The 72,089-nt window shown below is 46.4% G+C and overlaps 4 protein-coding genes across 4 annotated transcripts; all 4 read left to right on the forward strand.

Moving 5' to 3' along the window:
* The first annotated feature begins 26,489 nt into the window (after positions 1-26,489).
* LOC116968501 (histone H1-like) lies at positions 26,490-27,270 on the forward strand. Its single transcript, XM_033015269.1, has one exon. It carries the CDS (start codon positions 26,522-26,524, stop codon positions 27,170-27,172), a length of 651 nt encoding a protein of 216 aa, XP_032871160.1. The 5' UTR covers positions 26,490-26,521; the 3' UTR covers positions 27,173-27,270.
* Positions 27,271-31,057: 3,787 nt separating this feature from the next.
* On the forward strand, positions 31,058-31,715 carry LOC116968542 (histone H2A-like). Its single transcript, XM_033015310.1, has one exon. It carries the CDS (start codon positions 31,099-31,101, stop codon positions 31,489-31,491), a length of 393 nt encoding a protein of 130 aa, XP_032871201.1. The 5' UTR covers positions 31,058-31,098; the 3' UTR covers positions 31,492-31,715.
* An 18,186-nt stretch (positions 31,716-49,901) lies between these two features.
* LOC116968512 (histone H2B-like) lies at positions 49,902-50,472 on the forward strand. Its single transcript, XM_033015279.1, has one exon. The coding sequence runs from the start codon at positions 49,930-49,932 to the stop codon at positions 50,350-50,352; it is 423 nt and encodes a 140-aa protein (XP_032871170.1). The 5' UTR covers positions 49,902-49,929; the 3' UTR covers positions 50,353-50,472.
* A 925-nt stretch (positions 50,473-51,397) lies between these two features.
* LOC116968557 (histone H2AX-like) lies at positions 51,398-51,848 on the forward strand. The gene has a single exon (XM_033015327.1). It carries the CDS (start codon positions 51,425-51,427, stop codon positions 51,803-51,805), a length of 381 nt encoding a protein of 126 aa, XP_032871218.1. The 5' UTR covers positions 51,398-51,424; the 3' UTR covers positions 51,806-51,848.
* The last annotated feature ends 20,241 nt before the right edge of the window (positions 51,849-72,089 follow it).

Genomic DNA, 72,089 nt, shown 5'->3' on the forward strand with positions numbered 1-72,089 from the left:
CCCTCCAGGGACCGCGGGCTCCCGGTGCCGCCCGCCAAACCCGCAGTTGCAGCCACCGAATCTCCGGGGGTCGGGTCGCAGCAGCGTCCACCACAGCTCCACCCGCTCTGGACTCGGCCAGCTCCGCGACGGTGAGGTGAGTAGTCGGCACTAGAGCCCCCGGTCTTCCTGTTGGAGGCCGCTCCTCGTTGGAGCCCCAACGACAACGGAGACCCGACAAAGAAAAGGTCGGGTCTCCCGTGCAGGGAGAGATTTAAAAGTTACCCCCAACCCCCCCACACCACCCCAACCCCCCCACACACATACCCCAACAAAAAATAACAAAAACTACATAAAAACATAGACATAAAATAATAAAAACGCAGACGGACTGCAGAGGCCGCTGCAGACGAGAGTCGCGCCGCCTACCGGATGCGAGTGTGGCCCCTTGTTCTGGACTTCTCCAACAGCAGAGAAGCCTCGAGTCAAATTTAGCGTTGCTGTATGAATTGTTCTGTAGGTGAGAGGGAAACGGAGTTGGTTTCAAGGAGGATCTCTTACTGCAAGTCGTCGCCAATCTTTGTTTCGAGGAATATCTGCCTAAACTTACCCTTCCGCATCAGTCATCTGCTGTTTCATGTTTATATAACCATATAACGATTATAGCACGGACACAGGCCATCTCGGCCCTTCAAGTCCGTGCTGAACACTTATTCTCCCCTAGTCCCATCTACCTGCACTCAGACCATAACCCTCCATTCCTTTCCCGTCTATATACCTATCCAATTTATTTTTGAATGATAAAATCAAACCTGCCTCCACCACTTCCACTGGAAGCTCATTCCACACAGCTACCACTCTCTGAGTAAAGAAGTTCCCCCTCATGTCACCCCTAAACATCTGTCCCTTAATTCTCAAGTCATGTCCTCTTGTTTGAATCTTCCCTGCTCTCAATGGGAAAAGCTTATCCACGTCAACTCTGTCTATCCCTCTCATCATTTTAAAGACCTCTATCAAGTCCCCTCTTAACCTTCTGCGCTCCAAAGAATAAAGACCTTACTTGTTCAACCTTTCTCTGTAACTTAGTTGCTGAAACCCAGGCAACATTCTAGTAAATCTCCTCTGTACTCTCTCTATTTTGTTGACATCCTTCATATAATTAGGCGACCAAAATTGTACATCAAACTCCAGAATTGGCCTCACCAATGCCTTGTACAATTTTAACATTACATCCCAACTTCTATGCTCAATGCTCTGATTTATAAAAGCCAGCACACCAAAAGCTTTCTTTACCACCCTATCTACATGAGATTCCACCTTCAGGGAACTATGCACAGTTATTCATAGATCCCTCTGTTCAACTGCATTCCTCAATTCGCTACCATTTACCATGTACGTCCAATGTTGATTTGTCTGGCCAAGATGTAGCACCTCACACTTATCAGCATTAAACTCCATCTGCCATCTTTCAGCCCACTCTTCCAAATGGCCTAAATCTCTCTGTAGACTTTGAAAATCTACTTCATTAACCACAACACCACCTATCTTAGTATCATCTGCATACTTACTAATCCAATTTACCACACCATCATCCAGATCATTGATGGACATGACAAACATGTACATCAATTTAGTTTAGTTTAGAGGTACAGCGCGGAAACAGGCCCTTCGGGCCAGCGACTCCACACGGAACAGAGATCCCAACACATGAACACTATCCAACACACAAAGGATTTTTTTGTACCTTCTTATCAAACCAATTAACCTACAACGTTGGACATCTTTTGAGCGTGGGAGGAAATGGGGAGAATGAACAAACAGCGTACAGATAAATACACGTAGTTAGGATCGAACCCAGGTCTCTGGCGCTGTAAGGCAGTAGGTCTACCACTGCACCACTGTGTAGACAACCTGCACATCCCCAATCATTTCCACTCGTAATTTTAATTTCATGTTTCAAGTATTTTATAATTCAATGACTAGTGGCAGATCATTTTCCTTCCTGGGATGAATAAATTTATATCGTATCATTTTGTAAATGCATCTGAAATGTTGTTACAGTTCTGGCTCCGCCCTGGCAGCTCATTCCAGATGCCAATTAACCTTTATGTGAAAAATGTTTCATTTAATCCTCCTCTCTCTCACTTTAAACTGATGCACGTTTAGACCTACCATAGGAGGCAGATCCTGGCCATCTAGTTTGTTTATGCCTCATAATTTTACATGCTTCTATCATGTCATGTCAGCCTCCTTTACTCCAGAGGATATAGAATACAGCCTGTCCAATCTCTCCTGATAACTCAAACCATCCGATGCAGGCAACATCCCAGTGAATCTTTTCTTCACCCTCTCCAGTTTAATCACATGTTCTCTGTGGTGTGATGACCATCACTGCACACAATACTTCAAGTGCAGCCTAACGGACCATTAGTACAACTATAACATGGCGTCCCAATCCTTGTACAGTGCCTCGGCTGATGAAGGTGTTCCTGCCCACTCTTTCAGCGAATCCTCTTCAGATCCTTCTCACTTCTCACATCCAGCCTTGATTCCCTTCAACTATAAGAGATTTCGGTATTCTGACTGCACATGCCCAGGTCATAGGTCACAAGAGGAAAACATTCTCGGCATCCGCAGCCAGGATCGATCCCGGGCCTCCGGCGCCGCTATCTCTGCCGAACCTCCACTGGAACATCCCCGTCCCCTCCCGAGTGACCCCTCCCCCATCCAGGAGCGGCGCCCCCAGGCTCACAGCCAGCGCGGAGAAGCAGCGCTAAATCCAGCTCAACTCTGCCTGTCTCGCCGGGTTTACCTACCAGCCCTGCCTGGACTGACGGGGACGACGGCCCAGGCTTATAGCCAGCTCGTATAAGCAGCGCTAAATCCAGCTCAACTCTGCCTGTTAACCTAACAGTCCTTCCTGGATTTACGGGAATGACGGCCCAGGCTTACAGCCAGCGCGGAAAGGCAGGGCTAACTCCATGGCTCCGGGCTAATGTCCCATCAGTCCAGGCAGGGCTGTAGGTTAACCCGGTGAGACAGGCAGAGTTAAGCTAGATTTAGCATTGCTTCTCCACGCTGCCTATACGCCTGGGCCATCGTTGCCGCAAGTCCAGGCTGGGCTGGTAGGTTAACGCGCAGAATTGTGCTGGATTTAGCACAACTTCTCCGCGCTGGCTGTAAGCCTGGGGACGCAGCTCCTGTCTGACTTCCGACGTCTCTGGCCGCCCCCGGACGGAAGGACGGGGGAGGGAGGCAATCGGTAGTGGACAGGGATGGTCCATTGGCGGTTCGGCAGCGATTGCTTCGCTGGAGAACTGGGATCGATCCTGGCTGCGGATGAGGCACAGGTCTATGTCCATGCCGCAACACAGCTGCCGAGAGTTTTTATCGCTTGTGATCGTTGACAAATCCCATGATTCCTTGCGCTTTTCGGAATACCAAACTCACTTTTTGAGCTGGGTTCAAGGAAAGAGCGCTCGTGTCTCGGCCCTATTTCCACCAATCTTTCCACCACCACGTACAAGAAGCGACAAGATAGACACCATTGTCTGGAGTTGGCGAGACGGGTGTTCAGCTCTGGCCGAACAACTTCTAATCTTGTGTGTGGACTCGATAAGAAGAAGATCTATTGAGCTGGGCATCCAGTGACATCAGTGACAGAGGCTCCACACTCCCAAGGTGGACTGTTGTAAAGATTGAAAGAGTCAAAGAATCATAAAAGAAACAGGCCCTTCAGCACAATTATTAGGGATCCAGGGTCGGCAGTAGTTCACCATACCGAGCCACTGTAACATTTGCTTCGCCTCTTTTGGAATAGGAAATTCGCTAATTGGTTCCAGTTTGCTCTTTTCTAAACTTCTCTCCGTAGCCTAAATTATTACTCCGAGAAACGTTATTTATGTTGAGCCATCAATAGTTTGGACTGAGAGACCACATATCCTACATTTGCCAGATGATTCAATAATTGAGCAGTGTCCTCACGATACTCTGCTGATCTACATCAGCCACCAGCAAATCGTCCACATACTGTACTAAAGTGGGTTTCCTTTTAAAACTCAAAGTGCTTAACTGTTCTTGAAGACATCGAGAAAACAAGGTAGGCAAATTAATAAATCCCTGCGGTAGTCTTGTCCACATATATCATTGTCCCCTGTGAGTAAAGGCAAATAGATACTGGCTGTTCTTGTCCAGAGGTAATGAGAAGAAGGCATGTTGCAGGTCCACAATAGAAAAGATCTTAGCTTCCGCTGGAATCAAAGCTAGAATATGAGCCGGATTTGGCACCAAGGCATGGAGCAGCTCTATTTTGGTTCCGTCTTCACTAAGGAAGACATAAATAATCTGCCGGAAATAGCAGGGGACCGCGGGTCAAAGGAGATAGAGGAACTGAGTGAAATCCAGGTTAGTCGGGAAGTGGTGTTGGGTAAATTGAATGGATTAAAGGCCGATAAATCACCAGGGCCAGATAGGCTGCATCCCAGAGTACTTAAGGAAGTAGCTCCAGAAATAGTGGATGCATTAGTGATAATTTTTCAAAACTCTTTAGATTCTGGAGTAGTTCCTGAGGATTGGAGGGTAGCAAACGTAACCCCACTTTTTAAGAAGGGAGGGAGAGAGAAAACAAGGAATTACAGATCAGTTAGTCTAACATCGGTAGTGGGGAAACTGCTAGAGTCAATTATTAAAGATGGGATAGCAGCACATTTGGAAAGTGGTGAAATCATTGGACAAAGTCAGCATGGATTTACGAAAGGTAAATCATGTCTGACGAATCTTATAGAATTTTTCGAGGATGTAACTAGTAGAGTGGATAGGAGAGAACCAGTGGATGTGTTGTATCTGGACTTTCAGAAGGCTTTCGACAAGGTCCCACATAAGAGATTAGTATACAAACTTAAAGCACACGGTATTGGGGGTTCAGTATTGATGTGGATAGAGAACTGTCTGGCAAACAGGAAGCAAAGAGTAGGAGTAAACTGATCCTTTTCACAATGGCAGGCAGTGACTAGTGGGGTACCGCAAGGCTCAGTGCTGGGACCCCAGCTATTTACAATTTATATTAATGATCTGGATGAGGGAATTGAAGGCAACATCTCCATGTTTGCAGATGACACTAAGCTGGGGGGCAGTGTTAGCTGTGAGGAGGATGCTAGGAGACTGCAAGGTGACTTGGATAGGCTGGGTGAGTGGGCAAATGTTTGGCAGATGCAGTATAATGTGGATAAATGTGAGGTTATCCACTTTGGTGGCAAAAACAGGAAAGCAGACTATTATCTAAATGGTGGCTGATTAGGAAAAGGGGAGATGCAGCGAGACCTGGGTGTCATGGTACACCAGTCATTGAAAGTAGGCATGCAGGTGCAGCAGGCAGTGAAGAAAGCGAATGGTATGTTAGCTTTCATAGCAAAAGGATTTGAGTATAGGAGCAGGGAGGTTCTACTGCAGTTGTACAGGGTCTTGGTGAGACCACACCTGGAGTATTGCGTACAGTTTTGGTCTCCAAATCTGAGGAAGGACATTATAGCCATAGAGGGAGTGCAGAGAAGGTTCACCAGACTGATTCCTGGGATGTCAGGACTTTCATATGAAGAAAGACTGGATAGACTTGGCTTATACTCGCTAGAATTTAGGAGATTGAGAGGGGATCTTATAGAAACGTACAAAATTCTTATGGGGTTGGACAGGCTAGATGCAGGAAGATTGTTCCCGATGTTGGGGAAGTCCAGGACAAGGGGTCACAGCTTAAGGATAAGGGGAAATCCTTTAGGACCGAGATGAGAAGAAACTTTTTCACACAGATAGTGGTGAATCTCTGGAACTCTCTGCCACAGAGGGTAGTTGAGGCCAGTTCATTGGCTATATTTAAGAGGGAGTTAGATGTGGCCCTTGTGGCTAAAGGGATCAGGGGGTATGGACAGAAGGCAGGTACGGGATACTGAGTGAGATGATCAGCCATGATCATATTGAATGGCGGTGCAGGTTCGAAGGGCCGAATGGCCTACTCCTGCACCTATTTTCTATGTATCTATGTATCTATTACTGCATTTGGTCCATATCACTCTGAACTGTCCTAACCAATGTACCTGTCCAAGTGTATTTTTTAAAGTTGTTATTGTCCCTGACACTTCCTATGCAAGCCCTCACCAATCTCTGTGGGGTAAATCAGTGCACTCCTAGTGAGGAGATTTTGCACCAGTCAAAAATGCCTGCTCCTTACTCTGAACGTTGATTCCAGACATTTGACCTGGGGAAATGCTGGGTCTGCACCTATTTACAATATGCATCAATGATTTAGATGAAGGGATTCAAAGTAACATCAGCAAATTTGCAGATGACACAAAGCTGGGTGGCAGTGTGAACTGTGTGGAGGATGCTATGAGGATGCAGGGCGACTTGGACAGGTTGGGGGAGTGGGCGGATGCATGGCAGAAGCAGTTTAATGTGCATAAATGTGAGGTTATCCATTTTGATTGCAAAAACAGGAAGGGAGATTATTATCTGAATGGTGTCGTCGGGAAAAGGGGAAGTCCTTGTTCATCACTCACTGAAAGTAAGCATGCAGGTACAGCAGGCAATGAAGAAAGCTAATGGCATGTTATAGACAATAGACAATAGGTGCACGAGTAGCCCATTCAGCCCTTCGAGCCAGCACCGCCATTCAATCAGTACCCCATTCCTGCCTTCTCCCCATATCCCCTGACTCCGCTATTTTTAAGAGCCCTATCTAGCTCTCTTGAAAGCATCCAGAGAACCCGCCTCCACCGCCCTCTGAGGCAGAGAATTCCACAGACTCACCACTCTTTGTGAGAAAAAGTGTTTCCTCGTCTCGGTTCTAAATGGCCTACTCCTTATTCTAAAACTGTGGCCCCTGGTTCTGGACTCCACCAACATCGGGAACATGTTTCCTGCCTCTAGCGTGTCTAAACCCTTAACAATCTTATATGTTTCAATGAGATACCCTCTCATCCTTCTAAACTCCAGGGTGTACAAGCCCAGCTGCTCCATTCTCTCAGCATATGACAGTCCCGCGATCCCGGGAATTAACCTTGTAAACCTACGCTGCACTCCCTCAATAGCAAGAATGTCCTTCCTCAAATTAGGGGACCAAAACTGCACACAACACTCCAGGTGTGGTCTCACTAGGGCTCTGTACAACTGCAGAAGGACCTCTTTGCTCCTATATCCGATTCCTCTTGTTATAAAGGCCAAAATGCCATTCGCTTTCTTCACTGCCTGCTGCACCTGCATGCTTACTTTCATAGACTGATGTACAAGGACCCTGAGATCCTGTTGTACTTCCCCTTTTCCCAACTTGACGCAATTTAGATAGTAATCTGCCTTCCTGTTTTTGCTACCAAAGTGGATAGCCTCACATTTATCCGCATTAAACTTCATCTGCCATGTATCTGCCCACTCCCCAACCTGTCCAAGGCACCCTTAAGTCTCATAGCATCCTCCTCACAGTTCACACTGCCACCCAGCTTTGTGTCATCTGCAAATTTGCTAATGTTACCTTGAATCCCTTCATCCAAATCATTTATGTATATTGTAAATAGCTGAGGTCCCAGCACCGAGCCTTGCGGTACCCCACTAGTCACTGCCTTTCTGAAAGTGACCCGTTAATCACTACTCTGTATCCTGTCTTCCAACCACGGCTCTATCCATGTCAGCACTCTACCCCCAACCCCCTCTTGCCCTCTAATCTCCTATGTGGGACCTTATCAAATGCTCTCTGCAGGTCCACTGGCTCTCCCTTGTCCATTTTCCTAGTTGGCCTTCATAACAAGAGGAGTTGAGTATAGGATATAGTATAGTATAGAATGATCAACATACTGCAACTCCCTTTTACAATGGCATCAGCCAATCTTCCCTGTCCTGCCTGCAACTGGTCCAAAACGCCGCAGCGAGACTCCTGACGGGCATCCGAAAAAGGGACCATATCACCCCGATTCTGGCCTCTCTCCACTGGCTCCCGGTGCGTTTCCGAATAAATTTCAAGATCCTTCTTTATGTTTAGAAAGCCCTTAACGGGCTTGCCCCCACCTACATCAAAAGTCTGCTTACCCACCACACCACCTCCAGGTCCCTCAGATCGGCCGACTTGGGGTTACTGAACATCCCGCGGTCTAGGCATAAGCTCAGGGTGACCGCGCCTTTGCAGCTCCTAGACTGTGGAACAGCATCCCTCTTCCCATCAGAACTGCCCCCTCCATCGACTTTTTTAAGTCGAGACTTAAAACTCATCTTTACTCTCAAGCCTTTCTTAATGTCCTCTTAGGGAGGGCGTATTATGTATGTATTGATGTATGTACTTAATCTATGAACCAATGTTGTATAACGTTAGTAACCCCACCAATGTAAAGCACTTTTGTCAACGAGAGTTGTTTTTTAAATGTGCTATAGAAATAAAAGTGACTTGACTTGACTTGATCCAACTGGAAAACAGGCCCTTTGGCCCAACTCACCATGCTGATTAAGAATATCATCCAAGCAAATCCCATTTCCACTTATTTGACCGATATCCCTCTAAACCATTCCCATCCATGTACACATCCAAATACATATAGATACATAGACAATAGATGGAGGAGTAGGCCATTTGGCCCTTCGAGCCAACACTGCCATTCAATGTGATCATGGCTGATCATCCACAGTCAGTTCCTGCCTTCTCCCCATACCCCTTGATTCTTTCTGCTAGCCCTAAGAGCTCCATCTAACTCTCTTTTGAATGCATCCAGTGTATCGATCTCCACTGCCTTCCGAGGCACAACATTCCAGAAATTCACAACTATCTGTGTGAAAAGATTTTTCCTCATCTTAGTTCAAAATAGCCTACCCCTTATTCTTAAACTGTGCCCCTGGTTCTGGAATCCTCCAACATCGAGAATATGTTTCCTGCATCTAACTTGTCCAATCCCTTAATAATTTTATAACCTTCTATAACATCCCCTCTAATCCTTCTAAATTCCAGTGAATACAAGCCCTGTTGCTCAATTCTTTCATCAGATGACAGTCCCGCCATCCCGGGAATTAATCTTGTGAACCTACGTGGCACTCCCTCAATAGCAAGAATGTCCTTCCTCAAAATAGGAAATGTCCTAATGTCTTAAATCTCCTAAAATGTCTTTAAATATTGTGATCGTGCCTGCCTGAACTATTTCCTCAGTTAACTCGTTCCATATACCATCACCCTCCATGTGAAAACAATGGCCCTTGGGTGTCTATTAAATCTTTCCTGTCTCACCTCAAATCCATGCCCTCCAGTTCCTGATTCCCATACCCTGGCAAATGGACTATGTGGGATCACCCTCTCTATGTCCCTCAGAATTTTATAAACCTCGAAGACCAATTCTCAGATTTCCACGATCTAAGGAATAAAGTTCCTGTCCAATCTCACCCCATAACTTCAGGTTCAGACAACATCCATGTAAATCTCCTCTGCACTCTTTCCATTTTACTGGCATCTTTCATTCATCTTGGTGACTAAATCTGAACACAATACATATGCAGCACCATCAACATTGTGAACAACAGCAACATCAACATCAACGAGCAGAGATTTCAGGGGGTCACTAGAAATGGAGGAGGTTACAGGCAGAGTGAGGGGAGAGGGTGAAGGAGGGGTTGCTGCACAAGGATGAGAATGGTAAAAGTGAGGGAGGGAGGGAGGGAGGGAGCCGATAGAGTGAGGCACTAACACACACTCACTGTTCACTGCCCGGCAAGGAGGAAGAGAAGACCCCGATGGATGTCCACAGTGGAGGAGCAGTTAGGCCCACAAGACTCCACCAGTCAGGCCGCAGATCCACACGAGAATGGCAGAGACTCCACCAGCTCGTCTGATACAATCGCCGCCTTCTCTATCTCTGCAAACCACAAGAGCATCCGTGCGATCACCTCTCATTCGTCTAAACACCACAAGTACCGAGCGAGCGAGCGAGCGAGCGACCCCACTTCAGTTCCGTCCTTAACCTCAGGCTCCATCCCCGGGCCCAGGCCGCTCCCCCTCCGTGGGCCTCGTCGCCGACCCGCGCCCGGACCGGCCGGTTGCCGTGGCAACGACGTCAGTGACGGGACGCGGCCTCTGTGAGTGACGTCAACGCGCAAATTGCTTAGTGACTGTGGACACAAAAAGTTGTAGCAACTCAGCGGGACAGGCAGCAGCATCTCTGTAGAGAAGGGATGGGGGACGTTTCTGGTCCACACCCTTCTTCACACTGGTTGGGGATAAGGGAAACGTGAGATATAGTCGGTGATGTGGAGAGATAAAGAACAACGAATGAAAGATATGCAAAAAAGTAACGATGATAAAGGAAATAGGCCATTGTAAGCTGTTTGTAGGGTGAAAATGAGAAGCTAGTGTGGACTTGGGTGGTGGAGGAATAGAGAGGTTGCACGGCAGTCTGTTCACGACCCATGACCAGTATTGTTGCCACGGAACGCCAACTGGAGGACACGCGGAGAACTGCAGGTAAGCACTTGCCATGGATTGAAGGGTGTAGCGGGCACGTCTTCTGTCCCAGCATCCAGACTCCACGCTGACTGGTTCCACACTCGTGGATCCCGGGTCGTGTATCCCCGCGGCCGGGGGTGGGGAGGAGGTCGTGGGGGGAGGGGGGCGGGGGTGGGGGGTGCCGATACAGCTCGGTCAGCGACTCTGGGTGGCGGAGGGACCAGACTGTCCCCAACTCTGCTGCAGCTGACGGGGACGTTGCCAGGTGGCCGCGGGGGGGGGGGGGGGGGGGGGGGGTTGTTGGGGGGTGGGGGGTATGGTCTGGGGGAGGAAGGGGAGTGGTCGGGGGGGCGGCCAGCGTGACATTGCAGCGTGGGCTGGACTGGGTGGCGGAGGGTGGGTAGTTGGGGGGGGGTCAGTGACTCTGGGTGGGTAGAGAGACCAGGCTGTCCCCAACTCTGCTGCGGCTGACGGGGACGTTGCCAGGTTTTTGTCCCCGTGCGTCCACTGCCCGGAGCCGCGGCCCCACTCCACCCGGCGTGGGGGGAGGGTGGGTGGAAGGCGACAGTAGCCGGACAACGCTGACCCCGGGGGGAGAGTGGGGGCTGTCCCGAGGGATGCGCTCCTTCAGCCGCTTACACCTTGGTGCTCGGGTTTAGAGCAAAAATACTAGAGCATTTGGTTCAGAGCGCTCAGTCACCTTCCACAATTATTTTCAGCGGAAAATTGGCCATTTCGGCGGTTTTTAACAGGTAAGAAAGTAGGTTTCATGTGTAAACAGTGTATGCCGGAAGCTGCCATGTCCTCCAGATGGATTGAGCTGCTCCGTGCGTCACGCGCTTTGACCCGATGACCTTGCGTGCAACCCCCATATAGAGAGGGAATGTCGGGGCTTCCTGAAGTGAGATAAATCAATATTCATACCACTGGGCTGTAAGCTTCCTAAGAGGAATATGAGATGCTGCTCCTCCAATTTGCGTTTAGCCTCACTCTGACAATGGAGGAGACAGAGGACAGAAAGGTCTGTGTAGGAATGGGAAGGAGAATTAAAGTGTCCAGCAATCGGGAGATCAGGTTGGTTCATGTGAGCTGAGCGAAGGTGTTCTGCGAAACGATCGCCCAGTCTGTGTTTGGTCTCACCTGTAAGTCCACATCTTGAAATACGGGTACAGTAGATGAGGATGGAGTTGGTGCAAATGAACCTCTGCCTAACCTGAAAGGACTGTCAGGGTCCCTGGACAGGGTCGACAGAGGAGGTATAGCGACAGGTGTTGAATCTTTTTGCGGTTGCATGTGAAGGTACCTGGGGAGGGGGTGTTTTGGGTGAGAAGGGATGAGTTAACCAGGGAGTTGCAGAGGGAATGGTCTCTGCATGAGTCGGAAAGGGATGGAAATGGGAAAATGTGGCTAGTGCTAGGATCCCGTTGGAGGTGGCGGAAATTTCAGAGGATTATGCGACGGTTGATGGGGTGGAAGGTAAGGACTAGGGGTACTCTGTCTCGGTTGTGACTAGGGGAGGGGGAGGAAGGTCAGAGCAAGGGGTAGTGAGGAGACACGAGTGAGAACTTTGTTTATGATGGGAGAGGGGAACCCCCATTCCCTGAAGAATGAGGACATCTCGGATGTTCTAATATGGAACATCTCATCTTGGGCACAGATGCATGGACGGGCATAGACAGAGGAATTGGGAGTAAGAGATAGAGTCTTTGCAGGAAGCAGGGTGGGAAGAAGTGTAGTCGAAATGGTTGTGAGAGTCAGTGGGTTTGTAATCGATGTCAGTCAGTCTATTTCTTGTGATGGAGACTGTGAGATCAAGAAAGGGGAGGGAGGTGTCGGAGATGGTCCAAGTACATTTTAGTGCAGGATAAAAATTGGTGGTGAAGTTGGTCCATGAGTTCTGGATGAATACAGCAGGTAGCACCGATGCAGTCATCAATGTAACAGAGATAGAGTTCAGGGATAGGGCCAGTGTATGCCTTGAACAGGGATTGTTCAACGTACCCTACAAAGAGACAGGCATAGCTGGGGCCAATGCGGGTGCCCATAGCTACACCTTGGACTTGGATTCGTCAGTGAAGTTGTCTTGCATCACGTGACAGGGGCGGCCGCATCCCGGGGGGAGGGGCAGAGAGAACTGTCCATCAGAGACGCAGCCGCGGGCAGTCACTGCGCACAAGCAAATCACAGAGACGTTTCGCTATAAAATCTGCAACTGGAGAAATGAACTAGAAACTGTAACAGCGATAGAAAAGTGAACAAAATATAATATCGTTTCTGAAGCAGAAGCAATGGAAAAAGAACAACGAAAATTCATGAAAGAGATAAAGAACAAAGAGAGAGGTGAGAGATGCAGCCAGTCAGAATTGTGTAAACAGTAAACGTGAGATTAAATAAAACTGATTATGGGGGTAGAGTTAGTGTAGATAGTGAGAAATAACCCTACAGACAAAGTCACCTGAGAATGAGGGAGAAAGCATAAAGGACTATGTGGGACAAGTTTTTTACTAAGAATAGTGGGGGGTCTTGTTCCCATTGCCTGGGTTGGTGGTGACAGATACAATAGTGGTGTATAAGAGGATTTTAGATAGGCACATGTATGTGCAGGGAATAGAGAAGTGTGGATCATGTACAGGCAGATGAAATCAGTTTAATTAGGCATCATGTTTGGCACAAACATTGTGGGCTGAAGGACCCGTACTGTTCTACGTTCAATCTGGAAAGAGGCACTGGTGGTCTTATACTGCATAAAGAAGAGTAAATCCCTGGGATCTGATCAAGGGTATCTTTGAACATTGTGTGAAACCTGGGAAGAAAATCCAGAGGCTCTGCAGAGATATTTGTATCACTGTTAGGCAAGGCTGAGGTACCGGAAGACTAATGTGGTGCCTTTACTTAAGAATGAGGGCCAGGGCAGTTTACTGTTCTGGAAGTCAGATGTGGGAGGTCATGGAGTCGGATAGCCCTCCAGATGTCCACATCTGCGCCAGGTGCATCGAGATGGGGCTCCTAAGGGACAGAATTAGGATCCTGGAGCAGCAGCTCGATGACGTCTATCTGGTCAGGGAGAGTGAGGAGGTCATAGAGAGGAGTTATAGGGAGGTGGTCACTCCAAAACCATGGGAGACAGACATGTGGGTCACGCTTAGGAAGGGCAAGGGGCAGAGGCAGGGACGAGTGAGTACTCCAGTGTCTGTACACCTTGAAAATAAGTACTCCTGTTTGAGTACGGTTGAGGGGGACAGCCTGCCCGGGGGTAGCGACAGTGGCCGGGCCTCCGGGTGTTGCCTTGCTTGTCAGGGAAGATATTACAGCAGTGCTTTGGCAGGATAGATTGGAGGTCTTTTTGGGTAGAACTGAGAAGTGGGAAAGGTGTAGCAATACTTGTAGGGGTGTATTATAGACCGCCAAATGGGGAGCGAGAATTGGAAGAGCAAATATGTAAGGAGATAGCAGATATTAGTAGTAAGCACAAGGTAGTGATTGTGGGAGATTTCAATTTTCCACACATAGACTGGGAAACACATTCTGTAAATGGGCTGGATGGTTTGGAGTTTGTAAAATGTGTGCAGGATAGTTTTTTGCAGCAATACATAGAGGTACCTACTAGAGAAGGGGCAGTGCTGGACCTCCTGTTAGGAAATGAGACGGGTCAGGTGGTGGAGGTATGCGTTGGGGAGTACTTCGGGTCCAGTGATCACAATACCATTAGTTTCAATATAATTATGGAGAGGGTCAGAACTGGACCTAGGGTTGAGATTTTTGATTGGAGAAAGGCTAAGTTTGATGAGCTGCGAAATGATTTAAAAGGAGTGAATTGGGACATTTTGTTTTATGGGAAGGAAGTAGAAGGGAAATGGAGGACATTTAAAGGGGACATTTTAAGAGTACAGAATCTTTATGTCCCTGTTCGGTTGAAAGGAAATAGTAAAAATTGGAAAGAGCCCTGGTTTTCAAGGGCAATTGGACACGGTTCGGAAAAAGAGAGTGATCTACAATAATTATAGGCAGCATGGAGTGAATGAGGTGCTTGAGGAGTATAAAGAATGTAAAAAGAATCTTAAGAAAGAAATTAGAAAAGGTAAAAGAAGATATGAGGTTGCTTTGGCAAGTAAGGTGAAAGTAAATCCAAAGGGTTTCTACAGCTGTATTAATAGCAAAAGGATAACGAGGGATAAAATTGCTCCATTAGAGAGACAGAGTGGACAGCTATCTGCAGAGCCAAAAGAGATGGGGAGATATTGAACAATTTATTCTCTTCGTTATTCACCAAGGTGAAGGATATTGAATTATGTGAGGTAAGGGAAACAAGTAGAGTAGCTATGGATACTATGAGATTCAAAGAAAAAGAAGTACAGGTGCACAACCTTTTATCCGAAAGCCTTGGGACCAGACACTTTTCGTAATTCAGAATTTGTCGGTCTTCGGAATGGAAATTTTTTAGCGTAGATTTTAATGGCTGGCTCAGTGGTAGAGTGCTCGGCTCATATCCGCAAGGTCGCGAGTTTGCGCCTTGATCCTGGCAGTTACTCGATCGCGAGTTTGAGTCTTCAATGTCGTTTTTTCTTGCAGAATAAATGTTTGTATGAAATACAGTGTAGGAGAAGTGTACTGACTGTGTGGGCAGAACTTTGGAAGTGATTGCCCACCAGTCTAAAAAGCCGCTGTGTCTCCCTGTCCCTGGGATAGCAGGGGGCGATCAAACAGCACAATACCCCCCTCCCCCTCCAACTCCAGAGGAATCCGCTCCCCGATGGGCCGCTACCAAAGATCATAGAGGAGCTCCTCTATGATCTTTGGCCGCTACAGCGACAAGTGGCAGTTCGCCCACAGCCCGAGCTGCGCCCCCTCATCCGCCACCCCAAGAACAAGACGTACCTTGCACACCATCAGCTTCTGCCCCTACGTGTTCCTCTGGAGTTGGAGCGGGGCTGGGCTGGAGTTGCTGCTGGCTGTGGGTCTCTGGGATCTCCGTGCTTGCAGTGGGCCTGGGGGTCGGTGGGAGCTGTGGACCTACGGACCTACCTCCGTGGAGCTAGCCAGCTTCGGAGCGTGGAGAGCTGCGGGGGCGAGCTGCTGCGACCCGACTCCGGTGGATGGTGACACCGGGAGCTCGCGGGTCTCCGGTGGGAGACTGCTTTGCGGGGCATCGGCAGCGGCGACTTCTCCCGCCCGAATTACGGGGTTGAGAGCAAAGATCATAGAGGTTGAGAGTGACCTGGAGGGGGGCCTTACAACGCCCGGCGCGGCTGTAAATTGCCGCGGACTTGCTAGCGCCCGCCGGGGGCTCCAAGATCAAGACCGGGGCAGGTCCCGGCGTGGCTTTGAGTGGCCGCTCCCCGATGGGCCCCTACGACGCCCCGAGCTGCGCCCCGTCATCCGCAACCCAGGTTCCTCTGTAGTTGGAGTGGGGCTGGGCTGGGCTGCTGTTGGCTGTGGGTCTCTGGGATCTCCGTGCTTGCGGTGGGCCTGGTGGTCGGTGTCCAATTGGTCCTGACGTCTCCGGTGACTGGCACTTACCTGCTGTAATCGCCGACGTGAAGACAGTGCAAAGCCCCCGCGCCGGTGCAATGGGCGGGGAGCTGGAGAGGGGAGGGAAGGGGTCACACACATGGCCGGGAAGCAGAGGGGTGTAGGTGGGGTGATACTGAAGCGAGCGACAATCTGCTGCTGCCTGCCCCGCTGAGTTAAAAAGTTCCCACGCAAGACTCACGAAACACTGTATATCGTGAGTCTACCGTGGGAACTTTTTAACTCAGCGGGCAGGCAGCAGCATATTGTCAATTATTAACCCTCCCGCGCAATATACCCTCACCTTCTCTTTTATGAATGGGGATTTAGTTCCCCTTTCTTCGAGGACCGACCGGAGGTTCTGCTGTCACCTCTGCGGGCCGCCCTCGGTGAACGTTTTCAAGGACCTTTCTTCAAGGACCGATAAAATGGCCGCTATTCGGAGGTTTTCGTTATTTGGATCTTCGGATAAAAGGTTGTGCACCTGTACTGACACTTTTGAAAAATATAAAAGTGGATAAGTCTCCAGGTCCTGACAGGATATTCCCTAGGACATTGAGGGAAGTTAGTGTAGAAATAGCAGAGGCTATGACAGAAATATTTCAAATGTCATTAGAAACGGGAATAGTGCCCGAGGATTGGCGTACTGCGCATGTTGTTCCATTGTTTAAAAAGGGTTCTAAGAGTAAACCTAGCAATTATAGACCTGTTAGGTTGACTTCAGTAGTGGGCAAATTAATGGAAAAGATACTTAGAGATAATATATATAAGCATCTGGATAAACAGGGTCTGATTAGGAACAGTCAACATGGATTTGTGCCTGGAAGTTCATGATTGACTAATCTTCTTGAATTTTTTGAAGAGGTTACTGGGGAAATTGATGAGGGTAAAGCAGCGGATGTTGTCTATATGGACTTTAGTAAGGCCTTTGACAAGGTTCCTCATGGAAGGTTGGTTAAGAAGGTTCAATTGTTGGGTATAAATGCAGGAGTAGCAAGATGATTCAACAGTGGCTGAATGGGAGACGCCAGAGAGTAATGGTGGATGGCTGTTTGTCAGGTTGGAGGCAGGTGACTAGTGGGGTGCCTCAGGGATCTGTGTTGGGTCCACTGTTGTTTGTCATGTACATCAATGATCTGGATGAAGGTGTGGTAAATTGGATTAGTAAGTATGCAAATGATACTAAGATAGGTGGTGTTGTGGATAATGAAGTAGGTTTCCAAAGTCTACAGAGAGATTTAGGCCATTTGGAAGAATGGGCTGAAAGATGGCAGATGTAGTTTAATGTTGATAAGTGTGAGGTGCTACATCTTGGCAGGACAAATCAAAATAGGACGTACATGGTAAATGGTAGTGAATTGAGGAATGCAGTTGAACGGAGGGATCTAGGAATAACTGTGCATAGTTCCATGAATGTGGAATCTCATGTAGATAGGCTGGTAAAGAACGCTTTTGGTATGCTAGCCTTTATAAATCAGAGCATTGATTATAGAAGTTTGGATGTAATGTTAAAATTGTACAAGGCATTGGTGAGACCAATTCTGGAGCATGGTGTACAATTTTGGTCGCCCAATTATAGGAAGGATGTCAACAAAATAGAGAGAGTACAGAGGAGATTTACTAGAATGTTGCCTGGGTTTCAGCAAATAAGTTACAGAGAAAGGTTGAATAAGTTAGGTCTTTATTCTATGGAGCGCAGAAGGTTAAGGGGGACTTGATAGAGGTATTTAAAATGATGAGAGGGATAGACAGAGTTGACGTGGACAAGCTTTTCCCATTGAGAGTAGGGAAGTTTCAAACAAGAGGACATGACTTCAGAATTAACGGACAGAAATTTAGGGGTAACATGAGGGGGAACTTCTTTACTCAGAGAGTGGTAGCTGTGTGGAATGAGCTTCCAGTGGAAGTGGTGGAGGCAGGTTCGATTTTATCATTTAAAAATAAATTGGATAGTTATATGGATGGGAAAGGAATGGAGGGTTATGGTCTGAGTGCAGGTAGATGGGACTAGGGGAAAATAATTGTTCGGCACGGACTTGTAGGGCCGAGATGGCCTGTTTCCGTGCTGTAATTGTTATATGGTTATATGGTTATAAAGACAGTTCGGGAAAGGCAGGGAACTACAGACCAGTGAGCCTAATGTTAGTGGTGGGAAAGTTACTGGTGGGGATTATGAGAGGATCCACTTGCACTTAGGAAGGCAAAGACTGAGGAGGAACAGTCATGATGGTGCTTTGCATGAGAAATAATGCCTCAAGAATTTGACTGAGTTTTTCGAAAAAGGTACCATGGAAATTGGCGAGGGAAGGGCAGTAGATGTTGCCACATGGACTTCATCAAGGCCTTTGACATGGTCATGTATGGTACACAGGTCCAGAAGTTAGACCATAAGGGATCCAGGGTGAGCTATTCAATCGATAGAAAACTGGCTATAGACGTGTTTGTGTCGAGATGTTTCAGAGTTTGGCCTATGACCAGTGGGGTGCTGCAGGGATCAGTGCTGGGTCCACTGTTGATTATCATCTATGTCCATGATTTGCATGAGTATGCGATTGCCTTGGTTGATGAATAATAAATTAGTGGTACAGTCAACTGTGAATAAGGTTATCTAAGATTGCCACAGGTTTTAAATCAGCTGGGACAGAGGCCCAAGGAATGGCAGATGGAACTTAACTTGGACAAGTGCACAGTGTTTTATTTTGGCTGAACAGTAAATGTCACCAGACTGCAGGAGGGATGTGGTTTTGCTGGAGAGAGTACAAAGGAAATTCAGCAGGATGTTGCCTGGACTGGAGGACTTGAGCCATGGGGGGAGCTTGGAGAGGCTGGTCTTGTTGTCCTTGCAGCGAAGGAGACTGAGGAATAACCTGATGGCTGTATGTATATGAGGTTATGAAACACATGGAAGGGTAAATAGTTCAATAGGTAAATAGTCAATATTGTTTTCCCATGGCCGGTGTTTCAAAAACATGAGGGGACAGGTTTGAGGTAAGGCACGTGGATTTTAGTTTAAATCTTTTTATTTGAATTTTGAATTTAACAGCAATTTGCATACATACAATGATAACAGACAGTGATAATCAGGACATAATTGTACAACAGTATGTAAACGACCCTCAAAACCCTTACCCTTACCCACCCTCGCCACCCGGGAACAAACAACACTCACATACGTACACATCCACACAAATACGATAAAAAAAATAAAAATTTAAATTAAAAAAAAAAAAATTAAAAAAAATTAAATAAAAAATAAATTTTAAAAATAAAATAAATAAATAAATAGATAAATGAATTGTGGGGAGGGAGGGGGGGGAGGGGTTGAGGGGATAGCAGCTGCAATAAGACAGAGCTGTGATAGAGGACACTCAGTCTTCTTCCGAGTCCGGAAACAAGTTAAGAGAGTTAACAAGTTCCAGGAAAGGGTTCCATGTATCTAGGAATGTCTTGGTAGAGCCTTTGAATGAGAACCTAAGTTTTTCAAGCTTTAAGTTGTAGAGCACCTCCTTGATCCAGCGGGCGTGTGTCGGGGGACAGGTAAGTCTCCAGTTAAGCAAAATCAGTCTCCGGGCTAACAGGGTTGTAAAAGCCAGGACCCGCTTCAACGCAACAGAGAGGTTGGTGTTGGGGGGAATACCAAAAATAGCTGACAGTGGGTTTGGAGGAATAGTCTGGCCATAGGCTCTGCTTAGCACGTCGAAAGCACTCCTCCAAAAGGTTGCTAGCTTAGGGCAAGACCAAAACATATGACTATGGTTGGCAGGGGATTGATTGCATCTGTTGCAGGTGTCTTTAACAGCGGGGTATATTCTAGATAATCTTGCGTTTGTGTAGTGGACTTTGTGAAGGACTTTGCATTGGATTAGGCCATGACGGGCACATATGGAGGAAGAATGGATCAAATCCAAGGCAGAGTCCCATTGCTGGTCTGTTAGTTTCATATTCAGCTCGCCCTCCCACGCAGCTTTTAATGAGGTATGAGGTTTCAATATACCCGACCCTAACAAGTTGTACAAAAAAGAGATGCATTTCTTCCGGCTGGGATCTAGAGCTAGGATGGAATCGGTCAGGGTTTCAGGGGGACGATTTGGGAAATGGGGGAATATCTTCTTCACAAAATTCCTAATCTGGAAAAAACGAAAAAGGTGGGAGTTTGGGAGGCTATAGTTGTACGAAAGCTCCGCAAAAGACGAAAAAATACCATCCTTGAATAGGTTTTTGATACTACTGATGCCATTACTATGCCAGGTTTTTAATGCGGAGTCTGTACTTGAAGGATTAAAGATGTGATTTTTAAGCAGTGGGGTCAAGATGGAAGGGCCTTGTAAACCAAAGTTTTTCCTAAATTGACTCCATATCTTGAGCGAGAGGGACGCAATTGGGCCTGCACCCACAGATGTTATAGAAAGGGGGAGTTGAGAGCATAGGACAGACCGCAACGGGAGATGTGAACTCGCCTTTTCCATGTGTACCCAGGTCGGTAGGTGGTCGCAATCATCATTCATCCAGTACAGGATTTTTTGCAAGTTAGCAGCCCAGTAGTATCGCCTAAAGTCAGGAAGTGCCATACCGCCGTCACTCTTAGGAGACTGTAGTAGCGTCTTTCGAATTTTGGCCGGTTTGCTACCCCATAAAAATTTAGATATTCTCCTTTCTAATTTATCAAAAAAAGATTTAGTGATAAATATAGGAACATGCTGGAAAAGGTACAGGAATTTGGGTAGGACGACCATCTTGACCAGATTTATCCGGGCCACGAGGGATAACGGTAAGACTGACCAGCGGTCAAAGTCTCTTTCAGCTTTCTCAACCAGAGGCAGGAAGTTTGTGCGGAACATATCAAATATAGGTATTGTGATAAAAACGCCGAGGTAGCGAAATCCGTCCTCCGCCCATTTGAATGAGGTTAAAGAGTGAGGGAGCTGCTTAGCCAATGAGTTAATCGGTAATAATTCACTTTTTTGGTAGTTAACTTTATAACCAGAGTACACCCCAAACCGTTCTAAAATATTCATAATCACAGGGAGAGAGCTGACTGGATTCGAGATGTACAGGAGCAGGTCATCCGCATACAATGATACTTTATGAATTGTGTCAAACCGTGTAATACCTTTAAAGCCCTTCTCTGAGCGTAACCAGACCGCCAAGGGTTCTATCGCGACAGCAAACAGAAGTGGTGATAACGGGCAACCCTGCCTGGTACCTCTCCGAAGGGGGAAGTGGGGCGACAGTGTGTCGTTTGTTTGTACTGAGGCCACCGGGGATGAGTATAATAGACTGACCCAATGAATGAAACTATTGCCGAGGCCAAACCTGTCCATCGCCTCGTATAGGTACTTCCACTCGACCCTGTCGAAAGCTTTTTCGGCGTCGAGGGAGACCACTATCTCCGGGGTCTCACTACTTGGTGAATGGATGATGTTAAGGAGACGCCTAGTATTGTGGGAGGACTGTCGGCCTGGCATAAACCCTGTTTGATCTAATGAGATAATAAAGGGCATCACTTGTTGAAGACGGAGCGCAAGAACTTTAGAGAGGATTTTGAGGTCAACATTCAAGAGTGAAATTGGTCTATAGCTACTACAAAGCAGAGGATCTTTCTCCTTTTTAAGAATTAGGGAGATAGTAGCCAACGACAAGGTGGGCGGTAGGCGACGATGTAAAAACGCCTCATTGTACATATCTCTCAGGACGTGCGAGGAGAGCAGAGAAAGCTTTGTAATATTCTACAGTGAAGCCGTCAGGCCGGGCGACTTTCCGCTTTGCAGCGATGTGATGGCTGCTTGGACCTCAGTGACAGTTATGGGACAACCCAAGACTTTCGTGGCTTCATCGTCAATTCGGGGAAACGTCATACTACTGAGCATGTCACCTGCAGTGGGAGGACAATCGGAAGCGTATAGCTCAGCGTAAAATTTAGCAAATGCTTCATTAATTCTAAGAGGATCGGTATGAATCTCCCCTAAGCTGGATCTAATGGCTGGAATTAGCCGTGAAGTCGCCTCAGTTCTGGCCTGATGGGCCAAAAGCTTCTCAGCTTTATCCCCAGATTCAAAAAAGTGTTGCCTAGATTTAAGCAGTCGTAACTTGGCTTTATTGGTAGACATGAGGTCAAAGTCTATTTGTAACCTAAAGCGTTCTTTATAAAAATTAGGTCAGAAGTCTATACGGGTATAGGTACGGTGCACGTGGGAAAAAACTGAAAATAATTTAGTCGTGGGAAATGTATGTCTCCATGGGTCAGTGAGCCCAAGTTGTTTGGTAAAAGCATGCAAAGTCCTACCTGATTTAGTTAAAGTGGAGGCTTTGTTCGAAGATCTGTCCAGTATAGGGTCTTGGACCAGATTAAAATCTCCACCCACAATGATGTGGTAATTTTCAATGTTAGGGAGAGATGTAAAAAATTTGGTTACAAATGAGCTGTCATCCCAGTTGGGGCCGTAAATACTGGCCAATATGACAGGTGTGTCTTGCAGTTTGCCAGAGACCATGACAAAGCAGCCAGCAGGGTCCTCCACCGTTTTCTGTGGTTCGAACATAACGTTTTTACGAATCAGGATAGCAGTACCCCTAGCCCTATAATTAAATTTTGAATGAAATAAGTGGCTAATCCAGCCTCTCTTAAGCCGTGTTACCTCTCTGTTGCGAAGGTGTGTCTCTTGAATAAAAAATATATCGCCCTTAAGGTATTGCAAGTGGGCCAAGATCTTATCAGTCTTAGTAGGACCCCCCACTCCCCTCACGTTCCACGAGACAAATCTAAGAGTGTCGTTTGTGTTGGCCATATTTAGCTATATCCAAACGAGTGGGCAGAGCTCTGTAATACTGCAGATTGAAATGGAAGAGCGCATCGAAGCCAGCTGCTGATAGTGGGGGTGTGGGTGGTAAAAGGGGAAAAGAAAAAAAACAAAACAAAAAAAAATACATACACACGTACACACACAACAAACGGTCGTGACACATATCACTTAACCATCTTTCAAACCTGAGTCCCCGGACCTGAGGTCCCCAATGTCCCAACCGAACCTTGAGTGCCCATTGCACCAAGGTACGTTGTCCTCGCATCCGCATGGAGTAGTCCGATCTTAACTCCCAATATTTCCACATCCCAATGCAACAAAGTCGCTCAATATCAGTAAAGTAACATAAAATGAATATAACTATAATAATGATAACAATGATAATAATAATTTGAGAAATGGACAATAGAAAATAGAAATAGAAATAAAGTGAAGTAAACCTAAATGAATAGATACAAAGTTAAAATAATAGCCTTGGTAGTTGTACTACCAATGACATTGCTAACACTAATGGTAATAATAGTAGTGATGATAGTAATAATACAACAAGACAAATTAACAAAATAGTGATACTAAATAAGTAAGCCAACGTATAAGTGAAACAGGAATAGCTTCCTTTGGTATAACATAGTATAATTTAAAGTTGGTAAGGTATAAAGAAAGAGTTAGCATTAGAGAGATTAACAAGTGGCAAACTGGATTCTTGGATTAAGGCGCAGGGCAGAAGAACATCAATTAAGTTTTGTTAAACAAAAACGCTGTAAGAGCTAATTGGTGTAACGCAGCCTTGACTATAATGAGTTCTTATCAGCCCCAGACAGTCCGCTATTAAGACTAGTGTAAACAAACCATTCAAATGCTGGCCAGCTGCTAAAAGCAAGAAGGCAGAGATCAAATCACGAACCACAATGTGGGTCCCTTTAGCCCTATTTTATAGCATGTACAGGGGAAGAGCCTTTCAAGTATGATTACACATAAACATTAAAAGGAAAAGTTGGTAAGACATAGTCATTGATATAACAGCAAGGCCGAGCGCTAGCAGTGGCTAATTGCTAAGGGCAGTCAAGCTAAAGTTAGCCCATAATGTAACCCATAATGTAACCGTAGATTAACTGGATCCCTGTGCCATTCGGATGTAAACGTACCGAGCAGAGTCAGTCATCTGTGGGTCCCGGTCTGCTTCGACGGTAAGATGAAATGAAAGCCTGAGCGTCCTCGGGAGATGTTAACCGTCGCCTCTTTCCCTCCCCGGCCATGATGAACAGCTTGGCCGGATAATGAAGGGAGGGTTTGAGACCCAGGTTGTACAGCTCCTTCATGACGTCTCGATATGCAGAACGTTGTTCAACTACCTCGGGACAGTAATCTTCAAAAATGTGAATCGGGATATCTTTGTACTTCAGCTTACCCCTCTGCCTCCGAGCCTCACGCACCACCAACTCGCGGGTCTGGAATCTATGGAAGCAAACCACAACTGCTCTGGGTTTCCCACCAGGGCTTGGTTTGGCTGCTAGCGTGCGGTGGGCTCGGTCTAGCTCCGGGGCTGATTCCAGTATGCGTTTTAAAGGAAATCTGAAGGGTTTTTTTACACAGGGGTTGATTGATGTCTGAATCATGTGCCAGAGAAGGTGGACTCGGATACAGTCACCGTGTTTAAGAGACCTTTAGACAGATGGATAACTAAGTAAGGCATAAAAGGTGAAGTCCCAATGCTAGCAAATGGGATTAATATACATGGGCAAAAAGATCAGCATGAATGTGGTGGGCCAAAGGCTCCATTTATTGGCTGGATGACTCTGTCCATCTGAATATAAAATGATCATATTTGGTGGGGGAAAAGAAGCAGATTCTCCAAACATATCACCAACTATTTGTCCTGGTACAACCACATTGTTACTAGGGCTAAGGTGCCACACCAGCGCCTCTACTTCTTCAGAATAACAAAGCATTTTAGCAGCTCTCCAGTGACTATCAATTTCTACTTATGCACCACTATAGAAATCATTTATCCAGCAGCATCATAGCTTGCTGGTCTGTCCGGTATCGCAAAAAATACACAGAGTTGTGGAAACGGTCCAGTCCAACACAAACCAGCCTGCTCCATCAACTTAATCTACAGCTCATGCTACCTCAGGAAAGCACCCAACATAATCCAAGGACCACTCACAACCTGGTCATTCTATTTCCTCTCTTCTGCTGTCAGGTAGAAAATATGCCAGTTTCAAATCAAGTACCAACAGATTCAAGAACAGCTATTTGCCTGCTGTTATCAGACTGTTGACACCTTTCATATGTTTCCAATCTTCCAATTCACCTCGGTGTGGCCCCTTGCACTTAATTTTATTTTTGCACTAATGTATTGTATGAGTGAACGATCTCCCAGCATTACATGCAAAATAACTTTGTCACTGTACATTGCTACATTTGACAATAATAAATCTACTCCAAAAACCAAGAGATGACAAAGGCCTGAGGTTCAGAGATCTTAGGGTCATGTTGCATGATTTGTAATAACTCGCATGCAGACGCAGACAGAATTAGTGAACTTAACAGGTTACCTGATGTATTCAGGTTATTATCCGAATGGTGGCCGATTAGGAAAGGGGGAGTTGCAACGAGACCTGGGTGTCATGGTACACCAGTCATTAACAGGTTACCTGTTGTAAGGGAGTGGGGTTGCAGAAGGCTGTATGTATAACAGGTAGGTGATTTCAACTTCCGTTACACTGACTGGGTCTGCCATAGATTCGAGTCTATGTGGACGGGATGGAATTTGTTAAATGCGTCCAGCAACGATTTCTCAAGTAATATGTGGAAGGGCCTGACAGAGAGGAGGCGACCCTGGGCCTCCTATTGGTAAATCAGGCAGACCAAGTGACTGAAGTGTCAGTGGGGAGCCAGTGACCATAATTATATCAGTTTAATAAAAAACAAGTAAATACATTATATTTCAGACATACAGTGAGTTGATACCGCAACTGGAGTCTGTGTCGGGTGTTGGGCTGTTTAAAATACTGGGTCGCTCATGTATGAAAGAGACGAATCCGATTCCAGGGATCAGAGACTCTGAGGAGCGGCGGAGTCAGCGAGTTTAACAGTTACTGAGCTGGGAAACTACACGTAACCCCCGAGAATCCACAGCACGGGTCGATCGTCGAGGTAATTCCACCCTGGGAACTGTGCAACGGGCCACCTGTCTGAGCTGTGAATGTGCAGACGTGAACATTGTGTCAGAGAGTGTGTTGAAGGGGCGGGCGGCTCAGGCTGATGTCAATGTGTTTGTGGGTCCGAACACTTTGCCGGATTTCCCAGCCCCTCTGGTGAAAAATGTAAAGCTATCAGTGGCACGCGATCGCCCCACTTCCCAGCTCAGTCCTGAAGTTGGAATTAACCGGATAGTTTACGTTGGTTTCGATATTTCTGACGATAAGCAGCGAGCATGTGAGCGATCGGGGCAGAGAACGCCCTCAGTGCAGCAGTGAAACCGGGCGAAATGGAAAGCGCTGCCTTTAATTCCTATCAAATCTACTGGACAATAAACATTCCGGTCTCAGAGATGTACCGAGACCAGTTTAGGTCTCCGAGCTATCTGATTTTTATTGGAATCGGAGAGTTTTTGAGGACAGAGAAACACAGCGAGGCGAAGGGGCCGTGATCTGAGAGCAAAATGTCACCGCCCCGTCCGCTCGCTGCCTTTAAGTTGCGCTGTGCCGCCGCCTCTCGCTTCATTTCTCACTCAGTCCTGAGTGCCAGAGAGAGTTTGTGCAGAGTCACCGACATGACCGAGACCGCAGCCGCCGAAGCGGCTCCTCAAGCCGTTCCCGCCGCCCAAACCAAGGCTCCCAAGAAGAAGAAGGCGCCCGCCCGGAAGAAGGCAGCCGGTCCGAAGCTGGGCGACCAGATCGACAATATTGTGGCGGATTGCCACGATCGCCGAGGGATGTCTTTCTATGCGATAAAGAAGGGACTGGCCGCCAAGGGTGTGGATGTGGAGAAATGCCGCCACCTGATCAAGACGGGCGTCAAGAGGAAATTAGTAAACGGTTCCCTGGTTCAGATCAAGGGCGTGGGCGCCTCTGGTTCTTTCAAGACCGGTCAGGGAGAAGGCGCCGTGAAGTCGGCAAAGAAAGCGGTTCCAGCAGCCAAAACCTCCAAGAACAAGAAATCAACGACCAGGAAAACCACGACCAAGAAATTACTGGCAAAAAAATCTACCACGAAACGATCATCGAAATCTCCCTCCAAGAAAGTTGTGGCCAAGAAACCAGCGCTTAAACAAATGGCGGCGAAGAAATCATCGCCCAAGAAGGCGGCGCCGAAAAAACAAAAAAAGGCCGTAGTCAAAAAGGCGAAGGCGGCCAAGAAGCCGGTAAAAGGCCAGGCGAAGACCAAATCGGCGAAACCCAAGAAGGCAGTGACCAAAAAGTGAATTATAAAGCGCACATTGTAAAGACCTGAACCCAACGGCTCTTCTCAGAGCCACCCACATCTCTCAGGAAAGAGCTGATCCAGACACAAGACAAGCTCAGTGCCAGTGGCGACTCGTTTAAATTACCGGGGGTTCCTTGTAATTCGCTGCACCCCCCACCCCTCCCCCCGGTATCCAGTGTATGGAATACAACTAAATGGTATAACCGGGCTAAACCTCACTCGGACTGGGCATACGTTTGGCTTCAAGCTGAGTTCAAAGCCGTTTCCTTGTCAGTGAGACAATAACACTGACAAAATCCCCGCCTCAGAGCCCATGCATCAACTCAGTAATATTGCCAGATCATCCGTGTTAAAAGCTGTGGGGTGGGCGATATCGGCAGAGGGAACGGGCTCCGAGGATGAACCGGAAGGAGACAATTTAATTTGACAGCGGTAATATCACTGACTGACTTTTACCACGGAATGTCTGTCTGAAAGTTTGGCCGGAGCGCTAAATTTCGGGTGGTTTGTGGGCAAACCGTTTGAAAAATGTTTTCAGGAATCTGGGGCGTGGAGCTGGAATATGAGAGGAAGCTGTCTGTCACTTTGTCTCCTCCTCTCCCCGTCTCTCACTCTCTGCGTATCTCGGGCAGGTCGGGCGCTGCGTATAAAAAGAGACAGCACCAGTTGGATTATCTCTGAGCAGCGACTCGAGTGAAACAGCATCATGTTCAAAAGGGAACTGCAGATGCTGGAATATCGAAGGTACACAAAATTGCTGGGGAAACTCAGCGGGTGCAGCAGCATCTATGGAGCGAAGGAAATAGGCGACGTTTCGGGCCGAAGCCTTCTTCAGACTGGGTCTGGATCATGTCCTGTGAGGGATAAGATGATTAAACCACCACCACAGTGATGGGCCGAGTGGTTGGAATCACCAACCTTGTAATTCGAACAAACAGTCAGACCTTCAGAGCTGTTGATAACATTGTCCCATAACAAGATGAGGTAAGGAATGTAGCTGACAACACAGCAGCTATTCTTTAGGTCAAAGGCAATTAAATAGGTTAGGCCAACAGATACTGCGCATGTTTAATAAGTTAAATGAATATTAACTTTACGCCCCTCATGACAAAGAACCTAATTTAAATGTACATGCGATGTATGATGTGGGAGGAGAGGGAATGATTGATGACGAACGGAGGGGAGGGTTGGAAGATTGTGAACCTCGGTACCCTGATTGGAAGGGGTCAGAAGGGGAGTAGTCCGATCAATAAAGACTGTATACTGAATTGTATAAAAATAGACGTTTTTCCTTTGCTCGGGGTGTCTCAACTTGGAGGCACCCGATTCTGCAGACTCGCAAATAAAGCATTTCTTGTTTCCACGATTTAGTCTCTGAGTAGTGAATGTGAGCACAAACAATATATCTCACATGTCCGGTCAAGGGAAAGGAGGCAAAGGATTAGGCAAAGGCGGAGCAAAGCGCACCGCAAAGTGCTTCGCGATAACATCCAGGGCATCACCAAGCCAGCTATTCGCCGCCTGGCTCGGCTTGATGGGGTCAAGCGGATCTCGGGTCTGATCTACGAGGAGACCCGCGGGGTGTTGAAGGTTTTCCTGGAGAATGTGATCAGGGACGCGGTCACCTACACCGAGCACGCCAAGCGCAAGACGGTCACTGCCAGGGATGTGGTGTAAGCTCTGAAACGACAGGGCCGAACTCTACGGGTTCGGTGGCTAAATAAGTACCCCCTTTATTCCAACACAAAACAAAGGCTCTTTTAAGAGCCGCCCACAACCTCACAGAAAGAGCAGAGACTAGGGAATTAGAGTAGATGCAGATAGAAATGTGTTTTATTAAACTAGTTATTCCACCACTGAATATAACAGATTTTAGCTTGATCACCGCGGTCATTAGAATGCATAGCCGACAGTAAAAGATCATAAACAAGTCAAGGCGATGTCAAGTTTCCCTTTTACCGATATACCTCATGATTAATGCAGCAACAGGAGGGTCGACTCCAAACCGTTCCCTGGGTAACAGTCGCTTATTTCCAGTCACGAGCAGAGCTGAATTCCGTCTGCACAGGGATCCGGTCTGTAAATCCGCGCCGCATATTCAGTCATGATTTAAGCGAGAAGTTAAAGTGGATTTGATATTAAGTTGACAGAAACTGAATTCAATTTGAAATTCAACCCACAACCAATGATACTGCAGTCCGTGCTCTCTGGTTGGCCGAGCTTCCCCCACCCCACCCGGCCGGCCCCCCTCAGACCTTCTGAAACAGCCGCCTGGTGCTGACAAACCTGCAGCCACTCGCAGGGATGGGACACCGTGAGTGACATCTCTGCTCCATCCATTCAGAGGCTGTAGGCCGGCCCTTCACCAACGCTTTAAAAGCGGGTCCCAGAGCCGGCTCCGTCATTCAGTCCCTGTATTTCACACTGTGCTCCCACTGTTGAAGGAGAATGGCCCGGACCAAGCAGACAGCGCGCAAATCGACCGGAGGGAAAGCTCCTCGCAAACAGCTGGCGACCAAAGCGGCGCGGAAGAGCGCTCCGGCCACGGGCGGAGTGAAGAAGCCTCATCGCTACAGGCCCGGCACCGTGGCTCTGAGGGAGATCCGGCGCTACCAGAAATCCACAGAGTTGCTCATCCGCAAACTGCCCTTCCAGCGCCTGGTGCGGGAGATCGCTCAGGACTTCAAGACAGACCTGCGCTTCCAGAGCTCGGCCGTCATGGCTCTGCAGGAGGCCAGCGAGGCTTACCTGGTGGGGCTCTTTGAGGACACCAACCTGTGCGCAATCCACGCCAAGCGAGTCACCATCATGCCCAAAGACATCCAGCTGGCCCGCCGCATCCGCGGGGAGCGCGCCTAAACTTCACCTCTCCACCAACATCAAACGGCTCTTTTAAGAGCCACTAATCCGGCAGAAGAAAGAGCTGTGGCTTTCTAATGTCCTTTTACATCAATGTTCTCTTCTTTCTGCGGGCTTTTATCTGAATTCATGCCGCAGAGACTGCTGCTGAGTGCTGACTTCAGTCATTCAAGTGTAACTGGTTTCGATGTAAATGCCAACACGGCTCATAATGGTGTGTACACGACCAGCCCCTGTTCGCTCTGCGCCCCCTTTTCTCACGCGCTCCGGGTTCAAGGACAACAAACGCCTTTATTACGCATTTTCCACGCTCGCACCTCAGTCGCTGATCAGTCCTTCCACAGACACTGAGTTACACCATCTCCATAATGATCGGCGGGCGGCGCGACTCACCTGTTGCAGCGGCCCCTACTGTCTTATGTCTTTTTTTTATTTTTTGTCTAGTTAAATGTAGTTGTTCGTGTTTTTAACTGTGTATATGTGGGGCGAGGGGGAAACTTAAAAAAAAATCTCTTCCCTGCACAGGAGACCCGATCTATTCCCTGTGTAATTTGATCAAATTAGCCGTCCAAACCACGGTATAATCTACATGCGAGTACATTCCTGCCCACTCTAACATCTCTAACATGTTCTATGAATAGTGTTTGTACCCATAAATTAGCAGCTTAAAATGGTAAGAATGCATTCTTAAGAATCTCTCATGTAATTAATTCACATTGGGTGTGTTTTGTTTGTGGGTTAGGATAGAATAATTGGGATGCGGGGATCCAGTATCACACACATATGTGTCATTATTTTTATTTTTTTGCCTGAAAATACATTTTCTTTTTGGGCGGGCTTTTCAAACCTGTTATTTTGGGGCCAGGCGGTTATTTTCCGCGCATCTCCGGTTGTTGTCTGCTCATTGGAGAAAGAGGCAGCTGTACGATTGGCCTATTTGAAATCACCAATGAGATGAAGCACTGCGCCACCAATGGGAAGCGCTCCACCGCATTCCTCTAGAAACTACAAGAAGGGCGAGTGCGGGAGGATTTCCTCATTCTTTGTGCGTAGAAGTTGGTGGAAATGACTGGACGAGGGAAAACCGGCGGCAAAGCCAAGGCTAAGCCTAAATCACGCTCGTCCCGGGCCGGACTGCAGTTCCCGGTGGGTCGTGTTCATCGGCTCCTGAGAAAGGGCAACTATGGTGAGCGGGTGGGTGCAGGAGCCCCGGTCTATCTGGCTGCTGTGCTCGAGTATCTGACGGCTGAAATCCTCGAGCTGGCCGGCAACGCGGCCCGGGACAACAAGAAGAGTCGCATCATCCCCAGGCACCTGCAACTGGCCGTCCGCAACGACGAGGAGCTCAACAAGCTGCTGGGAGGGGTGACCATCGCTCAAGGCGGGGTGCTGCCCAATATCCAGGCCGTGCTGTTGCCCAAGAAAACCAGCGCAGCCTCTGGCACCAAGAGCAAGTAGATCAGAGAAACCTCAATCTAACGACCCAAAGGCTCTTTTCAGAGCCACCTACAGTGTCTATCAAAGGGCTGAGCACCGGCTGGGTATTTCTGTTCAGAGGACCGCTTCGTATGTCTTGTGTGGACGCGCCTCCACTCGCGCGTCTTGTTATAAACCACCCGGGCTAACTCTCACTCCCCGTTACGTCCTCATGAATAAAACCATCATCTACAGCAAACAACGATCCACTACTGTCCGGGTTCCTCCACTGTCCCCCATTCTCATGTTCGCCAATTACATGTTTAGTTCAGAGATACAGCGCAGAAACAGGCCATTCGGCCTGGCGATTCCACGCTGACCAGTGATCCCCGTACACTAACACAAGCCTACACTCACTACGGACAATTTACACATTTTACGGAATTAATGTAGGAAGGCACAACATATGCTGGTTTACATCGAAGATAGACACAAAATGCTGGAGTAACTCAACGGGACAGGTAGCATCTCTGGATCGTAGAAACGGGTGACGTTTCAGGTGGAGACATTTCTTCAGCCAGTATCATGTTCTCTCCCAACGGGTTCAATGGGGCCCGAGTGGGGAACTGGGGAATTTCAGAAAGGCCGACAGTTCCAGACTATCAATCCGCAGAGAGTTAACATTTAATCTACAGTAATCTATGTTACAACGCCAAGTGCTCAATACTCTGACTGATGAAGGCCAAAGTGCCAAAAGCCTTTTTGACCACCTTATCTACCTGCAACTCGACCTTCAAGGAACCATGCACTTGTACTCCGAGATCCCTCTGGTCTACAACACTACCCAGAGGCTTACCATTTACTGTGTAGGTCCTGCCTTTGTTCGACTCCCAAAATGCAACACCTCACACTTCTCTGTATTAAATTCCATCAACCATTCCTCTGCCCACCTGGCCAATCGATCATCAGCAAACTTGCTAATCTTGCCCTGTATGTTCTCATCCAAATCATTGATGTAGATGACAAACAGTAACGAGCCCAGCACCGAACCCTGTGGCACACCACTAGTCACAGGCCTCCATGCTGGGAAGCAACCTTCCACAATCACCCTCTGCTTCCTTCCATGGAGCCAATGTGCTATCCGTTCAGCTATCTCTCCTTGGATCCCTATAGATCTAACCTTCCAGAGAAGCCTACCACCTTTTTCGAATGCCTTACTAAAGACCATGTACACAACATCTTCAGCTCAGCCTTCATCAACCTTTTTGCTCACGTCTTCAAAAAAATCAATCATATTTGTGAGACACGACCTCTCACGTACAAAACCATGCTGACTGTCCCTGATCAGCCCTTGCCCATCCAAATGCCTGTATATCCTATACCTCAGAATACTCTCCAGTAATTTACCAACTACAGATGTTAAGCTCACTGGCCTAGAGTTCCGAGCATTTTCACTGCTGTTATTCTTGAAAAGAGGCACAACACTTGCCACCCTCCAATCCTCTGGTACCTCTCCTGTATTTAAGTACGACTCATACATTTCAACTGGGCCTCCCGCAATTTCCTCTCTAGTTTCCTGCAATGTCCTCGACTATATCTGATCAGGCCTCGGAGATTTGTCTACTTTCAAACACAACAGTACCTTCAGTACTTCCTCGACATTACCTGGAGTATTGTGTGCAGTTTTGGTCCCCTAATTTGAGGAAATACATTATTGCTATTGAGGGAGTGCAGCGTAGGTTTACAAGGTTAATTGCTGGGATGGCGGGACTGTCATAGGCTGAGAGAAGGGAGCGGCTGGGCTTGTATACTCTGGAGTTTAGTAGGGTGAGAGGGGATCTTATTGAAACATATACGATTATTAACTGTTTGGACACGCTAGAGGCAGGAAACATGTTCCTGATGTTGGGGATGTCCAGAACCAGGGGCCATAGTTTAAGAATAAGGAGTAAGCCATTTAGAACGTAGACGAGGAAACACTTCTTCACACAGAGAGTTGTGAGTGTGGAATTGTCTGCCTCAGAGGGCGGTGGAGATCGGTTCTCTGGATACTTTCAATAGAGAGCTAGATAGGGCTCTTAAAGATATCAGTCAGGGGATATGGGGAGAAGGCAGGAACGGGGTACTGATTAGGGATGATCAGCCATGATCACATTGAATGGCGGTGCTGGCTCGAAGGGCTGAATGGCCTACTCCTGCACCTATTGTCTATTGACAGTAACCCTGACTGCTCTCATGACACTTCCAGTGACTGCTCCAATTTCCTCCGTCCTACTGTCTTTCTCCTTGGTAAATACAGAGTTTTTAGTTCCCGAAACTCTTACAAGGATGCACTTGATCCCAGCTGCCCGGCACATATGTTCTTCTAATTCCCGTTGACTATTTGAGGGTCAGTAATACACCCCCAACATGGTGATCATCCCTTTCTTGTTCCTCAGCTCCATCCATATAGCCTCACTAGACAAAATGTCCATAATGTCACCTCTGAACACAACTGTGACATCCTCCTTAACCAACAATGCAACTCCCCCAACTCTTTTTTCCTCATCCGTCTCTCCTGAAGTTCCTGTACCCCGCAACATTGAGCTACCAGTCCTGCCCCTCCCTCAACCTGGTTTCAGTTATGGCTCCAACGTCCCAGTCGCTCGTACGTATCCACGCCCTAAGCTCACCTGCCTTACCCGTCAAGCCCCTTGCATTAAAATACCTGCAGTTTAAACCAACCCTCCTTCCTCGCTCTCCAGACTTTTGCCTATTCTGTCCATTAACCTTTCCCACACCACCATCCATACCAAACTATAGCCTCTCCTGTGCCTCTGTCCTGCATGAGATCCCACCCCCCTGCCAATCTAGTGTAATCCCTCCCTCCTGTGTATGGAGTTGGAATCATTATGTGCTGTTCTGGTCATCAGACTACAGGAGGAACTGGAATACGCAGGGGAGATTCACCAGGGGAGATTGTTGCCTGGGATGAGGGGTAACCTGATAAAGATATAGTAAAAGATTATAGGGACAGAGATAGCATGGATAGTGAGAAACCTTTCCAAGCCTTTCCTGATTAGTTAGGATGTCAAAGATTATGGGGAGAAAGCAGGAGAATGTGGCTGAGAAGGAAAGGTAGATCAGCAAGGATTGAATGGTGGAATAGTCTCAATGGGCTGAATGTTTTAATTCTGCTGCTATGACATAAACAAAGGCATGTGAAACTAGTGAGCATCGCTTCCATGGGAGGACGGAGAGGTTTAGAGGGTACGTGAGGATTATATTTTCATCCATTGGCTGATTGCAATGTGAGACACTGCCTGAGAATGTGGGGGATGCAGGTACACTTTAAACATGTGTAAAGTATCTGGATGAGTGCTTGAAGCATTACGGTGTAGATTGTTACAAAACAACAGATGATAAATGGGATTGGTGCAGAGGGTCCTTGATGGCCAGCATACTGGGCCACACAGACTGTCTCTGTGCTGTACAACTCCATCAGATGTCATTACAGAGCATGCAAGGAGCCTCTTAAAATGGCTGTTGATCAGGAACTGGAAGTGAGGGGAATTCAGGAAAATTACACTAATCATTTAATTGATAGTAATCTGATGCGACACATGAGCAAACATAACATTCTTGCTGACAACCAACATGCATTTAGGAGGCATAGATCATGTGAGTCTTAGCTTATCCTGACGACAAATGACCTGGCCAAGCACCTTGATAGTAACGTAATCACGGATTTAGTTGTGCTGGACTTTTCTAAAGCATTTGATGTCATCCCACACCAGAGACTGCTTCGGAAGCTTGACTTCTATGGTATTCGTTCCAACACGAAATGATGGATTTCCGGTTTCCTGACAAAATGTCTTCAGCGTGTGTGTGTGAACAGAAAGAGCTCCAATTGGCATCCAATGTTGAGTGGTACACCTCAGGGCACCGTACTTGGCCCACATCTATTTTTGCTTTACATAAATGACATCCATGAAAAAGTCGCAAGTACGACCAGACTATTCGCTGATGATTGTTTGCTGTACCGTCCAATTAAGTCAGCTGATGATGAAGATGCTCTCCAAAAGGATCTCGATACTATGGTCACAACAATGGGGCATGCAGTTCAACCCTTCCAAATGTGAAACCATGCGTGTCAACAGAAAGAGGAATCCAGGCGAAACATCTTACAATATACTTGGTGCCAACCTTGAAGAATCCAAACAAACCAAGTATCTTCGATTTAAATCTTTTTATTTGAATTTCACAGCAATTTACATACATACAATGATAACAGACAGTGACAGTCAAGGCATAATTGTGCAACAGTATGTAAGCGACCCTCAAAGCCCTTACCCTTACCCACCTTCAACCCACCCGAATCAGGTCGGAACCAAACGGGGACAAACAACACTCACATACATACACATCCACACAAATATGGTAACATAAACGAAACAAAAAGTACTAAAAAAATAAAAAATAAATTTTTTTGAAAAAGGGGGTCACTAATAACAGTAAATAAGTAAGTAATTAAATAAATAAGTGGGGGGGGGGTGGTTAAGGGGAGAGCAGCTGCAGTAGAACAGAACAATGGTGGAGAGCACTCAGTCCTCTTCCGAGTCCGGGGACAAGTTGAGAGAGTTAACAAGTTCCAAGAAAGGGTTCCATGTATCTAGGAATGTCTTGGTAGAGCCTTTGAGAGAGAACCTAAGTTTTTCAAGCTTTAAATTGTAAAGCACCTCCTTAATCCAGCGGGCCTGTGTCGGGGGACAGGTGAGCCTCCAGTTAAGCAAGATCAGTCTCCGGGTTAACAAGGTTGTAAAAGCTAGAACCCGTTTCACCGCAACAGAGAGGTTGGTGTTGGGAAGGGTACCGAAAATGGCTGACAGTGGGTTTGGAGGAAGAGTCTGGCCGTAGGCTCTGCTTATCAAGTCGAAAGCACTCCTCCAAAAGGCTGCTAGCTTAGGGCAAGACCAAAACATATGGCTATGGTTGGCAGGGGATTGATTACATCTGTTGCAGGTGTCCGTAACAGCGGGGTAAATTCTAGATAATCTTGCATTTGTGTAGTGGACTTTGTGAAGGACTTTGCATTGGATTAGGCCATGACGGGCACATATGGAGGAAGAATGGATCAAATCCAAGGCAGAGTCCCATTGCTGGTCTGTTAGTTTCGTATTCAGCTCACCCTCCCACGCAGCTTTTAATGAGGTATGAGGTTTCAATATAACCGACCCTAACAAGTTATACAAAACAGAGATGCATTTCTTCCAGTTGGGATCTAGAGCTAAGATGGTATCGGTCAGGGTTTCAGGGGGGCGATTTGGGAAATGGGGGAATGTCTTCTTCACAAAATCCCTAATCTGGAAAAAACGAAAAAGGTGGGAGTTTGGGAGGCTATAGTTGGACGAGAGCTCCGCAAAAGCCGAAAAGATGCCATCCTTGAATAGGTTTTTGATACTACTGATACCGTTGCTATGCCAGGTTTTGAATGCGTGGTCTGTACTTGAAGGTTTAAAGATGTTGTTTTTAAGCAGTGGGGTCAAGATGGAAGGTCCTTGTAAACCAAAGTTTTTCCTGAGTTGACTCCATATCTTGAGCGAGAGGGACGCAATTGGGCCTGCACCCACAGATGTTATAGGAAGGGGGAGTTGGGAGCATAGGACAGACCGCAACGGGAGATGTGAACTCGCCTTTTCCATGTGTACCCAGGTCGGTAGGTGGTCGCAATCATCATTCATCCAATACAGGAGTTTTTGCAAGTTAGCTGCCCAATAGTATCGCCTAAAGTCAGGAAGTGCCAAATCGCCGTCACTCTTAGTTGACTGCAGTATCGCCTTTCAGATTCTAGCCGGTTTGCTACCCCATAAAAATTTAGATATTCTCCTTTCTAATTTATCAAAAAAAGATTTAGTGATAAATATAGGAACATGCTGGAAAAGGTACAGGAATTTGGGTAGGACGACCATCTTGACCAGATTTATCCGGGCCACGAGGGATAACGGTAAGACTGACCAGCGGTCAAAGTCTCTTTCAGCTTTCTCAACCAGAGGCAGGAAGTTTGTGCGGAACATATCAAATATAGGTATTGTGATAAAAACGCCGAGGTAGCGAAATCCGTCCTCCGCCCATTTGAATGAGGTTAAAGAGCGAGGGAGCTGCTTAGCCAATGAGTTAATCGGTAATAGCTCACTCTTTTGGTAGTTAAGTTTATAACCAGAATACGCACCAAACCGTTCTAAAATATTCGTAATCACAGGGAGTGAGCTGACTGGGTTCGAGATGTACAGGAGCAGGTCATCCGCATACAATGAGACTTTGAGTTGTGTCGAACCGTGTAATACCTTTAAAGCCCTTCTCTGAGCGTAACCAGACCGCCAAGGGTTCTATCGCGACAGCAAACAGAGGTGGTGATAACGGGCAACCCTGTCTGGTACCTCTCTGAAGGGGGAAGTGGGGCGACAGTGTGCCATTTGTTTGTACTGAGGCCACCGGGGACGAGTATAATACAAAGAATAAAACTGTTACCGAGGCCAAACCTGTCCATCGCCTCATATAGGTACCTCCACTCGACCCTGTCGAAAGCTTTTTCGGCGTCGAGGGAGACCATTATCTCCGGGGTCTCACTACTCGGTGAATGGATGATGTTAAGGAGACGCCTAGTATTGTGGGAAGACTGTCGGCCTGGTATGAACCCTGTTTGGTCTAACGAGATAATAGAGGGCATCACTCGTTGAAGACGGAGCGCAAGGGCTTTAGAGAGGGTTTTGAGGTCCACATTCAGGAGTGAAATTGGTCTATAGCTACTACAAAGCAGGGGATCTTTCTCCTTTTTAAGAATTAGGGAGATAGTAGCCCACGACAAGGTGGGCGGTAGGCGACGATGTTAAAACGCCTCATTGTACATATCTCTCAGGACTGGTGCGAGGAGAGCAGAGAAAGCTTTGTAATATTCTACAGTGAAGCCGTCAGGGCCGGGCGACTTTCCGCTTTGCAGCGATGTGATGGCTGCTTGGACCTCAGCAACAGTTATGGGACCACCCAAGTCTCTCGTGGCTTCATCGTCAATTCGGGGAAACGTCATACTACTGAGCATGTCACCTGCAGTGGGAGGACAATCGGTAACGTATAGTTCAGCGTAGAATTTAGCAAATGCTTCATTAATTCTAAGAGGATCAGTATGAATCTCCCCTAAGCTGGATCTAATGGCTGGAATTAGCCGTGAAGTCGCCTCGGTTCTGGCCTGATGGGCCAAAAGCTTCCCAGCTTTATCCCCAGATTCAAAAAAGTGTTGCCTAGATTTAAGCAGTCGTAGCTTAGCTTTATTAGTAGACGTGAGGTCAAAGTCTGTTTGTAACCTAAGGCGTTCTCTATAAAGGTTAGGGTCTGGGTCAGATGCATATTTGTCATCAATGTCCTTTATTTTTTGTAACAGGTCTGCCGTTTGGGACGTCTCAGTTCTTTTCAGGTTGGAGACAAAAGAGATAAGTTGGCCCCTAATATAGGCTTTTGAAGCTTCCCAGAGTATACCTCTTTCTATGTCCGGCGAGTCATTCAGCTCAAAATATAAGGTGATTTGGGAGTGCAAGAATTGCATGTAGTGAGCCTCTGCTAATAATGAGGAGTTGAACCTCCACTGTTTAAAGGGATTAGTTCATTTACGAAAGTGGAGATCGAGGGAGGTTGCAGCGTGATCTGATATTACGATGCTATGATACTCGCTGGATTTGATTTTGGAGAGCAGTCTGTTATCTAAGAGAAAGAAGTCTATACGGGTATAGGTACGGTGCACGTGGGAAAAAAATGAAAATAATTTAGTCGTGGGGAATGTAAATCTCCATGGGTCTGTGAGCCCAAGTTGTTTGGCGAAAGCATGCAGAGTCTTACCTGATTTAGTTAAAGTAGAGACTTTGTTTGAAGATCTGTCCAGTATAGGGTCTTGGACCAGATTAAAATCTCCACCCACAATGACGTGGTGATTTTCAATATTTGGGAGAGATGTAAAATATTTGGTTACAAATGAGTTGTCATCCCAGTTGGGACCGTAAATGCTGGCCAATATGACAGATGTGTCTTGCAGTTTGCCAGAGACCATGACAAAGCGGCCAGCAGGATCCTCCACAGTTTTCTGTGGTTCGAACATAAAGTTCTTACGAATCAGGATAGCAGTACCCCTAGCCCTATCATTAAATTTCGAGTGAAATAAGTGGCTAATCCAGCCTCTCTTAAGCCGTGTTACCTCTCTGTTACGAAGGTGGGTCTATTGAATAAGAAATATATCGCCTTTGAGCTGTTGCAAGTGGGCCAAGATCCTGTCAGTCTTGGTAGGACTTCCCATCCCCCTCACGTTCCACGAGACAAATCTAAGAGTGTTGTTTGTGTTGGCCATAGTTAGCTATATCCAAGCGAGTGGGCAGAGCGCTGTAGTACTGCAAGTCGAAACGGAAGAGCGCATCGAAACCAGCTGCCGAGAGTGGGGATGTGGGGGGGGGGGGAGGAGTAATAATTTTTTTTTAAAAAGATACATACACACGTACACACACAACAAACAAGTGGGACACATATCACTTAACCATCTTTCAAACCTGAGTCCCCGGACCTGAGATCCCCCAAGTCCCAACTGAACCTTGAGTGCCCATTGCACCAAGGTGCGTTGTCCTCGCATCCGCATGGAGATATCCGATCTTAACTCCCAATATATCCACCTCCCAAAGCAACAAAATCGCTCAATGTCAGTAAAGTAACGTAAAATGAAATGAGTGTAGTAATAATAATAATAACAATGATAAGAATAATTTGAAAAATAGAAAGTAGAAATAAAGTAAAATAAACATAAATAAATAAATACAAAGTTGAAATAATTGCCATAATAGTTGCACTGCCAATGTCATTGCTAACACTAATGGTAATGGTAGTAATGATGATAGTAATAATAAGACAAAGCAAATTAACAAAATGGTGATACTGAATAAGCAAGCCAACGTATAAGTGGAGCAAGAATAGCTTCCTTTGGTATTACATAGTATATCTTAAAATCGACAAGGTATAAAGAAAGAGTTAGCGTTAGAGAAGTTAGCGAGTTGCAAACTGGGCTCTTGGATTAAAGCGCAGGGCAAAAGAACATCAATTAAGTATTGTTAAACAAAAACGCTGTAGGAGCAGATTGGTATAACACAGCCTTGGCTGTAATGAGCTCTTATCAGCCCCAGACAGTCCGCTAGGAAGACAAGTGTAAACAAACTAGCCGAATGCTGGCAGCTTTAGCAGCCAGCTGCTAAAAACAAGAAGGCAGAGACCAGATCACGAACCACAAAGTGGGTCCCTTAAATCCAATTTTATAGCATGTGCAGGTGAAGAACCTTTCAAGTATGATTACACATAAACATTATAAGGAAAAGTTGGTATAAGATAGTCACGAATCGTGGTGAATTCTTACCAGCCTCATACATTTCAAGACAGGGGTCTAGTATAATCAGCAAGGCCGAGCGCTAGCAATGGCTAGTTGCTAAGAGCAGTCAAGCTAAAGTTAGCCCATAGTGTAACCGTAGATTAACCGGACCCCTGTGCCACTCGGATATAGACGTACCGAGCGAAGTCAGTCGTCTGCGTCGACGGTAAGATGAGATGAAATCCTGAGCGTCCTCAGGAGATGTTAGTCGTCGCCTCTTTCCTTCCCCGGCCATGATGAACAGCTTGGCTGGATAATGAAGGGAGGGTTTGAGACCCAGGTTGTACAGCTCCTTCATAACGACTCGGTACGCGGAGCGTTGTTCAACTATCTCGGGACAGTAGTCTTCGAAAATGTGGATCGGGATATCCTTGTACTTCAGCTTACCCCTCTGCCTCCGAGCCTCACGCACCACCAACCCGCGGGTGTGGTATCTATGGAAGCAGATCACAACTGCTCTGGGTTTCTCACCAGGGCTTGGCTTGGCTGTTAGCGTACGGTGGGCTCGGTCTAGCTCCGGGGCTGATTCCAGTGTGTGTTCGCCAAGAGTCTCGAGCAGGGGTTGAGAGAAAAAAGCTGTTGTTTGGGGGCCTTCGATGTTCTCGGGGAGACCGACTATCCTTATGTTATTTCAGCGACTCCTGCCATCCAGGCCGATAAGCTTAGACTTTAGCTTGGCGTTCTCTTCGGTCACCGTAGTTAGCATTGTCGCTATAGCTCATATGTCTTGGCTGGTGGTATCGGAAAAAGACTCTAATGACGAAAGACGGTGATCTAAAATTGTGGTCTGGATATTGTCCAGCTTCGTTTCCAGTTTGGTGAACGCTGCGTTGAATTCTGCCAGTAGCGATACCTTGTGCTCTGTTAACATGGCTACTAGCGTGGCCATGCCGGGGCTGGTCGTCGGGTCTTCCGTCGTTTGCTCCTCTTTCTTTCCTCTGCCTGGCATCTTTATGGCGTGGAGAGGTGCTGTCAATGGTGTTTAAATATTTATGGGTAATTATAAAACTTAGGCTGAGCTATAATGAAAGTTGGAGGTGAACAGGTCGGGAGCGTGGAAAAGTGCGACTACTCCAACATGTCGTCCCCAGCGGATCTGACCAAGCACCTTGATAGTAACGTAATCACGGATTTAGTTGTGCTGGACTTTTCTAAAGCATTTGATGTCATCCCACACCAGAGACTGCATCGGAAGCTTGACTTCTATGGTATTCATTCCAACACGAAACGATGGTTTCCTGACAAAACGTCTTCAGCGTGTGTGTGTGAACAGAAAGAGCTCCAATTGGCATCCAGTGTTGAGTGGTACACCTCAGGACACCATACTTGGCCCACATCTATTTTTGCTTTACATAAATGACATCCATGAAAAAGTCGCAAGTACGACCAGACTATTCGCTGATGATTGTTTGCTGTACCGTCCAATTAAGTCAGCTGATGATGAAGATGCTCTCCAAAAGGATCTCGATACTATGGTTGAGTGGTCACAACAATGGGGCATGCAGTTCAACCCTTCCAAATGTGAAACCATGCGTGTCACCAGAAAGAGGAATCCAGGCGAAACATCTTACAATATACTTGGTGCCGCCCTTGAAGAATCCAAACAAACCAAGTATCTTGGCATCAAATTGCAGAATGATCTGCGTTGGAATGGTCAGACTCATCATGCAACGGTGAAAGCAACAGGTGTCCTAAATTTTCTGAGGCGCAACTTTCATAATTGTTCAACTTCTGTCAAGGAGAAGCTGCACTTCACCCTCGTTAGACCTCATTTGGATTACGCAGTTGCAGCATGGGACCCATACACAAATAAAACCATTTCTTCCATCGAACGTGTCCAAAGACAGGCAGCTCGATTTGTTACTAACACCTATGAGAGAGAAGCAAGTGTCACCAAACTTCTGAATTCTCTGGGGTGGAACACTCTCCAAGACAGACATGAAGCTTACCGTTTGACCTGTTTTTACAAAATGTTAAATGGTCAGCTCGACATAGACTACAAGACCTACACCAAACCCAAACCAATTAGGAGCAGACAAGGGCATTCGATCCAATTTGTGATCCCAGCTACAAAGACAGATGTGTACAGCAATTTGTTCTTCCCCTGCACACTTAAAGCATGGAATAATCTCCACCCTACTATAGTTACTCAACCAGATGCAACTAAATTTAAAGTAGCTCTTTCTGCCCAATAACCCTTTCTGGCTTAAGTCCTCCCTCCACCACCTCCAGTTTAAATTCCATTTGGAATATTTTGGAGGACCAAGAACCAAGAACCAAGGGAATTGTTTACAAACCCCATATTGGAGCTGACACTGACAGGTGATTGGGTCATCTTCTCTTCATCCCAGTGGTGTACAAGAAGCGCCTGGTGAGTAGATGGGTGCCTTGTTTTTTTTAAAATAACCAAGCGTACACAGATTGGGGGAAGGTTTCCCCCCTTAAGATAATGAAGGAGGACAATGTTTCCTAGGTTTTCTGAAAGGCAATACCTGTACATGTTTGATCAACTTCATCAATTCTTTGATAAGCAACATGTATTGTCGTTCATGAGGCGGCAGTGGGTGTACTCAGCAGGCATTTGATTAAATGCCAGATCAAAGGTTATTGTGGAAAATAAAAGTTCAGAGATTGGGAGATGACGTGGGTGTGAACAGAAGCGAGCGGACATGAATTAATCTTTCACTGGTTGCCCACTGACATGAGTGGTATGTCACAGTGATTAATGCCCAGGCCCAAACTTCTTACAATTAATGTGAATTACTTCTCTGACAACCAAAGTTTTGATAACTGAATTACTGATAATATAAAGAGAGCTAGGAAAGTACTTTGTGAAGGGTACATAAGGAGGATACAATGATCTATCTATGTGTCAAGTAAATGGGCAGAGATCTGGCATATTTTATCATCCCCACGTCCCCTTCACTACGTACTTTCCTACTTTGTACCATCCGTAAATTCAGTAATCCAACCTTCATTCTTCAGTGAAGTAATTGAGAGGAATTGCAAGAGGTTTGAGCCCAGACATTGATATATTTCCGTTGGAACATGGGTAGAGCATTGGCAGATGGAATGAAATCCTGACAAATGCATTTTAGGATGTAAAATAAAGATGGGTCATTGGCAGGATGCTAGGTTATGTTGATGCATAGACAGACCGAGGGGTTAAAATCCAAAGTTCCTTGAAAATTCCAATGCAGTAGATAGGCTGATGAAGAAAGTATATGGCATCCCTGCCTTCCTATGTCATAGAATATAATGGATAGGATGTTATGCAGCAACTTTACAAAACACTAGTTAATCCACATTTGGAGTATTTGTGCCATTCTGCCTCTCTTCTCCATCTGTGGCACGAGAAAGGATGTGGTTGTACTGGAGAGAGTGTAGAGGACATTCCCCACGATCTGGCATGGACTGGAGAACCTTATCTATCAGGAATTATTGGAGCCGCTGGTCTTGTTTTCCCTGCAGTGAAGGAGATTGATTACTAACCAGATAAAAGTATATAAACCAGTGAGAGGCAATGACAGGGTAGAACATCAAAATCTATTTCCCATGCCAGGTGTGTCAAAAACAAGAGAGCAGAGGTTTTCTAGACAGGGAAATGTTGACATTTGAATCATGGCACCAGAGAGGTTGTGGAATCAGGCACGGTCTGCATGTTGAAGAGGCATTTAGACAGGCAGTCTGAAGAAGGGTCTCGACCCAAAACATCACCCATTCCTTCGCTCCATAGATTCTGACTCACCCGCTGAGTTTCTCCAGCTTTTTGTCTACCTTAGACAGATAGTTAAATAGGCAAGACCTACAGGGCACAGTCAGATGAGATTTATGTAGATGGGCAAAGATGTGGGGATGGACGGAGAGGGCTGAAGTTCCTATTTCTGGGCTGCAGCACTCTATCGCTCTGCAATTGTCCATTTTTGGAAAACAGAAGCATGTTGTCTGAATTGTGAGACATGACAGAGATCTGGGATTCAGAGAGTTCTTGGGTTCCTGGTGCCTGATTTTCAATGGCTCATTCGCCAGGTACAGAACCAATCTGGAAACCAAACAGAATGTTATCTGATGAAGGATCTCTGGCCTGAATCATTAACACTGTTTAATCTTTCACAATGACTGCTTCCCCAGAAACTATGCAGACTGAAGGGCTGACCTCAAAGTTACAGAAAATCATGAGGGTCGGAGGGAATGTGGATACACAGTCTTTGTCCGAGGGTTTCAGAATCCAAAAGTATTAGGCAAAGGTTTAAGGTGAGAGGGGACAGAGTTAAGGGACACGTGAGGGGCAAGATTTTTTAACAGAAAGGGATGTGGGCGTATGAGACAAGCTGACAGATGAGACGATAGAGGCAAGTAGAATTAAGGGCCAAAGGTTGGCAAATGTGACACCCTCACGAAGGCCCTTGCTCAGTATGGACGTTGGGCTGAAGAACCGGTTTCTGTGCTTCACAACTCCAGTAAATGCTGCATGACCTGCTGAACGTTTTCAGTTCTCTCGGAAAGTTTTCGGAACAAATCCCACACGGTCACGGGGAGAAGGTACAAACTCCGACAGACAGCTCCCGTAGTCGTGATCGAACCCAGGTCTCCGGCGCTGCAAGCGATCTACCTCTACACCCATTTCCTTATTATTCTGAATAATCAGTTTCTTTCAACTTTATATTAAATCCACTTTAATTCTCCCCCCTCTATATAAATCATATGCGGTGCGGATTTACTGCCGAAGCATTTAACTCCATCAACCCGGTTAAACTCTTCCATAAATTAACGGACATGAACATCGACCCCTGCATCTGTCACTGGATCTACAGCTTCCTTTGGAACAGACAACAGAGGGTGAAGATACATAACACAATATCTCACCCCCTGCACCTCAGCACAGGAGCCCCTCCGGGCTGCGTATTGTCTCCCTGGTTATTCTCACTCTACACAAATCAATTCACATCCCAGCATAGTTCAGTTAAAATTTATAAATACGCAGATGACACAACCATCATAGGTCTCATCTCGAACAATAATGAAACAGAATACCGCACTCAAACACACAAAGCAGTCACTTGGTGCACAGATAATAACCTCTTACTCAACACATCAAAAACACACAAACTCATCATTGATTTCAGACATAAGGCACAACCCAAGACCCCCCTACTCATCTCAGGCGAACCCATATCCACCACTGATTCATACAAATTTCTTGGCACTCACATAAGCAATAACCTCAAATGGAAAATCAATTCAAATCACATCTACAAAAAGCCAACCAAAGACTCTTCTTCCTCCGCCAGCTCAAGAAGTTTAGAGTAAGGAAACACCTCCTAATCAAATTCTACACAGCCATCATCCAAAGCATGCTCACTTCATCAATTACAGTCTGGTTCAGCAGTTTAGACACTCACTCCCGTAATAAATTACAACGCATAGTTAACAAAGCATCCAAAATCATCAGCACTCCCCTTCCATCAATAGAATCACTCAATCACAAACGGTCTGTGTCAAGGGTGAAGAAAATCATCTCTGATCCCTCCCACCCAGCTCACCACATCTTCCACCTGCTGCCATCAGGAAGGCGCTACAGCTCACTGTCCGCCAAGACATCTCGATTTAAAAACAGCTTTTACCCACACGCAATCCGAATTCTGAACACACTATGATAACAGCACATATCCTCCCCATGCATGTACTGTATATTGAATGATGTTGTGTTTTATGTTATGTTTGACGGGAATCAGTCTACCTTGTAACATCCTGTACTGAACCTGAATTCCACCAGCTTGACTGTGTGGTCATTAAATAATCTAATCTAATCTAATCTAATTCAGCTCTTCTACGCACTGCTTTATCGAGATCTGAATATTTTATGATGTTTGTGCATCCAAGATGGTTGATTTGAACATTGGCGCATAGTGTGACAAATCAGGTTGATCTGAGGAGTGAAAACATGGCATCTGTGTGACGTGCAAGTTTATCCCAAGACTGTGTCAGTGACAGGATTGAGTACAGTTGTTGACAAATGCTTTAGTGCCCGACGGCTGCTGGCAGTGGGACTCACTGGGAACTTGTGTCATGGGCGTACTGTTGATGAGAAGCGGCAACTCTGATGTGAATGTGAAATGTAGGACGGTGGAAAACTCAGCAGGTCAGATAGCATCTGTGGAAAGAGAAATGGCTGACATTTTAACTCTGACATGCTTGATTGGAACAGAGGAAGAAAGAAATGTGTCTCAGCAGCAGAGAGGGCTGGGAGGGCAGTGGGTGGAACAGAGTGAAGTTCGCTGATAGTTGCACCAGTGCTACTCAGTAGTTAATCTAGTGATGCAGGGGGCTGGGATCCACAGTGACTCTGATCAGGTGGGCTATGTAGAAAATGGGACAGTAAAATCCAGTGGGATGAGTAGACAGAGACAGGAGGGAAATCTCGCGAAGGGCCGGTGGGGTTAACTGCATTTACTTGAATGAAAGGAGTCTCACGGGTAAGATGGGTGAGCTGGGATATCCTGGAGGGATCGACTCATGGAACTTTATGGTTAAAACTTGGGAATAAGAAATGGACAATCACTGTGATGGGATTATACTATCTGCCTCTCAATAGTCAGCATGCATGAGGAGACCAGACATGTAGGCTGAATGAGGAAGGATGTGAAATCAATGTGTTTGTAGTCGTGGGTAATTTTAACTGTTGGGTGGGGAAAAGCAGTGATGTTGCAACAGAAAGCAACATCCAGGTCTGTGCTACTAGGACTGGCTCTGTGGCACAGTGGGGATGAATGAGACCAGTCAGGCGACAGTGATAGGATACTTGATAGTCAGGGGAAAAGAAGGAAATTCTGTGAGGATAGGAAGAGGAAGATGGGCCTGATGAATGCATAACTGAAAAGTTGGAGCAGGGAGTCAGATTATTGGATTATAGGGATCTTTTCTGCAGTAGCAGTGACCTGCACAAGAGGGACGCGTTACACCTGAACTGGAGGGTGACCAATATTCTGGCGGGCAGATTTGCTCACGGTACCAGGGAAGAATAAATCACATTTATTTCAGTAAATGTTGCCGGACAAATAAGATCGTCGAACACTGGACGTGAATAAGTACATGGGATTGGGATATTACAGCCGCTGCAGAAATATAGTTAATAGAGGGTTGGGCTGGTAGCTTAATGTTCCAGGGTACCAGTGCGATAGGCGAGATGGAGCAGGAGAAAGAGAGGAGAGGTAGTTGAGTTTTTGATAAGGGGGAACATCAAGCAGTTATCTAAGATGAAAGTATTGAGGATTTATGAATGGAACATTGAAATATGGGGGTGATCTTGTTGGGAATTAGAGCAAAATGCAGAAAGATTGGAGAAAGTTCCAAGAATAACAAAGGCTGTGAAGTGGATTTTACGTTTCTGGATATAGACTAGGATTGAGGCTTAGAGGGGGTGGGCAAAGCTTAAACTATTCTTGTGAAATAGGGCAAGTGTCTGAAATGTAGGTGGGGAGGCACTTTAGTTCTATTTGTGTTAATACAGTTATGTAAAAACACAGAACTGCTCCACAAGCTAAAGTTATATAGTTATTCTGTTGTGCTGCAGCAAGTAAGAAATTCATTGTTCTTTCTGCGACATCTATACTATTACTAAAATTCTCAAAATGAGTTGTTGGCCTGCACTGTACTTGAAATGGAAATGAAATGGGTTGTTGGCCTGCGCTGTGCTTGAAATGGAAATGAAATGTTGGCCTTGCACTGTGCTCGAAATGGAAATGAAATGAGTTGTTGGCCTTGCACTGTGCTTGAAATGGAAATGAAATGAGTTGTTGGCCTGCTCTGTGCTTGAACTCAGTTGTTGGCCTGAACCGTGCTTGAACTCAGTTGCTGGCCTGCATCGTGCTTCAACTCAGTTGTTGGCCTGCACTGCGCTTGCTCCAAAGGTCACGCTCATTTCGGAAGTCCCGCTCACTCCAGACTTCCTGCTCAGTGGAGATTATATTTGTCATTCCCCACCAAACCAAACTTCCTGCGTATGATGTGCACAGCCTAAAGTTGGCATTTAATATCATCATCCCCTCCATGCTGGTTACCAAGCTCTCAGATCTGGGTCTCTGCGCATCCGTCTACAATTGGATCCTCGAACTGATTGTGGACTTAGAGAGGGGTAGGTTAGGGACTCACAATCCCGTTTATATCAACGGGACGGTGGTGAAAAGGGTCAGGAACTTCAAATTCGTGGGTATGCATATTTCCGAAGATCTTTCCTGGTCCCAGCACACTGATGAAATAATAAAGAAAGCACATCAGCGCCTCTACTTCCTGAGAATATTACGGAGAGTCGGTATGTGACAGAGGACTCTCTCGAACTTCTAAAGGTGTACAGTAGAGAGCATGTTGCCTGGTTCGGCAACTTGAGCAACCAGCAAAGGAAAAGAATGCCCCTCTCACTCACAGAGTCTCTCACCTGTTTTGGGCAGAATTTCAGGCAGTTTCCCACCAGGCCTGAGTGACTGAGCTGCCAGCCCACCAGGCCTGAGTGACTGAGCTGCCAGCCCACCAGGCCTGAGTGACTGAGCTGCCAGCCCAAGAATACATTCGGCCCACAATGTCCATACTAGCCCTCTGGCAACCAGTCCCTTCGGCCCAAAACACCCATACTAGCGTTCCAGAAAGCCCCCTCCCCACTGGTCACCAATATTGGAATTGATGGAGAGGTGGAATATTGCGTTTGGGGACCAGCCCTCCCGTGTGAACATGGGACCCAACGGGTCCCACTTCGTCTAGTATCCCTATAAACCTTCCCTATCCATGTAAATGTAGTGTCACGCCAAAGATACTGGAGCTTGGTGTGACGCGAACGGGGCAGTGGAAGCGGCTTCTGATTGGGGGAGCGAGGGATTGCAATGTTTCACCGCAGATATCCAATCAGAAGGTTTATAGCGAAGTGTGATTCATGTCACCGACCACCCAATGACGATCCGCTCCTGCTCCATCCCTGATTAGCATAGGGTGACGCCGCTGCCTATATAATCCGCGCTCCGACTCCGAGCTGGTCACTTCCGTGTTTGAAATCCACCGAGGAAATGCCTGAACCTGCGAAAACCAAAGATGCTGTAGGATCTTTGCCGAAAACAGCCGCCAAGAAGGAAACAGCCGCCAAGAAGGGCGCAAAGAAAGCTTTGCCGAAATCCGCAGTCAAAGGGGGCAAGAAGCGCAGGAGGTCGAGGAAGGAGAGTTACTCCATCTACATCTACAAAGTGATGAAGCAGGTTCACCCGGACACCGGCATCTCCTCCAAGGCCATGGGCATCATGAACTCGTTCGTGAACGATATTTTCGAGCGTATCGCGGGCGAGGCTTCCCGCCTGGCGCATTATAACAAGCGGGCGACCATCAGCTCCCGAGAGATTCAGACCGCCGTGCGACTGCTTCTTCCCGGGGAGCTGGCCAAACACGCCGTGTCAGAAGGGACAAAGGCGGTGACCAAGTACACCAGTTCCAAATAAAGATCCACACATTGTTGAGAAAACACCAAAAACCCAACGGCTCTTTTAAGAGCCACCCACATTTTCGCAGAAAGAGTTGTACTAATGTTTCGACATTGAATCGCAGCAGAATTGTTTCAGGATATTTTTGTTTGGCGAATTATTTCACATTCTGTTTAGTGATTAAATGTTGCGATGTACGCGGGATATTCCCGGTATCCATGTTGCGTTCCTGTCCATCAAACAAGTAAAACTCACGTCAGCTTGTCCCAGTCATCATAAGCCAGAGTCAGAAGAAGGGTTTCGACCCGAAACGTTGTCTATTTCCTTCGCTCCACAGATGCTGCTTCACCCGCTGAATTTCTCCATCATTTTTGCCTACCCAGTCATCATAAGTTGTGCTCACGGCCAGCCGATTAGTGCTGTAGTTGCTGTTTTATTGTCTTCATATCTTTAAGTGTACTGAATTGCATTTCTACTCGGCAATTCCTCCAGTCTTTCAAGCAGGAACATTTCACAGTCGCCCATATTCCGATTTTTGTGAAAATGAACAAGACGATAATCCGACACCGTTTACATAGTGACCGATCGCTAATTGATGCCGAAGATCATTTTTTGTAATCGGTTACCGGCCCAAATAAATCGTAAATTAAATGTGTTGTGCTGTATTGCCCGGGGTTCAAGGTGGTCAACAATCAAGAGTATTTAATTGTCATATGTACCGTGAACGGAACAATGAAATTCTTACTCGCAGCAGTATAATTAACATCTTAACGCAATGCACTTACATAAACAATGATAATCAAAAAAGCAATGATTATGTGATGTAGCAAATTGTATTGACATACAGATTTATAGTTTGGCGGCTATTTCAAAGGTCGAGTTTTGGAGGGACTGGCAGTTATTTTCAGCGCTTTTCTGTTGTGGGTTTTGATTGGTAGATAAAACAGTTCTGTGATTGGGTCATTCTTCACACCAATGAGATCATGACCTTTCTCACCAATCACCAGCGGTTCTCTGGATTCCTCAAACAGGTATAAGAAAGGCGAGTCTGTGATCATTTTCTCATTCTGCGTGTACAAAACATCAGGAGATGTCTGGACGAGGAAAAACCAGCGGCAAAGCTCGGGCCAAGGCCAAGTCTCGCTCGTCCCGGGCTGGACTGCAGTTCCCGGTCGGTCGTGTTCATAGGCACTTGAGGAAAGGCAACTATGCCCAGCGGGTGGGTGCAGGAGCCCCTGTCTATCTGGCTGCTGTGCTCGAGTATCTGACGGCTGAAATCCTCGAGCTGGCCGGCAACGCGGCCCGGGACAACAAGAAGAGCCGCATCATCCCCAGACATCTGCAGCTGGCCGTCCGCAACGACGAGGAGCTCAACAAGCTGCTGGGAGGGGTGACCATCGCTCAGGGCGGTGTGTTGCCCAATATCCAGGCCGTGTTGTTGCCCAAGAAAACCGGCGCAGCGAACAAGTAAGCGAGAGAAACTCAACATAGTGACACAAAGGCTCTTTTCAGAGCCACTCACCATGTCTGTGGAAGGGCACATCATCGATTATATTTAGTGCGGGACAAATGTTCCTTGTTGTCGAAAACCGACTGCACATTGAGTTGTCTACACGGTGGCGGAGCGGTAGACCAACTGCCTTACAGCGCCAGAGACACTTGTTCGATCCCGACTACGGGCGCTTCCCTGTACACAATGTGTACGTTCTCCCCGTTTCCTCCCACACTCAAAAAATGTCCACGGTTGTAGGTTAATTGGTTTGATATAAATGTTTAAAAATATATCTTTTTCAAACGCTTATCATTTGTAGGATAGTGTTCATGTGTGAGGATCGCTAGTCGGTGCGGACTCGCTGGTCCGAAGGGTCAGTTTCCGCGTTGTACCTCAAAACTAAACATGAAACAGCGGTTGGCTGATGCGGGAAGTTACATTTAGGCAGATATTCCTCAGAACATTGGCAGCGACCTACAGTAAGAGATCCTCCTCGAAACCAACTCCGTTTCCCTCTCACCTACAGAACAATTAATGCAGCAACACTAACATCGACTCAAGGTTTCTCTACGAAAACAGCGACTAATATCCAGCCTCGGGCAGAGCTGAACTCCGTTAGTTTCGCTAGTGGATCAGTAAATCCGCACCGCATACGATTTATGGGGACATTAAAATCGATATAAATTGATGGAAACGATATTATGATAACATTTGCCTCTGTTCTTGTTTGCACTGAAATTGACCGGCAATCACACTGCAGTCTTTTCTCCGATTGACTGAGCTCCGACCGCCGGAGAGAGGAGAGAAGCCGCGAGAGCTAGTATTGGCTGGAAGTAAGTGAGTCTTCTACTGCTTCTTCTTGTAGGATTCCGGCAGTGCAGACGCTGCTAAGCGTATTACTGCCCTCCACAGGTCAAAGTTTGAACTAAATCCTTACATACAGTCCTGTAACTTGCAGGAATTGAAGAACAGCCCTGGATATCAGTTGATGTTTCTCACTGTGTCCAAACAAAGATGAAACAGAAAAAGCCTCAACTCCAAGTCCTGTCAGTCTAACAAACAATACTTCTCTTTCTACCCTGTACTTTTTACATTCTAGGAAAACATGCTTAACTGTCTCATTACTCCCACATTCACACAAGCCAGAAACATGTTTCCCAACAATGCACAAATAGTAATTTAAACCACAGTGTCCCAACCTCAATCTACACAGTTTAACTGAGTCCCTACGGGACAGAGATGTACAGAAACATATTTTCCTAACTTCAGATTGTATAGAAAAGTAGTGTCTACCCCTGACTTCCATTTCCCATCCTCTCTGCCATTCTTTTGTTAAGCCCTCTTAAATTATTTCTCTCAGTTCCACTCTCCCCAATAATACATGGATATCTATTTCTCTTCTTAAACTCTCCTTTGCTATGAGGTCCACCTGCTCATTCCCCCTCACCCCAGCATGCCCGGGAACCCAGCAAAAAGTGATGTTACACGCAAACCCAATTCTAGAAAACACACTCATGATTTCATTTAGAATGTCAGGACGAACTTTAGATTTCCCTACTCTTAAAGTTTCAAGAGCAGCTGCAGAATCAGAACAGATAATGACTTCACTAAAACTGGCTTCCTCAATCCACCATAGAGCCCATTGAATTGCCATTAATTCAGTCGTGAGAACAGAGCTTCCATCAGAAATGCGCCGGCCAATCTTCAACCCAAGCTGCTCCACATACACTCCAAACCCAGCTCTCCCACTAACTGGATCTTTAGATCCATCTGAAAAAACAATCAAAGTGCTCTCACTGATTGAATTAAGATATTCCACTATTCTTGGAGTCACCTCGCGCTTATCTTTTTCCTGAAGAAAAGCAAGCTCAACAAACAGTTCAGGAAGAACCCAATAGGGCACAGGTAGCCATATTGTATGCTCTATAATACCCCCTTGTTCCAAACCCAGCTTCAAGTAAGTGAGTCAAAGGGAAAGAAGATTTAAAAAGAGCGCCAAAGGCCCAGGTTCAAGTAATTTACTAATTAGCCGTAAATTAGTGAATTAGGTGTGTCATAGATAGTAACATAGAAATTAGGTGCAGGAGTAGGCCATTCGGCCCTTCGAGCCTGCAACGCCATTCAATATGATCATGGCTGATCATCCAACTCATTATCCCGTACCTGCCTTCTCTCCATACCCTCTGATCCCCTTAGCCACAAGGGCCACATCTAACTCCCTCTTAAATATAGCCAATGAACTGGCCTCGACTACCCTCTGTGGCAGAGAGTTCCAGAGATTCACCACTCTCTGTGTGAAAAAAGTTCTTCTCATCTCGGTTTTAAAGGATTTCCCCCTTATCCTTAAGCTGTGACCCCTTGTCCTGGACTTCCCCAATATCAGGAGCAATCTTCCTGCATATAGCCTGTCCAACCCCTTAAGAATTTTATAACTTTCTATAAGATCCCCTCTCGATCTCCTAAATTCTAGAGAGTATAAACCAAGTCTATCCAGTCTTTCTTCATAAGACAGTCCTGACATCCCAGAAATCAGTCTGGTGAACCTTTTCTGCACTCCCTCTATGGCAATAATGTCCTTCCTCAGATTTGGAGACCAAAACTGTACGCAATACTCCAGGTGTGGCTCACCAAGACCCTGTATAACTGCAGTAGAACTTCCCTGCTCCTATACTCAAATCCTTTTGCTATGAAAGCTAACATACCATTCGCTTTCTTCACTGCCTGCTGCACCTGCATGCCTACTTTCAATGACTGGTGTACCATGACACCCAGGTCTCGCTGCATCTCCCCTTTTCTTAGTCGGCCACCATTTAGATAATAGTCTGCTTTCCTGTTTTTGCCACCAAAATGGAAAACCTCACATTTATCCACATTATACTGCATCTGCCAAACATTTGCCCACTCACCCAGCCTATGCAAGTCACCTTGCAGTCTCCTTGCATCCTCCTCACAGCTAACACTGCCCCCCAGCTTAGTGTCATCCGCAAACTTGGAGATATTGCCTTCAATTCCCTAATCCAGATCATTAATATATATTGTAAATAGCTGGGGTCCCAGCACTGAGCCTTGCGGTACCCCACTAGTCACTGCCTGCCATTGTGAAAAGGACCCGTTTACTCCTACTCTTTGCTTCCTGTTTGCCAGTCAGTTCTCTATCCATGTCAATACTGAACCCCCAATGCCGTGTGCTTTAAGTTTGTATACTAATCTCTTATGTGGGACCTTGTCGAAAGCCTTCTGGAAGTCCAGATACACCACATCCACTGGTTCTCCCCTATCCACGCTACTAGTTACATCCTCGAAGAATTCTATAAGATTCGTCAGACATGATTTACCTTTTGTAATTCCATGCTGACTTTGTCCAATGATTTCACCACTTTCCAAATGTGCTGCTATCCCATCTTTAATAACTGACTCTAGCAGTTTCCCCACTACCGATGTTAGACTAACTGGTCTGTAATTCCCCGTTTTCTCTCTCCCTCCCTTCTTAAAAAGTGGGGTTACGTTTGCTACCCGCCAATCCTCAGGAACTACTCCAGAATCTAAAGAGTTTTGAAAGATTATTACTAATGCATGCACTATTTCTGGAGCTACTTCCTTAAGTACTCTGGGATGCAGCCTATCTGGCCCTGGGGATTTATCGGCCTTTAATCCATTCAATTTACCCAACACCACTTCCCGGCTAACCTGGATTTTACTCAATTCTTCCAACTCCTTTGACCGCGGTCCCCTGCTATTTCCGGCAGATTATTTATGTCTTCCTTAGTGAAGACGGAACCAAAGTAGTTATTCAATTGGTCCGCCATATCCTTGTTCCCCATGAACAACTCACCTGTTTCTGACTGCAAGGGACCTACATTTGTTTTAACTAATCTCTTTCTTTTCACATATCTATAAAAACTTTTGCAGTCAGTTTTTATGTTCCCTGCCAGTTTTTTTTCATAATCTATTTTTCCTTTCCTAATTAAGCCCTTTGTCCTCCTCTGCTGGTCTCTGAATTTCTCCCAGTCCTCCGGTATGCTGCTTTTTCTGGCTAATTTGTACGCATCATCCTTCGCTTTGATACTATCCCTGATTTCCCTTGTTATCCACGGATGCACTACCTTCCCTGATTTATTCTTTTGCCAAACTGGGATGAACAATTTTTGTAGTTCATCCATGCAGTCTTTAAATGTCTTCCATTGCATATAACCACCGTCAACCCTTTTAGAATTAATTGCCAGTCAATCTTGGCCAATTCACGTCTCATACCCTCAAAGTTACCTTTCTTTAAGTTCAGAACCATTGTTTCTGAATTAACAATGTCACTCTCCATCCTAATGAAGAACTCAACCATATTATGGTCACTCTTGCCCAAGGGGGCACGTACAACAAGACTGCTAACTAACCCTTCCTCATTACTCAATACCCAGTCTAAAATAACCTGCTCTCTCGTTGGTTCCTCTACATGTTGATTTAGATAACTATCCCGCATACATTCCAAGAAATCCTCTTCCTCAGCACCCCTGCCAATTTGATTCACCCAATCTATATGTAGATTGAAGTCACCCATTATAACTGTTTTGCCTTTGTCGCACGCATTTCTAATTTCCTGTTTGATACCATCTCCAACTTCACTACTACTGTTAGGTGGCCTGTACACAACACCCACCAGCGTTTTCTGCCCCTTAGTGTTTCGCAGCTCTACCCATACCGATTCCACATTCTCCAAACTAATGTCCTTCCTTTCAATTGCGTTAATATCCTCTCTAATCAGCAACGCTACCCCACCTCCTTTTCCTTTCTCTCTATCCTTCCTAAATATTGAATATCCCTGGATGTTCAGCTCCCAGCCTTGGTCACCCTGGAGCCATGTCTCCGTGATCCCAACTATATCATAGTCATTAATAGCTATCTGCACATTCAACTCATCCACCTTATTACGAATGCTCCTTGCATTGAGACACAAAGCCTTCAGACTTGTTTTTACAACACTCTTACCCCTTATACAATTATGTTGAAAAGTGGCCCTTTCTGATTTTTGCCCTGGTTTTGTCTGCCTGCCACTTTTACTTTTCACCTTGCTACCTACTGCTTCTACCCTCATTTTACACCCCTCTGTCTCTACGCTCACACATTTAAGAAATCCTTTCCCTTTAACTCCATCCTCCACTATCCCATTCGACACCCCACCCCCCTTATTCAGTTTAAAACCACCCGTGTAGCAGTGGCAAACCTGCCTGCCAGAATGCTGGTCCCACACCTGTTAAGATGCAATCCGTCCCTTTTGTACAGTTCCCCCTTACCCCAAAACAGATCCCAGTGATCTAAGAATCTAAATCCCTGCCCCGTGCACCAGTTCCTCAGCCACACGTTCAGGTCCCGTATCTCCCTGTTCCTGCTCTCGCCAGCACGAGGAACTGGAAGCAAACCGGAGATAACAACCCTGGAGGTCCTGCTTTTCAGCATTTTTTCGAGCTCTCTAAAGTCACGCTACAGAATATTCATCCCCTTCTTTCCGACATCGTGTCTGTCTGTCTGTCTGTCTGTGTGAAGTGGAGGGTGTATGTGTAATCAACAAATAACAAATAGTACAAATAATATAGTATTTTGTTATGTTTAATAGCCTGATGGCTGTCAGGAAGAAGCTGTTCTTCAATGTGGATGTTACAGTTTTCAGTTTACAAAAGTCGGACTCCAGAAGTCGGGCATAAGTCGCAGTGCAGAAAATCCTCAAGGGCGAAGGTGAACATCCGGAAGTGGTAGTGCATGTCGGCACAAACGATGTCGGAAAGAAGGGGATGAATATTCTGCAGCGTGACTTTAGAGAGCTCGGAAAAATGCTGAAAAGCAGGACCTCCAGGGTTGTTATCTCCGGTTTGCTTCCAGTTCCTCGTGCTGGCGAGAGCAGGAACAGGGAGATACGGGACCTGAACGTGTGGCTGAGGAACTGGTGCACGGGGCAGGGATTTAGATTCTTAGATCACTGGGATCTGTTTTGGGGTAAGGGGGAACTGTACAAAAGGGACGGATTGCATCTTAACAGGTGTGGGACCAGCATTCTGGCAGGCAGGTTTGCCACTGCTACACGGGTGGTTTTAAACTGAATAAGGGGGGTGGGGTGTCGAATGGGCTAGTGGAGGATGGAGTTAAAGGGAAAGGGTTTCTTAAATGTGTGAGCGTAGAGACAGAGGGGTGTAAAATGAGGGTAGAAGCAATAGGTAGCAAGGTGAAAAGTAAAAGTGGCAGGCCGGAAAATCCAGGGCAAAAATCAAAAAGGGCCACTTTTCAACAAAATTGTATAAGGGGTAAGAGTGTTGTAAAAACAAGCCTGAAGGCTTTGTGTCTCAATGCAAGGAGCATTCGTAATAAGGTGGATGAGTTGAATGTGCAGATAGCTATTAATGACTATGATATAGTTGGGATCACGGAGACATGGCTCCAGGGTGACCAAGGCTGGGAGCTGAACATCCAGGGATATTCAATATTCAGGAGGGATAGAGAGAAAGGAAAAGGAGGTGGGGTAGCGTTGCTGATTAGAGAGGAGATTAACGCAATGGAAAGGAAGGACATTAGTTTGCAGGATGTGGAATCGGTATGGGTAGAGCTGCGAAACACTAAGGGGCAGAAAACGCTGGTGGGTGTTGTGTACAGGCCACCTAACAGTAGTAGTGAAGTTGGAGATGGTATCAAACAGGAAATTAGAAATGCGTGCGACAAAGGCAAAACTGTTATAATGGGTGACTTCAATCTACATATAGATTGGGTGAATCAAATTGGCAGGGGTGCTGAGGAAGAGGATTTTTTGGAATGTATGCGGGATAGTTATCTAAATCAACATGTAGAGGAACCAACGAGAGAGCAGGCTATTTTAGACTGGGTATTGAGTAATGAGGAAGGGTTAGTTAGCAGTCTTGTTGTACGTGCCCCCTTGGGCAAGAGTGACCATAATATGGTTGAGTTCTTCATTAGGATGGAGAGTGACATTGTTAATTCAGAAACAATGGTTCTGAACTTAAAGAAAGGTAACTTTGAGGGTATGAGACGTGAATTGGCCAAGATTGACTGGCAATTAATTCTAAAAGGGTTGACGGTGGATATGCAATGGAAGACATTTAAAGACTGCATGGATGAACTACAAAAATTGTTCATCCCAGTTTGGCAAAAGAATAAATCAGGGAAGGTAGTGCATCCGTGGATAACAAGGGAAATCAGGGATAGTATCAAAGCAAAGGATGATGCGTACAAATTAGCCAGAAAAAGCAGCATACCGGAGGACTGGGAGAAATTCAGAGACCAGCAGAGGAGGACAAAGGGCTTAATTAGGAAAGGAAAAATAGATTATGAAAGAAAACTGGCAGGGAACATAAAAACTGACTGCAAAAGTTTTTATAGATATGTGAAAAGAAAGAGATTAGTTAAAACAAATGTAGGTCCCTTGCAGTCAGAAACGGGTGAGTTGATCATGGGGAACAAGGATATGGCAGACCAATTGAATAACTACTTTGGTTCCGTCTTCACTAAGGAAGACATAAATAATCTGCCGGAAATAGCAGGGGACCGCGGGTCAAAGGAGTTGGAGGAATTGAGTGAAATCCAGGTTAGCCGGGAAGTGGTGTTGGGTAAATTAAATGGATTAAAGGCCGATAAATCCCCAGGGCCAGATAGGCTGCATCCCAGAGTACTTAAGGAAGTAGCTCCAGAAATAGTGGATGCATTAGTAATAATCTTTCAAAACTCTTTAGATTCTGGAGTAGTTCCTGAGGATTGGCGGGTAGCAAACGTAACCCCACTTTTTAAGAAGGGAGGGAGAGAGAAAACGGGGAATTACAGACCAGTTAGTCTAACATCGGTAGTGGGGAAACTGCTAGAGTCAGTTATTAAAGATGGGATAGCAGCACATTTGGAAAGTGGTGAAATCATTGGACAAAGTCAGCATGGATTTACAAAAGGTAAATCATGTCTGACGAATCTTATAGAATTTTTCGAGGATGTAACTAGTAGCGTGGATAGGGGAGAACCAGTGGATGTGGTGTATCTGGACTTCCAGAAGGCTTTCGACAAGGTCCCACATAAGAGATTAGTTTACAAACTTAAAGCACACGGCATTGGGGGTTCAGTATTGATGTGGATAGAGAACTGGCTGGCAAACAGGAAGCAAAGAGTAGGAGTAAACGGGTCCTTTTCACAATGGCAGGCAGTGACTAGTGGGGTACCGCAAGGCTCAGTGCTGGGACCCCAGCTATTTACAATATATATTAATGATCTGGATGAGGGAATTGAAGGCAATATCTCCAAGTTTGCGGATGACACTAAGCTGGGGGGCAGTGTTAGCTGTGAGGAGGATGCTAGGAGACTGCAAGGTGACTTGGATAGGCTGGGTGAGTGGGCAAATGTTTGGCAGATGCAGTATAATGTGGATAAATGTGAGGTTATCCATTTTGGTGGCAAAAACATGAAAGCAGACTATTATCTAAATGGTGGCCGACTAGGAAAAGGGGAGATGCAGCGAGACCTGGGTGTCATGGTACACCAGTCATTGAAAGTGGGCATGCAGGTGCAGCAGGCAGTGAAGAAAGCGAATGGTATGTTAGCTTTCATAGCAAAAGGATTTGAGTATAGGAGCAGGGAGGTTCTACTGCAGTTGTACAGGGTCTTGGTGAGACCACACCTGGAGTATTGCGTACAGTTTTGGTCTCCAAATCTGAGGAAGGACATTATTGCCATAGAGGGAGTGCAGAGAAGGTTCACCAGACTGATTCCTGGGATGTCAGGACTGTCTTATGAAGAAAGACTGGATAGACTTGGTTTATACTCTCTAGAATTTAGGAGATTGAGAGGGGATCTTATAGAAACTTACAAAATTCTTAAGGGGTTGGACAGGCTAGATGCAGGAAGATTGCTCCCGATGTTGGGGAAGTCCAGGACAAGGGGTCACAGCTTAAGGATAAGGGGGAAATCCTTTAAAACCGAGATGAGGAGAACTTTTTTCACACAGAGAGTAGTGAATCTCTGGAACTCCCTGCCACAGAAGGTAGTCGAGGCCAGTTCATTGGCTATATTTAAGAGGGAGTTAGATGTGGCCCTTGTGGCTAAGGGGATCAGAGGGTATGGAGAGAAGGCAGGTACGGGATACTGAGTTGGATGATCAGCCATGATCATATTGAATGGCGGTGCAGGCTCGAAGGGCCGAATGGCCTACTCCTGCACCTAATTTCTATGTTTCTATGTTTCTATGTTTCTAAGTCAGCCCACAAGCTGTGATTCAGTCTGAAAGTCCAGAGGCCATGAGTTGGTCAGTCAGTCCAGAGACTATGAGTTAGTCCCAAGGCAGTGAGTCCAGAGGCCATGAGTGGGTCTCTCACTGCCCCCTCCCCACTAGCATCCCCACCTCAAGACGCTGCCCTCCGCCTAGCTATAGGATGCTCCCCCTCCTGAAGCCGCCCCCATCCCTCGCTGCAGGACACCCCCTCCCTCATCAGCCCATGAGAGCCCCCGCCTGAAGCCGTTCCCCTCTCCTCGGCTGCAGGACGTTCGCCACCCCCGGGGTGGAAGATTGCAACCTTCACGTGGTCCGCCCTGTTTCGACTAATGCAATCAACTCGATGTGCACAAACAGAAGATCAAATAGGACAAGTTGTCCTACAACTTTAGGCCATGCACACAACAGGAAAGAAGAAGCCACCCCCCACCCCACCCCGACAGCCCCGCCTCAAAAAAATGTTTTGCACAAAATCTTCAGTGAGTCCAGAGGATTGAGAATTACAACAAATTACAACCGCTCAATCTCTCTATATTAAAATTGTCTCTATTTTTAATCAACAGCAAAGAGCCATCAAGAGGCAGTGGGCAGCAGAACACAACAAGAAATAACAATCATTCTCATCTTTAATTATTCTTATATTAATAAATCATTTTTCCACTTTTCATGCCTGCGTGTTCTTCATCACAATGGGAACCTAATAGGCAGGAATGGCTGCTCTGTGGGAGATCCGCTAAGAGTGCATGGGGGGAGGTTGTAGGGAGATGGACTGAATGTGTGGGGGGAAGGGGAATGGCAAGGAGCAGAGTGGGGGGATGAAGGGAAGAGGGGTAACTGAATGAACTGCCAGCGTACCAGGCGTTAGTGACTGCACTGCAAGCCCACCAGCCATGAGTAAGTGAACTGCCAGCCCACGAGTCGTGAGTAAGTGAACTGCCAGCCCACCAGCTGTAAGTGACTGAACTGCCAGCCCACCAGCCATAAGTAACTGAACTGCCAGCCCAATAATCTATTCAGTCCACCCTCTCCCCCTTCTCTCTCACAGTCTGTCACCTGTTTTGGGCAGAATTTCTGGCAGTTTCTCAGCTGCCAGCCTGGCAGGTCCGAATGACTGTACTTCCAGGCATCAGTGACTGAGCTGCCTGCCCAAGAATCCATTCGGCCCACAATGTCAATACTAGCCCTCTGGAAACAAGTACCTTCGGCCCACAACACCCATACTAGTGCAACAGAAAGCCCCCCCCCCCCCCCACTGGCGAGCAATATTGGAATTGGTGATGAGCTGGAATATTGCTTTGGGTGACCAGCCCAACTGGTCCCACTTAGTCTAGTACATTATAAATGTGTGAATGTGGTTTAGCCACTGCACCCTTCACTTGATCCCGATCCATTTACAATACAGACTGCGAGTGAATTAATTATCTGATAGGAGTTTCTGGGAATGTAACCTCCCATTAATTTCACCTGGTAGCCATTCGAAACAAATGCAATTCATGGAACATAACAGCGGTTGGATTTTTATGCAAAGGGGATTAGGTTATGGACAGGTTATTATTCATAAACCGGGGTCAAAACCGCACTTAGGTGTAAAAGTTGGTTCAGTGAAAGGACCGAGAACTTGTAGTGATCTTGATAAGAAGAGATTTCAGGGGACTTACAACACAGGAGGTTACAGTTAATACATCATGTTCACCACAGCAATTAAACCACATCAACAGTCAGTACCTTACATAGAAACATAGAAATTAGGTGCAGGAGTAGGCCATTCGGCCCTTCGAGCCTGCACCGCCATTCAATATGATTATGGCTGATCATCCAACTCAGTATCCCATACCTGCCTTCTCTCCATACCCTCTGATCCCCTTAGCCACAAGGGCCACATCTAACTCCCTCTTAAATATAGCCAATGAACTGGCCTCGACTACCCTCTGTGGCAGAGAGTTCCAGAGATTCACCACTCTCTGTGTGAAAAAAGTTATTCTCATCTCGGTTTTAAAGGATTTTCCCCTTATCCTTAAGCTGTGACCCCTTGTCCTGGACTTCCCCAACATCAGGAGCAATCTTCCTGCATCTAGCCTGTCCAACCCCTTAAGAATTTTATAAGTTTCTATAAGATCCCCTCTCAATCTCCTAAATTCTAGAGAGTAAAAACCAAGTCTATCCAGTCTTTCTTCATAAGACAGTCCTGACATCCCAGGCATCAGTCTGGTGAACCTTCTCTGCACTCCCTCTATGGCAATAATGTCCTTCCTCAGATTTGGAGAACAAAACTGTACGCAATACTTCAGGTGTGGTCTCACCAAGACCCTGTACAACTGCAGTAGAACCTCCCTGCTCCTATACTCAAATCCTTTTGCTATGAAAGCTAACATACCATTCGCTTTCTTCACTGCCTGCTGCACCTGCATGCCTACTTTCAATGGCTGGTATACCATGACACCCAGGTCTCGCTGCATCTCCCCTTTTCCTAGTCGGCCACCATTTAGATAATAGTCTGCTTTCCTGTTTTTGCCACCAAAATGGATAACCTCACATTTATCCACATTATACTGCATCTGCCAAACATTTGCCCACTCACCCAGCCTATCCAAGTCACCTTGCAGTCTCCTAGCACCCTCCTCACAGCTAACACTGCCCCCCAGCTTAGTGTCATCCGCAAACTTGGAGATATTGCCTTCAATTCCCTCATCCAGATCATTAATATATATTGTAAATAGCTGGGGTCCCAGCACTGAGCCTTGCGGTACCCCGCTAGTCACTGCCTGCCATTGTAAAAAGGTCCTGTTTACTCCTACTCTTTGCTTCCTGTTTGCCAGCCAGTTCTCTATCCACATCAATAATGACCCACAATGCCGTGTGCTTTAAGTTTGTATACTAATCTCTTATGTGGGAGCTTGTCGAAAGCCTTCTGGAAGTCCAGATACACCACATCCACTGGTTCTCCCCTATCCACGCTACTAGTTACATCCTCGAAAAATTCTATAAGATTCGTCAGACATGATTTACCTTTTGTAAATCCATGCTGACTTTGTCCAATGATTTCACCACTTTCAAAATGTGCTGCTATCCCATCTTTAATAACTGACTCTAGCAGTTTCCCCACTACCGATGTTAGACTAACTGGTCTGTAATTCCCCGTTTTCTCACTCCCTCCCTTCTTAAAAAGTGGGGTTACGTTTGCTACCCGCCAATCCTCAGGAACTACTCCAGAATCTAAAGAGTTTTGAAAGATTATTACTAATGCATCCACTATTTCTGGAGCTACTTCCTTAAGTACTCTGGGATGCAGCCTATCTGGCCCTGGGGATTTATCGGCCTTTAATCCATTCAATTTACCCAACACCACTTCCCGGCTAACCTGGATTTCACTCAATTCCTCCAACTCCTTTGACCCGCGGTCCCCTGCTATTTCCGGCAGATTATTTATGTCTTCCTTAGTGAAGACGGAACCAAAGTAGTTATTCAATTGGTCCGCCATATCCTTGTTCCCCATGATCAACTCACCTGTTTCTGACTGCAAGGGACCTACATTTGTTTTAACTAATCTCTTTCTTTTCACATATCTATAAAAACTTTTGCAGTCAGTTTTTATGTTCCCTGCCAGTTTTCTTTCATAATCTATTTTTCCTTTCCTAATTAAGCCCTTTGTCCTCCTCTGCTGGTCTCTGAATTTCTCCCAGTCCTCCAGTATGCTGCTTTTTCTGGCTAATTTGTACGCATCATCCTTCGCTTTGATACTATCCCTGATTTCCCTTGTTATCCACGGATGCACTACCTTCCCTGATTTATTCTTTTGCCAAACTGGGGTGAACAATTTTTGTAGTTCATCCATGCAGTCTTTAAATGTCTTCCATTGCATATCCACCGTCAACCCTTTTAGAATTAATTGCCAGTCAATCTTGGCCAATTCACGTCTCATACCCTCAAAGTTACCTTTCTTTAAGTTCAGAACCATTGTTTCTGAATTAACAATGTCACTCTCCATCCTAATGAAGAACTCAACCATATTATGGTCACTCTTGCCCAAGGGGTCACGTACAACAAGACTGCTAACTAACCCTTCCTCATTACTCAATACCCAGTCTAAAATAGCCTGCTCTCTCGTTGGTTCCTCTACATGTTGATTTAGATAACTATCCCGCATACATTCCAAGAAATCCTCTTCCTCAGCACCCCTGCCAATTTGATTCACCCAATCTATATGTAGGTTGAAGTCACCCATTATAACTGTTTTGCCTTTGTCGCACGCATTTCTAATTTCCTGTTTGATACCATCTCCAACTTCACTACTACTGTTAGGTGGCCTGTACACAACACCCACCAGCGTTTTCTGCCCCTTAGTGTTTCACAGCTCTACCCATACCGATTCCACATCCTCTAAACTAATGTCCTTCCTTTCCATTGCGTTAATCTCCTCTCTAATCAGCAACGCTACCCCACCTCCTTTTCCTTTCTCTCTATCCCTCCTGAATATTGAATATCCCTGGTCTGCTCTATATGTAACGTTGTGGGTGAAATATTTGGAGACAGAGACAAGCTGAGAGGGAATAAGAAGATAAAGTTTCCGTGTCAGTGCAGAGGGCGGGAACGTAACAGCGACACCAGGACTGTGAGAAGAACCGCAACATTTAGAACTCAATGGAGGAGGACAAAGGGGTTAATTAAGAGGGGCAAAAAGAGCATGAATGAAAGCTTGCGGGAATATAAAAACAGACTGTGAAAGCTTCTTTAGATATGTAAATAGTATCAGATTAGTGAACACAAATATAGGTCCCTAACATGCAGAGACAGATGAATTTATAATGGCGAAACAAGGAAATGACAGAACAGTTAAATGAGTTCTTTAGTTCTGTCGTCACTATGGAAGACACAAACAATCTCCCAGAAATACTAGGGGACCGAGGATTTAATGAGAGGAAGGAACTGAAACTAATTCACATTAGTCAAGAAATGCTGTTAGTAAACCGTTGGGACTGGAGGCAAATAAATCCCCAGGGCGTGATGGTCTACATCCCAGCGTACTCAAGGAGGTGTACCCCAGAAATCATGGATGCATTGGTGATCATTTTACAATTTTCACTCGACTCTGGATCAGTTCCTTGTACTGGAGGGTAGAAACTGTAACACCACTTTTTTGGATGTTTTCAAGAGAGAGTTAGATTTTGCTCGTAGGGCTGAAATAATTAAGGGATATGGGGGAAAAAGCCGAAACTGGGTACTGATTTTAGATGATCAGCCGTGATCATAATGAATGGTGGTGCTGGCTCGAAGAGCCGAATGGCCTTGTGCTGCACCTTTTTCTATGTTTCTCACTTAGGTAGCTCCGGCATTCTCTCTCGCTCTATCCCTCCCCCACACAAGACGCACTAGCTTCTTAGCTAGGAATGGCCTGTTACTTTATCATTGTTTCTATTTTGCATATCTTTCATTCATTGTTCTTTACCTTTCCATATCGCTTGTTTCCCTTTTCCCTAACCAGCCTGAAGAAGGGTCTTGACTTGAAACGTCAACCTCTCCAGAAATGCTGCCTGTGCCACTGAGTTGCTCCAGCTTTTTGTGTCTATGGACTGGGCAGTGTTCATCAATTTGTCCAATCATCTTTGATTCTGGTCGTTCTAGTTGCTGAACCAGGCCATGATGCGATTATAGAAATTAAATAACGTATTTGTTGGCATACTGAATTTCCCCAGTCATAGAAGTAGAAACATTGATGCGCTTTCTTTCTGATTGCATCAATGTGCTGGGGCCAGGACAGATCTTCAGAAATATGCATGCCCAGGAATTTGATACAGTTGCATATGGATGTGCAGAGACCCAGTTCCCTGAGATTGGTCTTGGACTGTGGCTGATTTCCCTTTGTCCATCTCCCTGCTGTCAGTGCTGGAGCTGTACTGGGCAGTCTCCATGCAGTTCTGAGATGGTTTGTGCAGGTCTGTGCCCTTACAGTGTTGGGAGTGGCTGGTGCAAATCTCTCAGACCACAGGCTGTGTGGTCTGTACTGGGCTGTGACTTCACAGTGTAGTGCAGGGGGTGTTCCTGTCTTTATCTGTACACGAGGGGTTGGTGTTGGAAATCTGTTGCCCCACAGGGAAGTGTGAGGTCCATGTCATTACATTATTGTGCGGTGTGATGGTCAAATAGTGTGTTTTCCAGGCCTGTCTCCTTGCAGTACAGTGCGGGGAAGTTTTATTGTTTCCTGTTGGTACACGTGACAATAATAAACCTAAATCTTTTTAATTCCCACAGTGAGTGCCAGTCATCTGTCATTGTATAAAATACAAGTCATAAAGTGATAGAGCTGTACAGCATGGAAACCTTGTCCATACCAACTAAGTTGACATATCGGGCTAGTCTCTTTTACCTACTTTTGGCCCATATCCCTCTAAAACCTTCCTGGCCTTGTATCTGTCCAATGTCATAATTGTATCCACTCCTATAGATTCTTCTGGAAGCTCATTCCAGATGTGGACGACACGCTGAATAAAAGTGTTGCCCTTGAGGTTTCTCTTGAGTTTATCTGATTTCACCTTCACCGTGTGCCTTTTTTATGAATCCTCCACCCTGAGGGAAAAACTGTTCATTCAGTTTATCCTGCCCATCAGTTTCAGGTACACATCAAAAAGGTCACTGTTTAGCCTTCAATGCTGCAAAGTATAAAGTCCCAGCCCATCCATCCTCTCCCTATAATGCAAGCCCAGGTAACATATGGTGCATCTCTTCTGCACCCGTTACAATTTAATGACATTCTTAACTGCCAGTCAGGCCGCAGATCCACACGAGAATGGCAGAGAGCAAGGACCAGCTCGTTCATGCGAGCTGAGCGAAGGTGTTCCACAAAACGATTGCCCAGTCTGCGTTTGGTCTCGCCTATGTATATGAGTCCACATCTTGAAATACAGATACAGTAGATGAGGATGGAGGAGGTGCAAGTGAACCTCTGCCTAACCTGAGAGGACTGTCGGGTCCCTGGACAGGGTCGACGGAGGAGGTATAGCGACAGGTTTTGCATCTACTGTGGTTGCATGGGAAGGTACCTGGGAATGGGGTGGTTTGGGTGGGAAGGGATGAGTTAACCAGGGAGTTGCAGAGGGAATGGTCTCTGCAGAAGTCGGAAAGGGGTGGAGATGGGAAAATGTGGCTAGTGCTGGGATCCTGTTGTAGGTGGCGGAAATTTCAGAGGATTATGTGTTGTATGCGAATGTTGATGGGTTGGAAGGTAAGGACTAGGGGTACTCTGTCTCTGTTGTCACTAGGAGAGGGGGAGCAAGGGGTACTGAGGAGACAGGAATGAGGGCCTCGTTTATGGTGGGAGAGGGGAACCTCCATTCCCTAAAGAATGAGGACATCTCACATGTTCTAGTATGGAACACCTCATCTTGAGCACAAATGTGGTGTAGACGGATCAATTGAGAGTAAAGGATAGAGTCTTTGCAGGAAGCAGGGTGGGAAGAAGAATAGTCAAGATAGTTGTGGGAGTCAGTGGGTTTGTAATAGATGTTAGTCAATAGTCTATTTCTTGTGATGGAGTCTGTGAGATCAAGAAAGGGGAGGGAGATGTCTGAGATGGTCCAAGTGAATTTGAGTGCAGGATAAAAATTGGTGGTGAAGTTGATGAAGTCCATGAGTTCTGCCTGGATGCAGGGAATAGCACCGATGCAGTCATCAATGTAACGGAGACAGAGTTCGAGGACAGGGCCAGTGCACGCCTTGAGCAAGGATTGTTCAACGTACCCTACAAAGAGACAGGCATAGCTGGGGCCCATGCGGGTGCCCAGAGCTACGTCTTGGACTTGGATTCTTCAGTGAAATTGTCTCTCATTCCGTGACAGGCGCGGCTGCAGCCCGGGGGAGGGGCAGAGAGAGCTGTCCATCAGAGGCACAGGCACGGGTAGTCACTGCGCACAGGGAAATCACAGAGACGTTTCGCTGTAAAATCTGCAACTGGAGAAATGAACTAGAAACTGTAACTGCGATAGAAAAGTGAACAAAATATAATATCGTTTCCGAGCCAGAAGCAATGAAAAAGATCAACGAAAATTCATGATAGAGATAAAGAACAATGAAAGAGGTGAGAGATGCAGCCAGTCAGAATTGTGTAAACAGTAAACGTGAGATAAAATAAAACTGATCTGATTATGGGGGCAGAGTTAATGTAGATGCAAGATGGCGGCGCGTTCAGACGCAGCGGCTTTGCGCTCCCAAGTCCGAGTCAATTCGGAGCAGCTCGGTACCGAACGCGGCTGTGAAAAGAAGGTATTTAAAAACCTCAGAAGCCCTAGAACCCCAGTACCCCCAGAAACCATAGTAAGAAACTCACCTCCAGGAAGAGGAAATCCAGGACCCAAATTGCAATCCCGACGGGTCGCACATGGAGCCGCACGGAACTGCTCAATATCGGACGTGGCTGCGAGAAACTGGCTTGTGAGTACTACAGCACCCTCACCAAAATCCCGATGGAGCTGGGCAGAACAGCCCGCTGGATCACCACCCCGGAGGGCAGGAGACGGAGCAAGCGCCGGGAGCGAAAGCAGAAACGTGGAAGGCGAGCGGGGGTGCAGGACAGGCTACGGAGGGCTCCACAAAGACCATCGCTCCCAAGCGTCTTTCTCGCAAATGTCCGGTCACTCACCAACAAGCTGGATGAGGTAAGGCTCTGGATCAACACCCAGCGATCCCTGAAAGACTGCTGTGTGCTGATCTTCACAGAGACCTGGCTCAGCGCGCTGGTTCCCGATTGGGCTGTGGATCTAACCAAACGGTCACTGCATCGTGCTGATAGAACAAAGACTCCGGTAAGAGCAAGGGCGGCTGGCTCTGTATCTATATCAACAATGACTGGTGCACCAACCACACTACAGTAGAGAGCTAGTGTTCCCCAGACCTGGAATACCTACTGATTAAATGTAGGCCGTTTTACCTGCCTCGGGAGTTTACTGTGGTTATCATCATGGTCATATACATCCCACCACAGGCTAATGCTAAACTAGCGCGAGCACAGCTGCACTCGGCCATCAGTAAGCAGCAGGATGCTCACCCCGACGGTGCCTTCTTGTTGCAGGGGACTGTAATCAGGTCGACCTACGAGCTGCACTCCGCAAATTCCTCTAGCATGTGCAGTGCCCTACCAGGGGCTCAAACACACTGGATAAAGTGTACACCAACATCAAGGACGCTTACAGAGCTCTCCCCTGCCCATCCCTGGGACAATCCGATCACCTCTCACTGTTTCTTCTGCCTGCATACAAACCCCTCATCCGCAAGACCAAACCTGCAATAAGGACGGTCAAAATATGGCCCAAGGATGCCATCCTACAACTCCAGGACTGCTTTGATCGCACCGACTGGGACCTGTTTGCACAACAGGCAACCAGTGGTACAGAGGTAGACTTGGAGGAGTCCACATCCACTGTGCTCTCCTACATCAACTGCTGTGTGGAGACTGTCACAGTGGACAAGCAAATAAAGATGTTCCCAAACCGGAAACCCTGGATGAACAAGGAGGTTCAGAATCTGCTAAGGGCACGCAACAATGCCTTTAAATCCAGGGACACTTCTGCCTAAAGTGCTGCCAGGTCAAACCTGAACAAAGGCATAAAAAAGGCCAAAGACATCCACAGACAAAGGGTGGAAGACCACTTCAATACCGCGGACACCAGAAGCATGTGGCAGGGTGTCAGGGACATCATTGACTACAAGAGCAGCCCCGCCTGCCTCCACGGTGATATCAGATTGGCCAACGAACTTAACACCTTCTTTGCCCGCATCAAAACTGGCAACACCACCAGGAGTGGAATAACCCCGGCCATGGCGGAGGGACAGGCCTTAACACTGAGCACTCAGGAGGTACAGTGCGCTCTGCGTAGGATCAATCCACGCAAGGCTGCAGGCCCGGATGGAGTCCAGGGAAGGGTACTAAAGGACTGTGCTGTACAACTGGCGGAGGTATTCACGAGAATCTTTAATCTATCTCTATCTCTGGCAACGGTCCCCAAGTGCCTGAAAACAGCCACCATAGTGCCGGTGCTGAAAAAGTCCAAAGTCACCAACCTGAACGACTACCGCCCGGTTGCCCTAACTCCAATCCCAATGAAGTGCTTCACAAGGCTGGTCCTCTCCCACATCAAATCCAGCATCCCTGCCTCACTGGACTCTCATCAATTTGCATACAGGGCAAATAGATCGACAGAGGATGCCATCTCTCTGGCTCTTCACACTGTCCTGACTCACTTGGCTAGGCAGGGCACTTACGTGAGGATGCTCTTCATTGACTATAGCTCTGCATTCAATACGGTCATCCCCACCAAGCTCACCACCAAACTCCACCAGCTAGGCCTCAGCTCGCCGATATGCGATTGGATCCTGAACTTTCTGACGGAGCGACAGCAGGCAGTGAGACTGGGCCCGCACCTGTCCTCCACTATCACCCTGAGCACCGGCCCACCACAGGGCTGTGTACTAAGCCCCATGCTCTACTCCCTCTTCACTCACGACTGTGTTCCTACATTAGACACCAACACCATCGTGAAGTTTGCAGACGACACAACAGTGATTGGGCTGATTACCAACGGTGATAAAACAAAATACAGATTACTGGAAAGAAGCTGTTCTTGAAACTGGTGAGCATGTTTTTCAGATTTGTCAACTTTCATTCTGTTGGTAGGAGCAAAATGTGTTCACAGCCAGGGTGTAGTGGGGTTTTAGCAATATTAGCTGCCTTTTAAAGCATTGCCTTCTACAGATCGCTCAGATGTTGGAGAGGTTATACCTGTGAGTGACCTGGTAGTGTCTCCCCTGTAGTTTTCTTTGTTCAAGGGCATTTGAGTTGCCAAACCAGACCGTGATGCAACTGTACACCTGTAAAAGTTAAATAAAGTATTTGTCAACAAACTGAATTGATCAATCCTTTTAGGAAATAGAGGAAGGAAAAAATAGGTGTATATCATGTGTAGACAGCTGAGATGAAGCATATCTAGTAACTTAAGTGGAAAAGCAAAAGACCAAAAAGAGGACACTAGATATCTT

Source organism: Amblyraja radiata, chromosome 45, assembly GCF_010909765.2.
Source record: "Amblyraja radiata isolate CabotCenter1 chromosome 45, sAmbRad1.1.pri, whole genome shotgun sequence".
NCBI classification, from domain to species: Eukaryota; Metazoa; Chordata; class Chondrichthyes; order Rajiformes; family Rajidae; genus Amblyraja; species Amblyraja radiata.

What these genes read in the sequence shown, in the direction of transcription:
- LOC116968501 (XM_033015269.1), top strand. Translation starts at nt 26,522, where the DNA reads ATGACCGAGACCGCAGCCGCCGAAGCGGCTCCTCAAGCCGTTCCCGCC.
- LOC116968542 (XM_033015310.1), top strand. Translation starts at nt 31,099, where the DNA reads ATGACTGGACGAGGGAAAACCGGCGGCAAAGCCAAGGCTAAGCCTAAA.
- LOC116968512 (XM_033015279.1), top strand. Translation starts at nt 49,930, where the DNA reads ATGCCTGAACCTGCGAAAACCAAAGATGCTGTAGGATCTTTGCCGAAA.
- LOC116968557 (XM_033015327.1), top strand. Translation starts at nt 51,425, where the DNA reads ATGTCTGGACGAGGAAAAACCAGCGGCAAAGCTCGGGCCAAGGCCAAG.